At 44.1% G+C, this 60,948-nt stretch overlaps 1 protein-coding gene across 1 annotated transcript; it reads left to right on the top strand.

The window, feature by feature from the left end:
• The first annotated feature begins 2,361 nt into the window (after positions 1 to 2,361).
• On the top strand, positions 2,362 to 31,629 carry SH3BGR (SH3 domain binding glutamate rich protein). Its single transcript, XM_082334211.1, has 7 exons — positions 2,362 to 2,470; positions 8,381 to 8,566; positions 15,693 to 15,773; positions 22,985 to 23,098; positions 27,688 to 27,717; positions 29,742 to 29,849; positions 31,129 to 31,629. Exons 1-6 carry the CDS (start codon positions 2,426 to 2,428, stop codon positions 29,805 to 29,807), a joined length of 522 nt encoding a protein of 173 aa, XP_082190337.1. The 5' UTR covers positions 2,362 to 2,425; the 3' UTR covers positions 29,808 to 29,849; positions 31,129 to 31,629.
• The last annotated feature ends 29,319 nt before the right edge of the window (positions 31,630 to 60,948 follow it).

Genomic DNA, 60,948 nt, shown 5'->3' with positions numbered 1-60,948 from the left:
GCGCGTCGCCGTTGCCACGGGGACAGGCGGCGGCCGCGGGGCACCCTGGGAGCTGTAGTCGCAGCCGGCGCGGCTGCCTCTCCCGCCCGCGCCGCCCCCTCGCCCCCTTCCCTCGCCCCGCACCCTGCAGAGGCGTCTGCCTATATATTTCCACCTTTTATATTTCTGTACCCCACCGGGGTCTTCATGGGACTTTGACAACGTGGTGTGCAGGCAGCGGGTCCCTCTGCGCCATCAGCTATAGGCCGCGGAGCCTCAGGGTGCCCGTGGAGGCACCTCATCTCGTGTCATGGCGTCTGATGTCGAGTGGCGCGGTGTGCGCCCTGAGAGCGCACAGGCCAAACCCGACAAGCTCCAAACTCACGGTTCGGCTTTACCCAAAAGATTTTTATGCTGAAAAAGGGGAAAACTCCCATACGAATGAAAGCAGCTGGAGCAATATTGTTCTTCATGGTTGGACACAATGGGAATCGTGCCCTAAAGTCCTCACCTGCCAAGGCCTAGGTGGGCAGAGGCTTTGGGAAGCATCCTGTTTTTTCCCTGTGTAGTTCAGTGGGCATTTCAGGTGTAAAGCAGAACAGGAAAGAGCATTAATAGGCAATTTTGTCCCAGTCCTGACCGTAGATGTTTGATGGTGCAAATATTTACCGCTTTGAGTATTAATTATTAGTATCGCTATACTTGCAAGGTTTATCAGTACGCTTTGAAGCCAATGACCACTGCATCCTTTGTTTGTACTTCTTCAGAGGACTTGTAACCAAATAAATTAATTTGGAAATGGTATGTTCCAAATGGCCAGTCATTGCTGTTGAATTTACTAGGCTATATTACATACAAAATCTCCTGAGAAACAAGCATATGTAACAACTTCTGGCAATAATTTATGTTTTTGCACTAAGGTGGGTTTGGTTTTTTTTTGTTTTACAGAAAAATACTCTGAAAATACCCTATTCTAACAGGCTTTTCTTTTTGTTGGACCTCCTGTTGCCTCTCAAAAGAAGAAAGAAATGACAGATGGTGAGCCACAGTAAACAGTGCAAACTATCCATACTGTTATTTTTAGTTTTCAGTGAGGTTTTTCAGGATCCCTGTTCCATACATGGAATACTGCATTTCCAGCTTCACATAATGGCTTGCACAGACAAAAAACTTACTTTCAAGAGCATCTTTACTATTGTGCATTCAGTTGTACCTAATCAATCTTGGAAAGAAAGTATTATATTCCATTTTAAGTATTTTCAGGATTGGACACTGCTATATTCAATCTTAACATCTGAAATGTGTGTAAACACTTTCTAAAACCTAGGCCAGTTTCACCTCTGACATTGGGTTAGCTTTACTGAGCTCAGTGGTGTGTTACTCACAGCAGAAACAAACTTGGCCTTTAGAATTTCAAAGTAATCTGTTACCATTTAACATTCTTAAAATACCTCTCATGCTCAGAGACCTCCTTAAGCAAATAAGTGCAGGCAGCCACTGAATTGTTACCATCTCTGGGGTAGAAGGCGGCAACCAGATGGAAAAAGAGCATCCTGGATAACACAGTAGAATGGGATATTTTTTACCAAGTATTCTGAACCTCCTCTTACACCTTGTGCCCTGGCAATTTTCACTGGTGATGCAAAAAGAAGGAGAAAATACAAGAATAGGTTCTGGATACATAGAATCAGCCAAATCACCCTCCTCAGTATTAGGAAATGTACTGACACATATTTATTTCAGAGAAGTCCCTGAGCCCTGAAGTGTGGATGATGATCTGAATTCTTTAAAGCTGAGAGCGTTTGTAACCGACGCTTATTTGAATATGATCTCTGCTATAATTACTTCTGCATCTATGCTCCCCTTGCCCTCCCCTTCCTCCTTCCCCTTTTATAATGTAAAATTTGCAGCTACACTCCGAAACCTCCTTGTTGCGGTCAGGGAGAGGGCACAAGCTCTTTTATGCAGGAGGTAGCTGTGACAGCGCCCATGCAACATTAAACATTACCTGACAGCTTTGTGATCGCCCCCAGCACTAAGTTGCCTGCTCCCTGTCCCTTCTCCCTTCTCACTTGTCCCTTCCCCCTCTCCCAAATATTTCTCCAGCCCCGTCTCATTGGTGCACTACTCTCCTTTGCCTTTTTTGGACTGCCACCCTGTCAATCTAATGCAATAAGGCCAGGGGCAGGTGCAAACCCCTCGCTATGGCTCCTCTTACTAACCAATCCTCTACTGGCCCCTCGTCCCGAAATACCTAAGAGCCAATGGAGTGGGAAAACCCGGGACACCGGGGAGAGGCCAAAGCTGCTGGATTGCTGGGTGGGGGCATCCATTTAGGACCAGGGTTGTCCCAGGAGCTGCCGAAGAACGCTGGGATTCCTCTTGGGACTGTGGTGACTTGTGGACAGCAGGCGTGCTCTGCTGATTCATTTTCATCACTGTCAACATGGTGATCAAAGTCTTTGTAGCCACATCTTCGGGGTCTACAGCGGTAGGTGTCTCATTTAACATACTCCTCTTTCTGCTGGGATCAGGTTGGTAAATTAGCCTAGAAGTTCCAAGAACAACCTGAGTTTGCATGGAGAAAAAAACACTGGATTTCTTCTAGTTTGCATTGCGCACCTTATTCTTGAAAGCTACTCAAGATGTAGAAAATTCCTATTAATGCAGGCTTGCTTGCATGTGAGATTTTACTACAGGTATAAAATTTACATATAAATTATCTGTCATTTAATAGATTTACTTCTGTTTGAAAAAGTATATGCAATATAAATTCACTGAAGGAGGAAAAAGTGTATATTGTATTTGCAAAAAAGCTAAGGTAGATTGTTTGCAGTAGAAATTAATGTATTTGTTTTTAAAAGAGACTTTAGGACACTGCTCCTGCAAGAGGGGAACTCTGTCTAAGAAAGAGCCTGGAGCCAAAGCAAGCTGAATAAAGTTATGCAGAAAAAAATTCTTCCCCAGCCCCCTCCCTTTCCCTAGGGTTTTTTTTGTTTTGTTTTGGTTTGGGTTTTTTTTGTTGTTGTTGTTGTTGTTTTTGGGGGTTTTTTTGTTGTTTTTTTTCCCCTTGGGTTTTGTGGCTTTTTTTTTGGTGTGTGTGTCTCTTGAAATGCTATACTGATGATTTTTAGTATTGAGATCTACTGTGGTAGCTGTCAGCATAGTGGATCAGCTGAAGGGAAGGGCATGTGAATAGTAGAGAGGTTGGAAGTCTGTGGGAGGTGGGAACTGGGAAAGGACTGTTTCCTTTTATATCCAGTTCCCAGATGAGCTCAGATTGCAGTTTTCCTTTGGCAGTCACTCACTCCCAGTGACACGGCTAAACAAACTGGCTGGTGCTTTCACATAGCTGTAACTACATCTCTGCCTCTCTGACACCAGTGCCATGTCTTTAAGAAGGTTCCAGAGTTGAAAAGCTCCAAAAACCACGCCCTGTTCATGGGGCCATCACCTCTAGAAAATGAAGCGGGGGTCATTCACTAAAATTCAAATTGGAATATGGCTGAGGAAGTTTGCAGTTCTCTCATCAGCTTGTCTCGCCAGCCTATCGCTAAGCCTGACACTTTAAATTTACTATTGACATTGTAGCATTCCTTTTTTTATAAGAAACCTCAGATGCAATGGAAAAAAAGAAGAGGGGGTTGGAAACCGCAGGTTTGGTAATTTGTAATCAAGCGGTTACTGCTCAACTAACTTTATAAATTGGCACACGCTGTGCATTGGCAGTCTTTTCGCTCCTGTTTGGTGTCCTGTTTTGGTCTCCTCTCGTTGACCAAAGAAGAGTCATCCCTGCCTCCTTTGCTACTCATCCGTTTTCTGGGGAAAGTTCTGACCGTGACTGAAATCCCAGCACAGACATTCAGTATGTGTGTGTTGGGGCCATCATCGTCTTGTGTGCCTCAGGCACGAACTGTTGCCGCTCCAGCTATAGGATTGGGGCTGTAGCTCAGCGAGGCAGTTGTATGAGTGCTTTGATTGAACACTGACATTCAGAGATCACTTACACAATTAAAACTAAGCGTATCATGTATTTAGCACTAGCTGAACCAAGATCTTTCCTCTGCTATACACATTCCTCGTATCTCCTCCCAGCCAGCAGCTGTAACAAACACCTTTCCTCTTGGACTGCAGTGAAGGGATGTGTGCGCTACACTGTACACTGAGCAACATGCGAGCTTTATCCAGCCGTTTTGAGCTGTTAGGCATTGCTACTGTGGTTTATTACTGCTAAGAAAGGCAGCTAATGCCAGTGAACTGTAACAGGTTTTAAGGTTATTAATGCCAATTTCCACTGTATGTTAGCAGCCCACAAAAGCTGCTAGTGAGATCCCAGATGTATACTGGAAGGAAGGGTATGGCATCTTTACACGGCAACACGCCTCTGTATTTCCTCCTTTCTGGTGCGTTGGGTGTATGTGTAGCTGTAGCAATCTCAGAAGGCAGCATGTGTTCAGATTAGTGATACTTAAATCGCAATGCCAAGTAAATACAATGTTCAGCTGGAGTAGTTTTCCACATTTAGTGATTAAAATGGATGGAAGGTATCCTTTCAATGAACCTTTAATGAGTTTTGGTATATATAAAGTAAAAGTCACTCATGCAAGGAGCCAGCACAAATCCCAATATATCACTAAAATCCTATTAAAAATAAATTTTGTATCAGCCTTGTACAGCTTTTCCTGAGAAGAATGAATTTAATCCCTAAAGAGCTTAAATTGGAAGTCTAAATTGTCCTAGTAGCACTGGTGCTCTCTTCAATGTGGCTGATCTCCATCAAATGTGTGTTGTTCATTTTGAATTTCAAAATAAGATGGGCCCATCCTCCTCTGGTGTAAATCAGCAGAGGATCATGGGTAAAGAATGAAAAACGTTTCTATTCTATGTACTACACAGTCACACTACTAACTGCAACTGGTTATCATGTTAATAAATACTTTTTAAAAGTGAATGCAGTGAACCTAGTAACATTCTGGTGCTCTGAATCAGATGCTTGAATGATATAATTCACTGTGGCTCTAGAGCAAATCTGCAGTCTGTATTTTTCCCCTCAATGATTCAGAAATTTATTTTAAATAACTTCAGCTTTATTACCTTTCTGCTCCAAACTTAGCTGATATTGAACTATTCATTAAGGCAAGCGGAAGTGGAGACACTTATTTATAGCGCTAAAAAGTACTAAATGCTTGGCTTGAAGCAAGCAATAAAAAAATAAAATAATTTTATTACGAGCCACAGAGGTGTTTAGAAATGGGTAATACCCTGCAAGGTTCTAAGGTACCATGAATCAAGGGAGAAAGGGGGTTTGTGTCTTACACCAGGGAAGTCTTCCAAAGTCTTGCTTACTGCTGCTCATGGTTAGGGCACCTCTAAAATCCTTTTATTCCCGGTGGTTTTGGTGACATTTTATGAACTTGCCCACCTTTGAATATGTAGGTCTCAGAAAGACTGGGGAAAATGTAGACTATTTGAATTATGTCCTCTGAAGTACAGGGTAGGCGTTTGTCATCCATGACTCTGAATCTAGCCATATGTAGACCTCACCTCAAATTTCAAATCAATTTCAAGTCAAATCAGAGGTTAGAGTGTGATAAATAAGAATAATTATCAGAAATAGGTTGTCCATGTGGTGTTAGAACCAGAAGCTGCAGCAACTCTGCCTACCAACATTAATGCTCCTCTTGCTGTAAGTTGTTGACTAAGTACCGTTTGCTTCTGCCATAGGCAGCTGGTCAACATGAATGCTCTGGATTGTGAGGATATAGATGATAATATTTAATTATGCATCAGGTGAAACTAATATTATCTGTAGCTCTTACACTCTAGCTAGATAATATTTATTTAAAACAGTTTTTTCTTATTTTAAGGGACTAGCAGCTAGGGATGGCAGAACTTAAGCTTTGTTGAAAGGGAAAATGACATCAATGAAATAATATCCTGCTCACCACCACTTTCCAGGGAATCTATGCCCAAGTAATCTGAATTCTTCCCATGCCATCAGACACAAGTGAGGGCACAAACAAGCTCCTGCAATCTCATCCATTCTGGGAAAACCTTTGCATGCCCTCTGTGTTGTTATGTCCTGGAAGATTTCCCCCTCTGAGTGCTGTTTGCTGGAGAGATTCTTTTGGTTGCCCAGCTACCTAGTGCCAGCCACAGCAGAGTCTTGCTTTTTGGTTTCGTATTTAGCATGTATCCCAAGTCTTTTGCTCTGCCTAAACCCTAGTAATTGTAAGCCTCAAGACATAGTACATCTTCTGCACAGTTTATTGTTGTTATTGTAATGAGAAACATCTTGCCTTTTCCTTATGCAGGCATAATTGCATGTAACTTTTAAGAAAAAAATTTATTATTATAAATAATACTATTATTATAGATAATAATAATATTATTTATTATTATATATTTTTTTAATTTTCCTCAGCATTCATTTTTCACACAACCCTCTCCTAATTTTTGCTTTCAGTCCTGGTGCTGTCTGAGCCTCCTGTGTATTATGAACCTCAAGCTGAAGAAAAATTGTTTATCCAGGTTTAATTCTAAAAGTTATAACTACAGCCATAAGCAAGCGAGCACAGAATCTATAGCTCAGTTTCCATTATCTCCTCAGAGGCACTATCTGTCTGGGGCACTAGCTATTCCAGGAGCCATATCTGCTTCAGTGCCTGTGTCCAAAGAGACAAGCTGACGCTGAAATTGCAGCTGACAGCACTTGAGTATGCTGGCTTTCAGAGAATGTGGTGAAACTCTTAGTACTGGCTCACGCAGATTTTATTAACCATTTACACAAACATTATCCTGCCGCTTCCTCCAATGAAGTGTCCCTCAAGCAATCCTTTCTGTTGCCTAAATGTGTTCTGCAAGAAATTGTGCAGCTAAATAGCCATTAAGAAAGTGACCTCTGTTTAAAAAGTGAAAATAAGAATATAAATAAGCAAATAGAGATCTGTCAACTGCATGGCTTTTGAACACTTTGGATTAGTGGTTCCATTCAAAGCGATGTACTTTTTTTAGCTCACCATAAACCTCTGTTGTTGTCATAAAAAGGTACAGAATTTTGTTTGTTATTTTTTATAAGCAAGCATAGCTGTATAGATAGACACTTCCTTATTTAAATAAGAAAAATAAATTTTATCCTTAATCATGAAAATTCATTCTTCCAATATAATAGACTATCACTCTACTTCAGCTTTTCAGGTTTATTAGATTATAGAAATAAATACATAATCCATGAATTATTTCTCGTCTCATTGTTTGTCTCAGGCTGATTTACACTAGTTTGGTGTCACTTTAAATTCAGTTGTTCAGATGTCTGACTTGTGGAAGACATGGTTCAAATCATATGATGGCTCGTATGTAAAAATTACCTTGATACATCATTTTAGCTACTGTCTACATAGGACGGTAACTTGCTGCATGGAGTAGCATAACTGGGAGGAGAAGAGAGTCACATCTGGAACGTGACTGTGCTAGATAGTAACTTAGTTGTCTGTGACCGAAGAGCAGTGTGAGGGAATTTGTACGGATCGGTCCAAAGAGTGCTTGCTTCAAATGCTGCAGTACTTGTAGGACTAAAGTTTGGCCTCACAGTTCTTCTTAGAAAAGTTAGAGATCTACAAAATGGGGAAGTTCTTTAAATTTTGCTTAGGAGTAGCATTTCTTCAGTAGAGAAGTATAGCCAGTATTACTTCTGCAAAGCAAAGGTGGAAGTTATAAGCTTGATGCCTGCATCCTAGGTGTACACAGTACTAGCATCAAAGGGAATAAGGGCCGTGACTGAATTTTAGCTGGCACAGAAGCGGTGTTTAGCATGCTTTATTTGTATGTAATATGTTCTTCTTGGTCCAACTGGAACATCATTCTGTAATGTGTGAAATATTCAAACACAGGAGTTAAGCTGTACTGGATCTTCATCAAACTTTCATTCATATTTAATTATGCCTAGCATTAAAGAACAGGGACAGAAACATGTGGCTCATGGAAAGCTAAATGTCATATGTAATGAGTAGGAAAAAGGAGACTGTTACATGCTGGGGAGAATATGTACATTCTCAGACCTGTGCTGACTTTAGGCAGGATTAGCTTAGGTATCTGTACACCACACTCACAGATCTGGGAACAGAGTAGGAGGCTTCCTGCTGAGCCTCGTTTCTTCGATGGAGGTATCACTGCTTCCAGGGAGGAAAGGAAGAAGCTGGGGGGGATGTGTGGGGGAAAATACTGGCAGTAGTCTGGGTGCTGAGAAGCAGTATTGAATCTCAGCTTCAAAAAGTTTGGGGGCTACTGGAGTAGTGGATCCAACTTGACGTACTTGCATTAGTCCTGCTTGTAATAGCAATTGCTTTTAGAAAAGAATTTTCATTTTAAAGAAGGAATTTTGTTTTTCCTCTTTTCTAACCAGATCAAAAAGAAACAGCAAGAAGTAGTGGGCTTTTTAGAGGCCAACAAAATTGACTTTCAGCAAATGGACATAGCAGGTGATGAAGACAACAGGAAGTGGATGAGAGAGAATGTCCCAGGTGAAAAAAAGCCTCAAAATGGAATTCCCCTCCCTCCACAGATCTTCAATGAGGAGCAGTATTGTGGGGTAAGAAGCTGTTTGGAAATTTAAATACCTTCAGAGAGCCTTCTTTCACAGAAAGTGACTCTTTTCCATTAGTAGGAAGTGTCCTCAAACAAACTCCTTAAAACAATTTGAGATTCACTTTGGAAGAACAATTCTTAGAAAGCATTTTTTATGCACAGAAAGGCAATGAAACAAAAGATTATTCCTTTTTAGGAGAAAAATACACACAGAGGGAAAACTGACTAGAGAAACTCTGCTTAACAGGCTGTATGGATTATCCCCTGCAGACCCAGAGCCTATGCAGGACCCAGAGTGCACTGCAAGGCGTGGATTTTGCTGCCTGTGAGGAGCTCCGTGTTTTCCTCTCACATTTTCCTACCTCCTGCTGTGTAGCTCACTCACATGTTGTCCTGCTGTTGGCTCTCTGCCTGCACTCTCACTTCAGCTCCTGAAGACCAAAGGCAGTACTGTCTAGGTGATACTATGGCTTCTTCACACAATATCTCAGGATAATCAAATGTAGACTATGAAGACAGTTCAGCTGCACTTGGAGTAATAAATGCTCAGTTATGTGGTTTGACAATACCGAGCTACTCAAGACTAGCGGGTTCATAGCAAGGCTGATCTGCTATCTCTAGCTGTATTGCACTTTGCATCTTGAACTTTCAGTTAATATTGCATGAGTGTTGATATTTTGTTTGTTTGACACAAACTCATCTGGGCTGCTAGGAAGTCAAGTAGATGTCGGAGGCACCAGGGGCTGTGAACAGGAATCTTTCTTTTCCATTATATTATAAAAATAAATGGGATTATAGTTGACTGGAATAGTTCTAATACATAGTTTGAATTATTGAAATTATATTGCTTATTCAATAAACATCCAGGTCTTCATAACAGAAATCGTAGTGCTCATCAGATGCTTTTATATTTTCATGTATGCTTGTAACAGGTTATTTCTCTTGAGAGAGTTTGTTCAAATCAGTGACAGATAATACTGTACCAACATGAATATTAGGATCGCGAATCAAAAGAGATATCTGAGACTGTTTTTCTCATAGTGTGGATGGAAATACGTAGTCTGGAAAGTACTCTGATATGATCACTGAAATGAACTTGCAAAGTACTCTGAAACGCAGATCACATAGAATCATAGATAGAATAGTTTGGGTTGGAAGGGACCTTTAAAGGTCATCTAGTCCAACCCCCCTGCAATGAGCAGGGACGTCAACTAGATCAGGTTGCTCAGAGTCCCGTCCAACCCGACCTTGAATGTTTCCAGGGATGGGGCATCTACCACATCTCTGGGCAACCTCTTCCAGTGTTTCACCACCCTCATCGTGAAAAATTTTTTCCTTGTGTTCAGTCTAAATCTACCCTCCTTTAGTTTAAAGTCATTACCCCTTGTCCTGTCGCAGCAGGCCTTGCTAAAAAGACTATCCCCATCTTTCTTGTAGGCCCCCCTTAAGCATTGAAAGGCTGAAACAAGGTCTCCCTGCAGCCTTCTCTTCTCCAGGCTAAACAACCCCAGCTCTTTCAGCCTTTCCTCATAGGAGAGGTGTTCCAGCCTTCTGATCATTTTTGTGGCCCTCCGCTGGACCCGCTCCAACAGGTCCATGTCCTTCCTGTGCTGAGGGCTCCAGAACTGGACACAGCGCTGCAGGTGGGGTCTCACCAGAGCAGAGCAGAGGGGCAGAATCACCTCCCTCAACCTGCTGGCCACCCTTCTTTTGATGCAGCCCAGGATACGGTTGGCCTTCTGGGCTGCAAGTGCACATTGTTGGCTTCTGTCCAGCTAGCGAGCCCAGTTTTAAGTTACTCCACAAATCCAGTGTGAACTACTGCAAAGGCTGTTTTCAGAGAGAAGGGATTTACATGCCACTAAGTCTTCAGAATTAACTTCAGTGCTCTCAGAGCAAAAGTTGCTAGGATGAGTAACGGAGTGCAAATTTTTCCTCATTTTCTCATATAGGAATCTTAAAAGAGAACGTGGTAGGTTAGAGTTCATGTGCATTTCAACATCCAGTCTGCACCAATAAAAAGTATAATTTGATATATCTTACTCTGGATTTTGTGGCAGCCAATGTTGCAATAAATATTGCTGATATTCCCTGGAGAAGTTATATAATGAATTAAAGAGTAATTGCCTTACAAAGTATTGCAGCTGGTCAGCCTTGCCAGTAAATGATAGGTACACAGTTTTTACTCCATGTCTGAAGCTATTTCAGGAAGCCAAATAATCTACCTCTTGAAATAAATTTAAGCTAAGAAAGAGTTCTTTGCAAAGACACCTCCATGTGGAAAGGGGTCTAGAAAGCAGTTGCAGCTACTGATTTAAAAACTAAATTTAATTTACAATTAGTCTAAAAGTCTCCAGAATTCTAATGTACCCGGCTCTCAAAGCTCATAGCTAATGATCCCAGTGGGTGCATAACAAAGATTAATTTATAGCATCATTATTTCCAAATAAATAAGGTAAGGAGATCCCTATCACTGCATGAACCTTACCCTTCTCCTCAGGTGAAGGTGCCTTAAGGGAGCTGCTCAGTGAGAGTGAAGTGTGATTATGTGGGCTGGTTGAGAACATGGCTAGGGGCTGGCAGACTCGTGCAAAATTCCTCCAAGTGACATGATGTCTTCTGCAACATGTCTATAATATAAAGCTGGGGATTTGCATTCTACTTTCTTGCATAACCTGTGCAGTCCAACAGAACCATCGTTCTGAAATCCAGAACTGTTTTACGCTGTTTAAGGTTTATATAATATATCTTAACTCTTCCCCTGTGTTCCACTTTGTCCTCAACCACTTTATTAAAAATAGGGCTGAGAATTGCAGAAGTCAATTGTCTGAGTCATGGACTCCAGTCCAATATCCTGAATTCATGGAAGTCCCTTTAAAATATGCTGCTCTTGTTAGTAGAGTCTTCAAAGGCCTCAGTCTTGTGACAGCTAGAAACCTTCTAATTTGTAGCTGGGTATATGCAGCCAGTTTATACCCATTTCCCGGTGTACAAAAATCACCTTTAGCTTAAACAGCTCTAGTCCAATGTATTTGTAAATGGGAATCACATCCTCTTTTAATCTTCATTTTGCTATGTTAAACAAGTCAAGCTCTTTACACCTCTTTTTTTTGTAAGACATTTTCTCTTTCTCCTTCCTACTGATTTCTTTGTTTCCTCATTCCCAGGTAGTCCTTTGTTTTTAGGTCAAACTTGCTACATTTCATTTCTGCTCATTCTCCTTTCTGAGATCACTCTTTTCCCTCACTTCCCTTCCTATTGATTGTCCTGCATGTTTCGTTCCCATTCACACATATGCATGTGTATACACATTAGCAGCATGCTGACCTGGGAGCACTGGCCTTGGGGAGATGAAAATTCAAGATAAAAGATTTCCTTCCTCACCCTGAGAAAGAGGGATTTGGAGAGAAACATGACAACCTTCAAATATTTTAAGGGCTGCAGCAAAGAGGAATTCACTGTTGGTCTGAATTCAGTATTGACCCTGCTTTGAGCAGGAGGTTGGACTAGATGGTCTCCTGAGGTCTCTTCCCACCTGAATTATCCTGTGGTTCTAGGATTTTGTAAAATGTGTCCTGCTCCACACCCACTGGAGGTGGACAAGATGTAATGAGCAAAAAATGCAGCAAAGGAAGTTTAAGTCAGACATCAGAAAAAAATATGTAGTGTTCAGGGGATTGTCTCATTATCTTATTAAAGGTCATTAGCAATGGATTGGAGAAGCACCTATCAGGAATAGTGTAGTGGTTCCTGCCTTGGAGAAATGGTCCTTTGAGATCTTCTCCAATCCTCTTGTCTGCAGTTCAGTGACATTTTGAGGGTGGGGGTAAGGAAAGAGGGGATACTGGGGAGGGGTGAGGAGGGTTCCTTTTCATGCTGGAATAGACTGACATAATGAGCAAGTAAATGCAGTCCTGTTGCTAATCTGCTTTTCTGCTGATCCATAAAAGTCTCTGCATCTTCCGGCTGATGCTGACGAACTGCTTCACTTCCTAACTTGTACTGTAAAATGGAGGTTTCTTACAGATGCATTTATGAAAATATACCAATTGTGAGTAGCTTTTCCGCGAGGTCAGAGAAGCTTAGGGCTGTCTTATAAATAGCTTGAATCTTATTTTTCTTTCAGATCTTTGGTATTGCCGCTTGAAGAAACAGATTAGAAATGGATTCATTTTGTATGCCTGACTATAGCACCAATTTCAAGTATCCATTCTAATCCATCAGCGTTGGCAATTATGTTCTTATCTGATCTTTTTCTTAAGCTGCTTTTTTGCTCATGTCTAGACAGACGTCTGCATCTGTGTCACTTTCTAAATATATTGAGCACTCTTGCTCTGGTCTTTGCTTTTGCTTAACAAAAAACCCTAGAAAACTAGGAAAGAAATGGAATGTAAACTTCTGGTTTTCTCAGTAAGCTGAAATCCATGCTTTTCTCTGTAAACTGAAATCCATAGAATAAAATACCCATGTATGTATTTTTTTTAAAAGAATCTCTGAATTATTGGGTAAGACTTTTATTTGATGCTTCATATAACTGCTGGAGTCAAATACACGGAAATCATAGGGACCTCTGGAGGTCTGTAGTCCAGCCTGCTGCTCAAAGCAGGGACAGCTTTAAAGTTAGCTTTATGTTGCTTGGGGCTTTGGCCATCTGAGTTTCAAAAGTCTCCAAGGATGGCTTTTCCATGCCCTCTCTGCGCACTCTGACCTGGTGCCATACCACTCATGTGGGGAAGAACTTTCTGCTGATGTCCAACTGGAGTTTGCTGTTTTGCTGTCTGGCATTTCCACAGTGGACGTACAAAGGATGATAGCATAGCGTGTATATGTGTATATGCACTCACATCATAAAGAAAAACTCATGGAGTATTTTTTTTTTTAAATACGTTTCACTGTATTTGTCAAAGACTTATTCCAAAGACAAATGACAACACTACCCTCTGCCTAGACCATTTATGTCTTCTCATACAGATATAATATTACTGCTTACCTGAAATAAATTGTTACTGCTCATTTTTCTGCCTGCCTGCCTTGGGAACAGTTATCTTTGGTCATTCAGTGAATGGAGATGTGAACAAGTCACCATTAGGAAAGTAAAAGAGTTCAAATATACAATACAAAAACTATTCCATGATCACTGTAGTCATGCTTTTACCCCATGCTAAATACCTAATAGCTTACCCCTCAGTGTAAGCAAGGTAAGTCACCTTCCATTTACTGTGAGGTATCACATTTACTGTGGGATGTCATTGTACACTACCAGTTGCCAAGGAGTACCTGATATGATAGAAGGTTGTATCCTCTTCTGATAAGGAGTTTATCTGGTCATTCACACGTCTTGCTTGTGCCCTCAGGTCTGGTTCTACAAGGCTATGTGTCTTGGGAGATTTTTAGTACACTTGCCATCTGCTGCTTTTCCTCTGGGGAGGAGCTAACGACACATATAAAATATCAAGTCCACTTCATGGCCCTTCCTTGTTATAGTCTTCCCTTTGTTTCCCAGCTATTGACATCTTGTGCCATAGTTTGCTTAGGCTGTTTTGTGAGTATGTGGTATGCAGGAGGACACAAGCTTCCCGTGTTTGTATGGCCTGTCAAAGGCCCATGTCAAATTCCAGCCCTTTGAATTGCAGAAAATCCTTGTGTTCTTGTTTGCTGTATTGCTCCTAAGTTTATGGGTTAGACTTCAGACACTGGCTTTCTTAAATACTTAGGGCAGACCTGGTTTAGATAAGAAGGAGAACCCCACAGCAACGTGAAAACAGCAAAGAGAAGGTTTGAGAAATGGGTGGCCTGGAGCAGCAGCAGGTATTCTGCCTGGTCAGGGCAAAATGTGCTCTGGAGCTTCTCCCAGCCCGGACCGTTCCCACTGCCTTTAGCTAGGTCTGTGTGAAAGCCAATCTGGCCCTTAGATAAATCAGTGAAACAGGCTGTCATTTATCCTGTCTGTTAAGCTATGTTACCTCTTTCAAACTGGACTGAAATGTCATTGATTCCAGTCTTGCTGATGTTAAGGTGGCTTCTAAACCATCTACTCCAGCCTTTCCCTAGGATTACCCTTGGCCAATAATTTATTCTCTGGAAATACTAAAACAGCCCAATAAAACAACTCAGGTCCTAACCCAGCTTTACAAAAAAGTCTCAAGGATGAGTCAGCACCTTATTATTTACAGGCTTCTATTTGTGAAGTTATTTGGCATGAGAGGGAGGATGATAACGTGGTCAAGGCAGTAGTCTGGGACTCAGCAGACATGCGTTCAGTCTCCTGTCCTACACAGAGCTGCTGTGTGATTGTGGGCCAGTCACTTATGAACAGAGTTTCTGCTGAGATCTTAAATACATGTTGATTTTTACCTGTGTAATATGTGTCATGAACTTCCCAGTAACAACCTAGTGATAGCAAAGCTTCCTTAACTGATAGGAAAGTTGTACAGGTGAATACAGTAAAGACCGTGCAAGTTCTAGATGGTAGAATAGGAGCCATCCCTCACGTCTTTTCGGTTATATTAGCACTGAAGAGAAAACGGGCATTTAACATATTGGTTTATGACTGCAGTTCACATGTGGACAAGACATTTTGGCTGGTACATATATGTCAGAGGGAACAACACAGTCCTTTGCTAAGTTTGTCTGAAAAGTAACTGCATTTTCTAACCAGACTGCCTTTCTTTAAAATAAACAGTTTCCTCATTATCATTTCACTTGTGCTGTTACATTGACTGTTGCATTTTATTTGCCATAAAGCTGTCCAGGATTTTGAGGGCCTATTTTGTGTTCTTACTCACAGCAAGTTTTATTTTAACGTTTGAATGGGAATAGCTTTGCTTTGGTGTGTACAGCTGAGGCACATTAAAATGAGATGTTTAATTTTATCCGATTCTGACATAGATGTGATATAATTAAAGTGTAAGTCTCTGGAGAGATTTGCCCATTTGTTCATTTTGCCAGCCAGTGTGAAACTGTCTTTATCTGAGTTTTCTTCCTCGGTCTTAGGCAATGCAGGCGCTTGTACAAATGCATAGTCATTCTCATCAGTGTAAGAAAGATTTGCCTGGACTAGTCTCTTCCTCCTATGCTTTTTGTTTGATTTTTGTTACCAATTCACTGTTATTTGTTTGTTCCTTTTTTAGGATTTTGAATCCTTTTTCTCTGCTAAAGAAGAAAATATTATTTATTCATTCCTGGGTCTTGCTCCTCCTCCAGGCACAAAGGTATGCACTGCTGTCCTTCTATGGGGGCCATTTATTTGATTTTAATAAAAGATGGAGATAGGCAATGACTCAGCATGTCAAATAAGGGGCAGTGACAAGCATTACATTAGATGCTGGTGCAGCAAAGTGTTCTTAAGGGAAAAAAAAATGGCTGGTTCAGTAAATACTAGAAAATACTTCTCTCTTCCTGTCTTTCACTGCAGGCTTGTTACCATGCCTCCAGCTAATGATTTTTGTTGTTGTTGTTAACACAAAGCAGTATTTTATCATGTTCAGCTTTTAAATGATGCAGAATTTCCTAATGCTATTTATAGGTTGTGTTAATTACAAGAAACTTTCACTTCCCCCTGCCTGCATCAAACCTTGAGCAAACAGGGTTTGTCCTGGCCACCAGCAGAGGGACTGGGATGCGGACCCCCTCCATCCTCTGCGTGTACATGCAGACTGGCACTATGGGGTTTGCTCCCTCTGCCTTGAGGAGATGAAGTCTCACCCAGGACGTCACAAAGTCCCTTTGGCAAGTCTACCAGTTGTTCTCCATCCACTGTATTTTGACAATGATATTCTAATATATTTCTGGCAAAAGAAAAAGATGTTTCTTTGTTTTTTGTTTTTTTTTTTCCTTTTTTCTTTTTCTTCTTTCTACAGAAAGCATTGTGTTTTATCTTTAAGAGTCTTCTTCTAATTAGAAGTTTTATAACTGAGAGCATTATAGCTCTCTTATCCTGAGATCATGTTAGGTGATAAGCAGGTGTTGCCATCTTTAACATGGGTGATTCAACAAAAGAAATGAATCAAGAGAGCGATGACCCAGAGTGATAGCAGAGAACTCTGCTGCGTTGTGGTGACCTGGCTGAGGAATTGCCCTGGAGCATGAGATCTGCCTTCTGGTCCAACTCTGCTGCCAACTGTGTAGCAACTTTGAGTGAAACACTGTTGTAAATGGCTCTGTTTTTCCACTTCTGTAAAAGCAGAGAGAAAAAGGAGGCTTTGCTAAGTGCTTTGAGAGCTACAGATGAAGAGATACCCAGGGGAGGGCCACAGTTGCTATAAATGTCTTTGACACTGAGTCCCTGTGTGATAAGGAGCAAGTGATTTAAACTTTCTGCTTTAGCTGTACCACCTCCCACCAAGGGAAATAGAAATTACTTGCCTACCTCACAAGGGTCTTGTGAGAATTCATTTAATTAACATCCCCAAACCCATGAAAGGCTTAAAGGACTGCAGGCATCACATATTATAATAATTATAAAAGATACATGGAAAATCAATGAGATAAAGAAAATTGCATTTTTCCATCTTCCCACTTCATATATTATCTGCTCCTTCACGCAAGGTTCTGTATAGATAGCGTGTCTATGAGGCAAAGTAGCAATTTTTGTAGAATTCATTCATTCCCAGCTGTCAGCAGAGGCTGTTACAGTTTCTACTTCGTGACAACTTTGTAAATGTTGAAAATAATATGTTTGGTACATTCTGCTGGGCAGATGAGTGTTAGTGCTATTGGTAGCAAGCAAGTATGATTTATGCTGATTAACTGCTGCATTAGTGGTGGTGGTGATTGTTTCAGCCCAGCAAGTGGAAATAAGTGAGTGTTATAAAAATCCATGTAAAAAGTGGATATTTACATAATAATTGTGTGTAGTTTACATCACCTCCCTTTTAAAATCCGTTCCTGAATTTGAGAGAGACATATACAAGTGTTTTAGCATTTATTGCAGAGGTGTTTCTCAGCATCTTCACTGCGTGACAGTCTGGCTGTGCTTTGTCATACAAATAACCTTGCTGCACTGCTTCTGCTTTCCTTTCATTAGGCTGTCAATTCAACCTTAGCATGAAGTACAGTGGATGGCTCGTGACATCGATTTCCAGCAGCATGAATCTGGAATAATGAGTCAGGTGTGGAAGAGATGGGGATGATGACACATATGACAGGGTTTCCTACTAATATCTTCTTAAAGAATTGTACTTTTTTTCCAGAATATGGTGATAATTTGTAAAAGAAGCAAACTATAAAGCATGGAAACACCACAAAACAGTCACTAAGCATTTGCTTTCTAGGGATTTTTACCTCACTGAGACATTACAAAGATTAATATGAAGCTGATACATACTCTTGCCTCAGAAGATTCTCTTTCCTCTTCCATCCATCTTTTGTGGCATATTGCACCAGCAGTAGAGAATCTCTTTAATGACCATGATGCTGTTTCACAGTGCAGTCCACGAGGATCCTGACCCAGGACTGTTTCGAGCCTATTTTCTAGAGCAAGCAGAGGAACTTTTTGCTACTCCCTCAACAAATGACAACTTCCCAACAAAATACTTGTAGTTAAATTCATTGCCACATCAGCCGGCTGACTGTAAAATACATTTCAGTTCTGCAGATTTTCATTTTTGTAGCCCTGACTTCTCTCTGGGTTAGGTGGCTACAACTCGTCAGCAGGCCTACTTGTCTAGTGTTTACATTGAGCTATTACTGCTAGGTATTGGAGCTCTGATGATGCCAGAGCCTAATGTACAAGCTGATCTACAATTGCAGGGTGAGTCTGATATGTCTAGGACACATCAGATAAGTTGTCACCAAGGTGCAGATTGACTCTAAGACACATGTAAAGAAGCTCTGAATACACACAGATATAAAGGAGATCTGCAGCACACATGCAAAGTAGTCTTTTCACACTTACTTATTTAAGTATCCTCTTAGAAAAAAGCTGTAATTGTTTCAGTAGGAAATAGCAACTCAACATCAAAGTTAACCAGGCTGGCTGGAAAACTGGCTGGGGGGCAGCTCCCTAAGTAGGTGCCTATCCTTCCCTGCAGCCAGCCGTGTTCAGACCTCTGCTAAGGGCTCTGGCCAGGTACTACTGTACAAATGGCCAGTTGCTGTGTCCATCACCGTGTTCCCGGATCCAATACAATCAAGTATTTAGATGCCTGGATGGCATATGGAAAGTTCTGCAGATCTCGGTGGAAAGGTCAAAGCTCTAAATGCTAACTATTTGCTTAGGTCACTGTGGGAGTCAGGCAAAGATCTTCACACTTTTTTTTCATATCTAACAAGTACATTTTTGTCCTTAAAGGGTGCTATGTGGCCATAAAACTCAGTGACATTACAGGAAATCAATACATATTTTTGGTACTTCAGAAAGGGTCAATTAGCTCACATCATCTTCTCTCTCTCTTGTTGCCTCCCCATCGCACTGGTTATCATGTTTTCTAAAGCATCATTTAACAGGGATGAGTAGCACAGTTTTATGTGCCTCAGAGAAGAAGCAGGCATAGTGTTTGTGTTAATAAATTCTTTAGTCTAGTAATATGAAATACCTTCTCACTTGAAGGAATATCTGGTCTAGAATACTTCTAATCTCTAAACACATTTCATGGCAGGCTGGGGTTTAGAGGACAGCTGTGCTTTGTGCCTGACCCAAAGATCTCTCAAGTTAGTGATAGAATGATCCCATTTAATCTTGGATTAGTGGCATGAACAGTGATGTGCCAATAGTAGACGTGTACATTTGAGCTATAATCAATGTAGTTGGCATGTCTAGGGTCAGGAGTGTCAGTCTCAGCTGCCCCCAAAGTTGGGTACGTTTCTTTTTAAAGCTCCTATCACTTTTATGTTTAGTCTGAAACTGTTCTCAATATTCTTGAAAATGCTCTGAAATATTGGTAATGTGTGAACAGCCCATTAAAAGCTCCACCTGCACCACTTGTTTTCTAAAATGGCACAGGTGAATTGTTTTGTCAATGAGATGCCTATTACTTAAACACAGATGACAAACAGTATGCTGTATTACTACACCTTCTGAGTATCTTAGCAAGATTTGAATGCAGGTAATTAATTGCTTTTTATTTTCAGGGACAGTCAGTTTTTTGAGAACTTTATTAACTGTCAGGGAATACTGCTTCCATTTCCCAGAAGTCCAGAGAGTCAGTAGCTTGTAGCAAGATCATTTAGGTTTGCAATTGCTCTGTGGACTCTGTAAAGCTGATGTACTTGAGCTGAGGGTCTGTTTTCAAATCTTGTATGTACTTCAGTCCTTAATCTTAGTATTCTTGGTCTTAATATCCATAATCTTGATATCCCAACATCCAGAGATACTTGAGCTTTAGTCTTTTAGTTGAAGAAGACTTCTACTAAGACCACTTTGAATTACAAATTTACAGTATATGCATTTTATTTAAAGAGAACATGACCTGTCAGCCAATCTTTATAAATGGTACTTCCTTTGAAATTAGTTAAAAATTAAATTTCATGTTTCTATGGGGAGCTAGTATAACGACGATATTCCAAACATCACAGTTCTCCATTAAATTAACAAGGACTCTGTATGTATTTGTGCATGTGTGCGTGCGCGTGTGTTCTGGCTGATAAGACACTGCTTCTCGAGTTCAGTTCTTTCAGCTACAACTTTTTTTTGCCTTATGCTCTGAGTAAGTATGTGATTCATCTGAGATATTTTACACAATAGGTTCGTTTTAATTAGAATGCCATCTTCAGTCTTTATGTATTTTATGTATCTGCCAAAAAAATATTGAGTACATCATAGATTTTAAAATGAAATGTTAATATACATGCTGAAAATAAATATCTAACCAATTTAGTTTTCATTAACACTATCATTGTCATTTTAGGAACTGCTACAAAGAAAGTATCTGTAAGGAAGTTATCATTTGCTTAAGAAAACAATGTATTAACACAATGTTGCACAAGAGAATTTCAATATATGTCTGTGTTACTACACATTTTAATCTTCAAATGTTTTGTTAGCTTGTGGGGAAAAGTAAAAGATAAATTAAGCCAAACAAATCACGTAGATCTGTTTTTAAAAACACTGCCACCAGCACCAGAGTGCAGTGAGCCCACAGTTTTAGGTGTACTTGAAATGAGACAATATTGCCAGAAAAAGAAGTAGCGTTTTCTCTTTCCTCCTTCCTCTGGCTCCTTCTGCTTACTCCCAGCTGCTCATTCCTCTCCCCAAGCATCCCCCACGTGCTGGCAAAAACATTCATGCAGCTGTGTAACAAAGTCCGCAAATTTTGTGAGATGATTGATAGAAATGTTTTTCTTTTTAAAGCTTTAATCTTGATCAGCCTCCTGCTCCAGTTCACCGCACAGCCCTGGAAAGGCTCTTGCTGCCAGGAGGGCAGGGGCAGGGCAGTGCTGGGAAGGAATGCAGGGAGGGTGATGCTTGCTGCTTATACGTTTTTTGCTGTTGTTGTTTTTCTCTGCAGAGGAAGGGGAACTCACGAGCCTATATGTGCCTACTCTCTTTTCATTACAAGCTCCTAACATATAGAACATATTTTCCGTGATTCAGAAGGAAATTGCCAAAAGGGCACCAAATCTTACAGTGAAGTTTCAAGAAAAAGATAAAACTGCAGAAGTATTTTGTCCATCTTCACTCTGTCATGAAATCTGCTTCCAAACATTCCTGAACTCCTTTCTGTCATTTTTGTCCCCATCCAGCAGAGCATCTCAGCAGGAGAGCACGTCTTACGTTGCACACCACATCATGGGACAAAGATTCCTAAGTCAGCACTCACCCAAGTCTGCTCTGGGGCTAAAAGCCAGATAGCTATGCTAGTGTCACACTTCTGCAGGCTAAGTATGCTGGCTGAAGAAATCATATATGATGAGGATACTGGAGGAGGACTTGTGAAGCTTAAAGGACAAGGGATCATGACTGGGGGCTTTTGTTTAACTGTAGAGACAAATGAAATTATGGAAAAGCAGAAAAAGCCAGACCGACCAGGTGGATGAGTTGTAAGGGCTTGGTCACAGGGATGAGAAAGGAGCTTGTTTTCTAATCAGGGATGTGTTGCTCTGCCCAAAGTGTGTGAGACTTAGGATGACACAGGACAGGACCTCCCCAGAGCCCAATTCTCTGTTGCTGGAGGTAACCACACCAGATAACACCTCTCAGAAGTGGTCAAATTCCCTTTTAATGAATTAGGTCCTTTGCGTCTGCTTCTCTACTAGAAAGATCTTCCGAAATTTCACACTGCTGATGATTAGAATTTTTATTTACAGCCGGTTTGTACTAATTTTGCATCTACCTCGGTGCTCTTCCTGATCCTACCCCTCCCTGATGTTTACTCTGATCTATTTTTAGAGAGTCATCATATCCGCTCACAACATTACATTCAATAGATTAAAGTAATGAAGCTTTTTGTCACCCTTTCATAAGACAGGCTCTCCACTCCCTCAAATATTCCTGTAGCCCCCCTCTGCACCTATTCCAGTCTGAATTTCTCTTTCTTGAGCCTGAGTGACTGGAACAGTACAGAGCGATCCAGAGGAGCTTTCGCCTTGGCCTTATACAATGACATTAATATTTGCTTTCAGCTCTGCCAGCTGTACCTCACCTCATATATCTGAGGATCACATTTATTACCTCTTTCACTGTCACATCACATTTGTGGCTCAGTTATTCTGTGATTATTTAAATACATCCATCTTTTTCTTCTTTGATGATCATCAACTAACAAGATCCCAAAGTGCAGTAGAAACATCTGTTTCTAATCTCTGTCCCAGAACTACCTGTCCCAAATAATGTGGCTTTGCACTTCATGCTATTGCATTTCATCCTATTTCTGTTGTTCCACTTGAGGCCATACAGGTCTCCTTTTATCTGACACAGTGTGTGATCCAGTGTGACCTTTCACAGCTACCTAGCTGAAAGTACAACAGGACTTAAAATAAAGAGCCTTCTATGGCGCTGGAATAAATTTGATAGACTGGTGTGTGAATTGAGGAACAGTTTCCTGATGATTTTAAACAAGAAAGTTAAGAGACTATATATGAAATCCTTTATTACTTCTGGTTTTCTGTAGCTTCTTGACAAGTTTAATTGGAATGCATGCTGGTGAAAAAGGCTTTTTTTTCCTGAAGCTAGAATGTGCCACCAGGGTGAGCATCAGTTTCTATTAAACTTTCCACAGAAAAGTTAGAGAAACTACTATGCTCTGAAGAGGAAGAAGTGCTGGAATTCATGTTTTCCCTACACAAACCCCATGCCTTTACCAACAGATCAACATGCCAACAAGTGTTCCTTTCACAGGAAAATATCCAAAAGGGTATATTTTCATTTGACTCCTGAAGCAAAATTAGAAAAACACCTCCCAAAACTGTAAAGTCAAGAGTTCTATAGAAGTGAATTGTTGGTTATGTGCCCTGAGGCTAGCAATGACTTCTCCTTTGCTGCCAGGAGACTGAAAAGTCTGATGCCACGGAAGAAACTGAGGCACACACAGAAGACAAGGCAGATGAAGGGGCTCATGAAGAGGCTCAGTCTGATCAGTCACCATCAGAAGATCAACAGGTAATTTTTCCTTTTTCTCTTTGTGATATGAGGGTTTTACCTGTGCTAAGCGCATGAAACATAAACCCACGGGCCCTCCTGGTGTGCCTCAGGGTGGGAAGACTGATTGCAGAGTGGTCCTGCTTGTCTTTTGGATGCATTTTCTTTGGCATCATGGTGATATGAAACCTAGATAAAACTCCAGGGAACTTTGCTCTGAATCTTGAACAACAGCAGTTGTCTTTATTTAACAGTTTCCTTTTGCCACTTGTTACCATAAGCTTTTTTTTTTTTTAATGTTCATTTGGAACCAGTCTCTAGTTATGGAGAATAATTTAGGACTAGACATCCGAGCCCTGTCTGTATGGAAAAATTTGCTGCTATCAATGGCCAGCATCTGCAGTGCTCGTAAATCTAGTTGTTAATGTTTGTTGTCATGTACCAGCATTGACTGCTGTTGCAGAAAGCCAGATCTCACAGGGTCTTCTCCAGGCCATGCAGAAACCCCTGGGCAATGCAGAAATGGAGACTGTTGTTATCCTTTCTGCCTGCATCGTGGTTTGACATTACAGTCACATGGGCAGATCTCAAACTGCAGTGCTAAACATTCTTGGAAGAAGCCATCTGAGTTCCTTCAGTTCCGTAGTATAATATCCTGCAGTTAGCTAACTTCAGTAAAGTGGTTGGAAGGTAGATGGATCCTGTGAAAAGGGACCATTCTGTTGTGTGCTGGTGTCTTCCTCAGTGGGGTGTTTATGTTACTGGCCAGGTTCTAGACCCAGTAGAGACTAAGCAGAAATGGATCCTGTGTCTGGAGATAGGGATCCAGCTGCTTTATTTCTCCTGCTACTCTGACGGTTTGGCATTTAAGGATGGGTTTATGTTGATGTTGCAGTGTCAGGTGCCTCTCTTCCCAAAGAGGTAGGTCTACTGGTGGATCAAGCACTTACGCTTGTCAGGTTTTTTTGTGGTTTAGAGATCAGATGGCCCCGTGGAATATCTGTCACAAATGCATCGTCTCTTTTACTAAAGACCAAAACAAACGTTTTGTTTTTTTTTCCATCTAGCCGCAATGTTTTTCCCAAGGAAACACCTCTCCCTAAGCCTTTCCCCATTACCCTTTTTAACAATGACCAAACCAGTCATTGTTAGGCTGGAAAAGCATGCTTTTAGACAGCCTCATGCAAGTCTCACACACTGGGAAGTCCCATTTAACATTGCAAAATGGCGATGATGAGAGACAGTCCTCAGTGGGAACTGAAATTTCTCCTTAAATTATATCCAGGCACTTCTCATGTCTCTATGAATTTCAGCCTGCACGTGAGTGCCATCAACTACCTTTTTCCTCAGCTCTTAAGAGAAGCCCAGCGTAAAACTGCAGTGCATCCCCTGGCTGGATTAGGTTACTTGTCATTCTGTCTGGCAGTCTACTCTAATGTTTTTCAAATGACAACAGAATGCTGGAACATGTCTGCAAATGTGTCAAGCAGCTGTGTATGAGAGGTTTTGTAATGACATAATGCAATACCACTCCTATACAACAAGCACCTTGCTCCATTTCTCACAGAATGGATTGGATCTGTAAGTGGAAAATATGTTCTCCTTTAGTTTTACAGGGAGGGGATGGGCAGAGGAGAGAGCACCAGGCAAGATAGTGTGTACGAAGAGATCTTTCTGTGGTTATGAGGGCATAAAGTATGGTTAGTCTTACAAATCCCCCTATTTCACCTGTACAGTATTGGCAGTGTCGAAATGTTCTTACATGGTCTTACATAAGGAGGAGCAAAAGTCTTCATTAAATCGTCCAACTCTGATACCCACCTTCACCATGCCAGGTGTATATTAGCTCCTAGGGGAAGAAAAAAAGCACTGTTTCTGTTCCTGTCTCACTCATTTTTAAAGAGGGTACTCACCACTGCAGGCAGCAAGGTACCAGTGGCTCCTGCCAGGGAGACACGAAAATCATTTTTCACCCTGTTCCACCGCCTACTTCCCATGTCACCTGGGACAAATCACTTCAGTGACGTGGCATCTGTCCATCTTGCCACAGTTCATCCCGATTATCACTTCTGTTGGGATGGCATGAATCATTCTGTAGAAATTCTGGTATTCACATTCACTACAGACAGCACACAGAGGATGAGTTTAGATGAGAAGAATAACTTTGAGGCAGCTACAGTGAGATGAATTCCACCTTTTGTCTCTGTATCTCATTTTACCCTTATAAAAGAAAGCTAGAATAACATTTCCTTACCTGCCCACGGTTTTATGAAGTTAAATACATTTAAAGACTGTCAGATTGCTGTTGGAGTATCTACAATGGATGTTAGGTCCTAAAGGATATATGTAGTATCAACACAGTAATTTCAGTGTTTCCCTCTCTTCCTCTCATTCTGCAGCCCAGCACATCTTGTTTGACTGCTTGACCACACTGAATAGATGTTTTATGTGTGCTCTCCCCACCCATGTCTTGTTTTCTTCTAGCTTATTAAGAGCTGGTCTCTGTATACTGAGTTCTGAAAGTGTGATCTTTTTATCAGCGGCCCACTGTGTTTTGCAGCCAAACAGTTGCATCTTTTGAATAGTAGTCAGGTCCCTGTTGGAGTGGCAACGTACTCTTTTGACAAACCCTCAAATCAAAATGCCATAATTAAAACATCACAGTTTTATGTCCTGCTTCTGAATTAATATACCAGTGGGAATCTAGTATTGGCATTTTGGCCTTATTTAACACTCAGTTTCAAACTGGCTTAAAAATGACTCTCTGATGCGGGGTGTAACCCAGCTGGCTTTTCTCCAGTGACTTTGCAGGAGAAATGCCAGTGCTATAGAAAAATTCTGGAAAAGTCTTGGCGAGATAAAGATACCGCAGTCTTTGCCAATGAGCACAAGACAGATAACAAAATAAACCGACTGTCTCAATTGTGAAGCTGCATGGAGGGTCCCAGATTTCAGAAGGCTCCTCTAATGCCTCAGTAGCAGGAATGGCAGCCAAAGGTCAATGTGGGTACGTGTGGAAGCTGCAGCCCTCCCCTGCTGCTTCTGCTGCCCTTGCTGGGAGATGCAGGAGTCCAGAAGCTCCAGCTTTTTGTCTCAGGCTGGTATGACCCTGAGGAAGCCAGTGAGAGACCCCAACCCTCTGAAAAACGAATCTCTTAATTTAGCAGCTGCCTCCAGAAAGTGTCAGGGATAAGTGCACAGTGCGACAGGTTGTTCTTCACACACCTCACATCAGACTGCCTAGGCTTCAGCAGCTCCAGCCCCTCCTTCGTACAAGCACCCAGGAAAGCCCGGAGCAGATGTCGAAACAGAAAGTCCCTTACACAGATCCAGTAGTAAATAACAGGAACAGCTTTCAGCCTGGGTTGCCAAGGGACAGCTGCACTAGGGTTTATTTAGATTATGACTTTTTTTTTCACCTTAAACCTGTTGCATACTTTCCTTCCCTAATCACTTCATCAAGCTTATCCTTGACTTCTTCCTAATCTTTTTTTCATTCCTAATCCCCATCCTCTGATGGAGAAAGTTGAGGAACCATTTTGTTTGGATATAGTGTCCCTTTTGCTTGCTTTGTCTGTCCCTTTGTTTTTGAGTTTTTTGAGGAAAAGACTGTGACCTCCTATGCACGTGGCACAGCAAGGGCTCTGCTGGTCACTAGATGTGACGGTAATAATTTTCCTTTATTTTTACTATCTGACTTTAACTTTAGATTTTAGCTTGGGGGTTAGAATATTTTTTAAGTGGTGTCCCAGTTATATCAGTTTGCAGTACAGATAAGGCTCACTTCAGGGCAGAATTATTTTAGAAGCATGTTCAAAAATCATATTGTAATGCAAGTCTGCATCCTGTCTCAGCAGTTCCCCAGGCCATATATAAACCCTGGCACTGCAGCTCACTCCCTTATCTCAATTCATTCTATGCAAACTCGTATCAACCGGTCATGCCTTCTGCATGGTGCTATTCTATTTGCCCTTTCTCTTTGGGATTTTGTGTGAGATTAGCTCTTCTCTTCGATAACCAGCTTGGTATCTAACATTAAATTCTATTCACTGTACATTTATATTTTTTTCTCTTTTTTATCTCTTCTCTTCATCACTTTTGCTCAATCCACAGTCTAAACCCAGCTTGTATTATTTCTTATTCCCCAGTACTGTTGAGCCAAGGCATCTGTTCCAGCCTACAACAGTTAACAGAATTGCAAGCCAGATTCTGAGTGATGATATATAACATAGATAAGGCTCTGTATAATTCTGATTTAACTTTCATTTTGCAGACAAGCCAATTACAAAAAAACCTCAAACCCCACCTGAAAAATCAAACAAAACCCCAGCTCTAATGCTTTGCTTGTCAATGAAGCAGATTTGATTGGAAGTAACTGAGAAAAAGGAAGCTGTATTTAATGATTTTATAGCCCTTTTTCAAAGGAAAAGCTTAGCTTAAATGTGCTTTGTAAATTAATCTAGAGGACATTATCTCAAAATAAATCTACTGAATTCCACATAATTTTCCTAAATTCAGTGTTTAATTTCTGCTGTGTTTTGCCTGTATGACCTCTGATATTCTTTCTTTAATCTATCTTTTAAACATTTTCTTTTGTATCTCTTATGTAGGAAAGCAAGGAAGAACATGCAGCAACAGGGGTATAGTATATTTGGACATTTTGCTTTTATCTTTTGTTTGTGTGCATTTAATTCCTTTTCAGTCTCATTGCTTCACTCAAGAGAGAGTAAATTCTCATTCATGAAACTAAATATACTAGTATTATATTCTGCTAGGGAAAATTATTGGTCACATCATAGTCTTATTGTTTGGGAACAAAGACAGGCCTTTAATCATTAAAAACTGTAAATGGAAGAGAAATTGTCTTTCACAGATTCTTTAATAAAATTTGCCAAGGACTCCCAAGACAGCTATATCTTTGACAATCGCTAACTAACACCATGCTGATTACATCTTCAGTGTTATGAGTGTGAAAGAGTCATTCTGACAATTTAGGCAGTTCTGCCTGTTAAGGAAATATTTTCCTTGCCAGAATTTGTGAGACCCAGGTGCAAATCCTTATACACTTTTCTGCTTTGCCCAGCATTGCAAGTTTATGCCTTGAATGTTTCCTCAGTGTTCCCAGTAAAACTAATGATTACTTTAGGCTATTTTCCACTACAAACCTGCAACTATAAGAGGACACATTTACATCTTCCCACTTCCAAACTGCAATACATGTATATATACATGTGTATACATACACATGCCTGCTGTCAGTCATGCATTGTGGACCTGGCAGCTGAAACAGAGCTCCTGGGCCTATGGGCAAAGCGTGGGAGCTCCTGGTGACATTGGCGAGGGCTGTTAAGGCTGATTAGTGCACCCCAGCACCACTAACTAATGCTTCAATGAAGAAAAATACCCATTTTTTCTGTAAAAGGTAATTGACTTGAATTTTGAACTGAAGTTGTTAATATCTGAAAGATGTTGCTTGTCTGTGAGCTTGCCTGGCCCTGTTTCAAGCAGTTCTAATGAAAGGCACCTTTCCTGGGGGAAGATGCTGAAAGAGGCAATATTCCTTTGGCACGAGAACTTCTAATCCAGCTGACCTGTGTAGACATTCGCGTTACGTTTCTGGTTTTGCAGGGTTGATCCCTTAGTGCAGTGGTTTTCCTTGAAAAACAATGATTCAAATCAGGAATCTGATTACAACAGGTCCATTCCCAAGCACGTGTTTAAGCAAGTTTTTACTTCAGTGACTCAGGTGTGACTCTCTTACAGACAGTTTGTGCCTGAGAGGGAAACCTAAGGTCTGTGCTGCTCATATACTACCTGCAGTCCTGACTGAAAACTAATTATGTATTCTTTGATTGGTTGATTACACCAGGAAGAAATTCCCATAATTTTTGTAGTCTAGGTAGTATATGAAGGTATGACACTTTGAGATAAAGCTTGTTTATACATGCAGATGGAGTGCCTTGGATCAAGAGTTTGCTGGAAGAGAAGGAGCAGAGAAGCCTACAATGCCATTTTCAGTTGTTTTTTCCAGAGCAGGACTACACTTTGAAGCTTTATTTACTAGCTCTTAAAAGACAATAAACACAGATTGTTGTCTGTGTTACGTAAATGCTACCTTTCAGGTAACTGTCCATTTGGTTGACTGAAGGAAAGGGCTATTGCCTTTAAATTGCACCATTTCTCCTCTATAAAAGAAAGAAATAAGAACTTTTGAAACAGAAACAGGGCTGTATTATCTGACTTTGCATGATTTTTAGATTAGTCAGGAGTCTAGTTCCTGTGCCATGAATCTTGACTTGTTTACTGCTCCAAGAAAGCATATAATTAAAAATACTAAACTTCTTGTCATATTTACCTATATTTCATATTCCCATTTTGATCTCGAATATCTGTGTACAGCTTAACCATGTACTGTGTTCTAACCTGTCTAAGAAGAGGGTTCTTGTATTCCAGCATTTGCCTATTAACTCCACAAAGCTAGAGCCCTGGCATGTTAAGATTAAAAACTCTATACATCATTACTCCTCTGTTCTATTTTTAAAGCTCTAATAATATTGCATTTACTAGAAACATAACAGTTGCAAAACCAGAGTTCTGCATTTCAAGACTGTTTATTTTTCCTTCATTTCCTACATAATAACTACAACTACTTTCTATAAAAAAGGAAGAAGAAGAAAAGCAGGACGAGGGAGAAGAAAAGGAAGAGGTAGAGGAGCAAGAAGAGTCTTAGTACAGTTCCCTATGACACATTCTTTCTTGAACAGGTTTTCAGGTAACTATTAAGATATCCAGCACAGTTTCTAAATGTTCTTAAAGCAACATAAACTTGAAAATTTTGTACATATTGTTGTTATATGCAATGACAAGAATGGAAAGAACGTACCAAAACCAAAAAAAGGTATTATATATTTGACACATAACGGTTAGTCAGAACTATTGCCCTTCATGACTCAGTTAGGTTTCCCTATTTCTGTGGCACCAATGAAGCTGACTTTCCTACACAGCTGTCTCTGTGATCCCTAATATCCACCAAATACTGCAGGCCCTTCGATCCTTTCCCCGTTGCTCCTATGACCTTCACCTCCCTGCCAGGCTTCTGACATCTACTTTGGGCTTATTCCTTAGCATCTTCCTACGGTATCCCCTAGCTCTCTGCTGTGACCCTGAAGCACGAGCAATGCACATTGCAGCACGCTAGGTGTGTACTGCGCGAGTGGTCAGTATATATCCACAAAGTGCCCAACCGGTGGGCCAAACGTACACTTAACCATTAGATTGATTGCAGCTTCTCTTTCATCTGGGATAAGAATTTGTCTCTCTCCTCTCTTACTCAGCTACTTATTTCACCAAAACTTTTGAAAGCTTCATGTCTCAAATGAAGCCCTCTCTCAAACTCAGTTGAAATGTAAAAAAAAAAAAAAAAAAAAAAAAAAATTACTGGGGAAGGGAAAGGAGCCTGACCAGAAATATGACACGCTATAAAATTACTCTGATTGCCTTAGCAACTAGGCCAAATGTGACTCTAAAACCTCAAAACAGGAAGCATCTGGGAGGCAGAATTTGTGCCTGTATAGATGTATGAGCATCTCACATTGCTTCAGTTTTGTCAGCACGTGGTTTCAAATTTAATGTTGTTTGGGTTTTCTTCTTCCTCCTCCTACTGTCTCTTCTCCTCTGCACAGAAATAAAGATCAAACAACCACTTACTAGGGAAAAACTGTTAACCTGCAAGAAAGTTGGAATTTCCAGCAGATTTTTCCTTGGGTGGTAGGACTGCCTCCTGATTGCAGACACAGAGTGTGATATGCTCTTTCTAGAACTAGTGGGATTCCCAGCTAACTCTGCCTCTGAGGTCGTTGCCATACGTTTCACGAACCGTACGCAGATGTGGAGACAGGACAGAAAATCTGTTGCTTCTTGCACGCTACATCTCCCAAATCTGGGTTGCTCTGTTGCATGGGAATAAATTCATCTCAATGTTGTCCAGTGTTCAGACATGTAAAATCTCAGGAGTGCTAAGTTCTAATCTAATTTTCCTTATTTTTGTTCAGGAAGCACAAGCTGGAGCAGCCCCACCAAAGAAAATAAAATCACTCTCAAGCAAAGCATCACTACCTTTCATGCCTGTAGACATATGAACATATAAATACATAACAGAACAAAGACACCACTCTGTCCTACCTGTGGCCTTTATATATATATTTGGTATTCCAATTGCTTGTTAAAATGGGTCTTCTTATATCTGACTGATAATATTTCAGTTGATTGTTATATGTTGGAATAGTATTGTCCATGTCGCATTTTAGATTGTAAGCTCCTCAGGGCAGGAACCATGTCTTTCTCCATGTTTATCTACTGCCAAACACATTGCTGCCGCTCCGCAGATAACTGCACTCACACAAGTGATGTATTCAGAGAAAAATTCAGCACTGAAAACTGCAAAGAGGCTTCCTGTATACAAACTATGTGAGTCACTTCTCCCTCAGCTGGCTTTTGAAAATGATTGAGATTTCCATTGTACAGCAGTTTAAATAAATGCGTTTTCTGTCATATCTGTTCTTTGTCTGCAAAAGCATTAATTTAACCCTAGCAAGCTGCGCTAAGATCTGTAAAGTTAAGTTTTCTCCATCATTATGTTTGTAGGCTACACAAAGTCCTTCACCTTGCCTAACGTTCCTGCGGATGTTTCTGTTGTGTATAAGAGCCCAACCACGAGGATACACAGTCTGCGTTGCAGGAAAGAGATGTCCCAGTCCCTTCTACTGCAGCCTTGTCAGTCTTCATGGATACATCCGTATTCACTGGGCCAGGGAGGCAGAGGAAATTAATCTATGTTCACGCTGTAACTGTTGGTTAGAAATTCACTGAGGAAGACGGAGCTTGGATTTCCGTCCCTTGTCCAATTAGCTTTTATGAGATTCATAAAAACTGCTTATCGAGGAAGGGAGGGGATGAGAAATGCTTATTGCCAAAGTAGCCCATAGCTTCATGGACAAAACAACCTCCAAAGGAACCACAAGTTTATGCCTAAGTGATCAAGAAAAGGCTGGCTTTACAAGCTGAGATCTCCTATACTGTGAGTGCTTGAACAGTAACTCAACAAATAAAGAGGAAGAAAAATTTGTGGAGGTTTCCTGAATCTCCTGAGTGGGTACATTTTTTTGTTCAGAATACATCTAAGGTTGCAATTGCTGGGAGGGGATGGATGGGAAAGGAGTGCGCTCTGTCTGTGCTGTTCTCACGCTTGTAGGTGATGCTGAGCTCAGAGCTGGCAGGTCCAGCTGAGGGCAGGACCTTGGAGTCCTCACTTGCAGCTCACCAAAATCGTCAGCTCAACATGCAGCAGCAGCCAAGACCCAGGAAAATGCCGGGCACCGTCAGGAGGACGGCATGACTTCGCTGCCGTATAAAGCCTTGCGGAGTCGACATCTTGAGCACTTTGTGCAGTCAGGTCTCTGCATCTCAGGGAAGACGTAGTGGCGTAAGAGGAGGTACAGAGAAAACAACAATTAGAGAGGATGAAACAGCTGCTCCATGAGGAGACTGAAAAGACTCTTCAATTTGGAGAGGAAGCCAAGGCATTTACAAAAATCATAAAGGCCGTGAATAAGATGAATACAGAACTGTTAGGCAAAAAATCCTGCAATGCTATAATGAAAATTAGTATACACAGTTAGAATACACAATGAAATTAGTAGATCAGCTTAAAAGAGATAAAAGAGACCACTTTTTATACGCTGGGTTGGGAACTTCTGGAATTTGTTGTCACAGGATGTTACGGAGACTGACAATGTCAACAGGCCCAAGAAAGTATTGGGCAATGTCAGGAACGGGAGGCTCGTAAGTGGATACCGCAGCCTGAGATGTGTCCGCCAATATCCCTCATCCAATGAATCGTGGGTGCTGGGGACTGAGGGCAGAAGAAATTGAATACAGCGGACTTGGTCTCCCTAAATAGCATGGCCCATTTCCACTTTCAAAGACTCAGCACTGGATTAGGTGAGCCACTGATCTGACCATTTCTTATATTCCTGCAGGTGATTAGTCTTCCTGGGGAAAATGCTCCCCATCTCGCCGGCAGCCGAATTGGGGTGCCAGTCATCGCTGCAGTAGTTCTGAGCAAAAGGCTGGTCTTTTGGGAGTATGGTAGACAAAATGAAAAAAGAACTGTTAATCGCTTTGGAAATGCAGTAGATCCAACACAGTAAGCATGTGTTGTGTAACAGCTGGCGTGTTCGTGGTAGCTTTGATGTATCCCCGGGCTCTCTGAGCTCTGTATGGCTGGTGAACCACGGGCACCACTTTTCCCCCCGCCGATGTACAGCACAAAGAGCCTGAGCATACTCGATACATCAAGCAGGCCCAAAGGCTTTGGGCTTGAAACAAAAACACCACACCTTGCATATTCAGGTATTAGTTGTTAAGGCAGAAATGTGGTAACCATCTTCTTGAGAGGGTATAATCTGGAAAGCCTGTCAGGGAATGTGAGGAATGCTAAGCCTCCCGTACAGGAGTGACTCACTCCCCTGGTCTTCAGCGAGTGACTGAGGTTATGCTCAGTGTGTGGTGAAAAAGCAAAGGGGGTAGCGGGTGGTCGTACTCACCACACAGCTCTTCGGTGCCTTCCTTGGGATGATGCTCCTTAGCACGTGCTGATCATCTTTTCTGCCAGACGAAAAGGAGGTTGTGAGTATGCAAAGGATAAACTGAAAGCTGGCTGCTGCTTGGTGATTGTAGCCATAACGCTAATTCTGCTTACACAAGCCTAATACTTTCTGCAGTAATTTAGTGCAACTAGGAAAAGAATTAAGTCTTTTCTAACTACAGCACAGTAGCACAAATATATGAACTATTGACTGAAATGCATTTGAAAACATACTGTCTGCATTTTCATATCATTGATATTTTACTGGGAGAAAGCAGCTGCCGTCGGTTAGCAGGGTGCGCCCGGTACGCGGCGTTCCACATGCTCCGGGAGACTGTGGATGCAAAATCATCGCGGTGCACCGCAGTTAAACGCAAAACAGCACGCTGCTTTTTGTGACACTTTGGTATGCAAAGTATTTTCCTTGGACGATTGATGCTAGAAACTTCTAGTATACTGAAACAAGCTAAAATTAGAAAGGCATCAAGCTGTGCTTCTACAGATCCGTATATGTCATAGGATGGTGGCTGGTTGCACTTTAAAACGATTGATTGTCAAGTTTAACAGGCTGCTGAAGTGTAAAAGAAGTGACTACAAGTATCATCACAAAGCAACTAAGTAGATAGGGCTAGTCAATGGCTTGCTAGGAAACTAAATAGGAGCTTTATTCTGTTCCTAGTAATAAAGGGTTTTGAATAACAGGTCCAGAATGCAACCTGGGCCATGTTGTCTCTTGCATGAGAGCAATTCTGAGCCAACAAATTATGTAAGAGGTTTTCTCCTAAGAAAACTCTGAGGGAAATTCATTGGAGAGAAATTAAACTGTTCGGTAATTTTGCCAATACAGCACTAGCCCCCAGTCAGTGTTTCTGGTCACGTTTCCAGCCTCCTCATCTGTTCACCTGCCTTCCAAGTGATAATACTTGCTAATAGTCTTCTGCTTACTGCAAGAATATCAGTGTTAAAGCAGATAAGACTATTTATCTGCATCCTTTGGCAAATTCAGAAGGCTGGAAATGCGCTTGACAAACAACCTGGGAAGCTGAAAATTCAAGATAGTAATTTCCTCAGAAGGCAGATTGGAATTTTGTGGTTTGATGATAAATATCTTGAAGAACGCTTGCTGTTCCTCCAGTTGCAAAGCCATTGCTGTGCATACAGCAAACGGAGGAGGCGGTGATTCTCAGCTGAGACTCTCATTCTTACTGAGTTAACTGTCTCCATTTTCCTCAGGGGGAAGTAAGGTGCAGAGGTAGGATGACATGCTTAATACCACAGATCAAGGGCACTAGAGTCCAAACTAGATGCGGACTGCCTGCTGTGCATTCCCCTGCTTCAGAACATACCAACCATGGCTTTGCATGTGGTAATGACTTTCTGTCACTAAATATTTTGAGTCATTTAGGTTGGAAAAGACCTTTAAGATTATCAAGTCCAAGCGTAAACCTAACACTGCCAACTCCACCACTAAACCATGTCCCTGAGAGCCACATGTACACGTTTTTTAAATACTTCCAGGGATAAAAGTCAGAGGGAAACGTGGGGTCCTTATCTCAGAGGGATGAAGGATGAATCTCTGAGAACACCTGGAACTGCTTTACAGTGACCACAGCTTCTTTGAGGAATGGTACCTTTCTCTTTAAGGATGTTTGATTTGTGAGGAATGAAGTTGTCACCAAGTTTAAGAGAAGTTGAGTTTTGATACCAGCCCATCCAAACCCATTTTTGACCACAGACTATTCAGTTAACTTCCTTGCGCTTTACTTGCTCTATGAAAGTGAGAAAATACTTGCAGAAAATTTACGGGAATAAAATCAAAGTATCCACGCACTGATTGAAAGATGGACATATAGCTGCATCTTCTTTCTTTGATAAGCTTTTGCTTCTGAGTTGTCCATTGCACATTAAAAATGTTAATGTCTACGTTTTTTTCCACCATACTGATATCTGAGAGCTACCAAAACCACCTTCTCCTTTACACTATATCTTCACTGCTTTCTTACCTAACTCTGCTATTAAGCAGCCTACGGAAGAAATGGCTGGAAAAATGGTCACCTTTCCCTCTTTGTTGCTCACTGGCATAGATCAGGATTGCACTTGCAAAACACCTCTTTGGGAATTCCTCTTAAAAAATACCAACTATATCAGCATCTCCATTCTCTGAGTTTCATAAGCATGTATCAACACATACCTATGTCACGCTGTCCTGCAAAATATATATATGTTTATAGTAATTTGATTGAAGTCAGATTCATATGGCTTACACATTTACTAAGCAATAGATTTTGAAGCTGAACAGAACTCATCCGGGTTTCCTACTTCATTGAAAAAGTTTAGAACATATTTTTGAAATTACAGAAGCTACTTCTTTATATAAGTAGAAAAGGATGTCACACAGAGTGCCTTCCTGTTAGCTAGCTGTGATTTTGCTGATAGGTGTGGAAAAAAGGCGTTAGCATCTCTATTTTTTCAGCAGTGTAATCCTTCAGAAAAATGTAACCCCAGAAAAGGAAGCCTGGAGGCAGAAAACAATGCAAGAACCTAGAAGAACTTCTATTTTTTTTTTTTTTCTTAACTGCTTAGCACCCAAGTGGGGCTCGGCAGATCAAAGATCGAAGAGAAAACTTGCCTGGGAGGGTGGGTGCGTCGGCGACCCACCTCACACCGGCATACACCCCCTGCAGAAGCCCCGTAGCTGCGTGCTGCCGTGGGTGCTTCCCCTCTCCCGAGTCACTAGCTCCGCTCCTGGCGGCCGAGGTGGAGCAAGTCCCCACCTTGGGGCAGCAGAACGGGACCCCTGGGGAGGGTCAACCTCCTCAGTCCCTTCAGATGGCCGGGAGGTAACCACGGCTGGAGGGGAGCCCCAGGAAGCCTTCCTCCCATCACAAACACTATGCACGGGCAGCTGGTGAATCATGCTGCTTTCAGCGTTAGAATAAAAACTATCCTGTCGCTCCTGCAAACAGCTCTGGACAGCAACACTCGGTAGTTTAAGCTGACTTGGTGGTGGCCCAAGCTGGGCACTTGAGACCTGTTCTCCTCTTTGGGCTGGGAGGAATTCATCCCTCCCGCTGCAATCACCTGCCGCCTGTCCTGCAAAAGCAGCCTTGGAGGGGTTGTTGCGACAGGCGAGTCCCGGTGAGCACAGGCGGTGACTTCAGAGACAGATACTGGGATACAGCGGAGCTGGGAGTGCACAAAGGTGAGGGCAGCTGTCGAAGCCGGAGCACCCGACCCCCAGCTGACTGCCCACGCGGAGCGATGGCTGTGGAGCTAGTAGCAAAGCACAGCAATTTCTGCTCTGCTGACTTTAAGGAGGGGATGCTGGACAGATGCCATTTTTCTGTCAGTTCCAATTTCCAGCTTTCTGGGGAAATTTTTCATTTCTTTTTGACCTTGAAGCTTTGCAATGTTTGAGCAGTAAGGCTAGAAGAGAGTTTATATAGTTTTTCTTAATAGTGGCTTACCGTGCCGGAGGAGCGTTTGTGTGTGAGTGTGTGACAAAATTCGCCCCCCAGCACCCACCAGCTCCTGGTGGGGCAGAGCAGAGGCTGCAGGTGAGCACAGAGCCAGAGCAGCATGCTGAGCAATGGTGAAGCCTGCTATTGCTGCCCATAGTCTTCAAAATCACATTACCCTGATAAAATTAGCAGTCCCAGGGCTTGCCAGGCAGCACAAAGCACACAAGCTACCTTCTTTCTTGCTCCCCAGCCTGTATTTCCCCTCCCCATGGGGATTTTTTTTCTTTTTTTTTTTATTTTCAATTTTAACAAAAGTGAATCGCCTCCATAATAAGCTCCAAAGAAACAAATAAAGCAGATGCATCCTCTTCCAGCATCCCTCTGGGCAGGGACATGATAATCCCTGCAGCGGCAGCCCCGGCTGATGTGCTGGGCACAGCAAGTAGCAGGCAGCAGGGCTGTGCGTGGGGCTGTGCGGTGGCAGCTGGAAAGGGCCGGGCTGCTGGTGGTGCTTCTCCCGGGCTCCCAGAAAAGGGGTGCTCTTCCAGCCCTTACAGCTAACTTAGCAGCAGCATCTCAGGTGTGAAAGCTTGGCACTAACTCAGTGATGTTTCTTACCTGGTCTGGGTTGGAGGGAAGGAAAAGCAAGAAAAATGAGAAAGAAAATGAGGGCAAAAATCCCCTTTGGGCTAAGGAGCATCTTCTGGTTGTTGCATATGAGCGATTCCCAGCAGTCAACGATGGAGCATGGTGTGTTGGAGGAGTTTTGGCTTTCTATGTGCTCTGGTACTTTTCCATAAGGGTTATAGCATTGCTGGATTTTAATGATGTGGCGTGCTGCATTAATATTGGCTACATCCAACTTAAATGGGTCTGGGACTGGCGTCCATGTGCTCCTAATCAGATTTTGATGAAAGCTAGAGGCAGTAAAAGAAAATGATATTCAGCTTCTGGCCAGCCTCGGGCTGCTTTCAGGGCAGCTGCCAGTGCGGTCCATCGCAGACAAATGCAGGAGCTGGAGGAAGCGGCTCTAGCAGGACCACGGGGGCCTGGGTGGCCAAAATCTGGACAGGGAGTCACCCAGCCGTGCCGATGGTGGCGGGGTGGGTGATGTAGCACCCGGCTGTTGCTGGAGATGGCGAGGACGCCTCCGCCTAACGCCCAGCACTAGGAGAGGAGAAGGCAGTGGGGAAGGAGGGGCAGGGCAGCTGCCCACGGAGCTGGCAGGGACGTGCCTAGGGTAGCGAAAGCCTCCAAGGATGAGTCCTGGGGACTGTTTAACCAGTGGCCCCAGCATAGGATGCGTGTGCTGATGAAGTTTGGCACTGGCAAGGAGTTGGGGAGTGTTGCCGGTGTGGAGGAGAACAGGACAGTGGCCCAGAAAGAAGCAAAAGACCCTGAAGGACAGAAGTGAGACAAAAGCTGGTGATATGGAGTACCAGCATCATGAGCTTTGTGGGCAAACAAGAATTTCTGCTTGTTGTGGTTTAACCCGGCAGGCAGCTAAACACACACAGCTGTTTGCTCACCTCCCCGCCTCAGTGGGATGGAGGAATTTGGGGAAAAAAAAAAAAAAAAGTAGAATTTGTGGGCTGAGATAAAGACCGTTTAATAGGACAGAAAAGGAAGGGAAATAATGATAATAATAATGATAATGATAAAAGAATATACAAAATAAGTGATGCACAATGCAATTGCTCACCACCCACCAGCCGATGCCCAGCCAGTTCCCTGCCCCCTGGCCAGCTCCCCCAGTTTATATACTGAGCATGACGCCGTACGGTATGGAACAGCCCCTGGGCCAGTCTGGGTCAGCTGTCCCGGCTGTGCCCCCTCCCAGCTTCTTGTGCACCAGGCAGAGCATGGGAAGCTGAAAAGTCCTTGACTGGCATAAGCACTACTTAGCAACAACTACATCAGTGTGTTATCAACATTATTCTCATACTAAATCCAAAACACAGCACTATACCAGCTACTAGGAAGAAAATTACTCTATCCATCCCAGCTGAAACCAGGACACTGCTACAAGCTGGGAGCCCATCCTCCTGGGACTGGCACAGGAGGAGAAAGGCTTGTGTGCATGGGTTCATCTCCAAGCCACGGGGAGCTGTAATGTGATGCAGCGGTGGCAAAGGGAAATGTGATGAGTAGAAGTGCTAAGGAGCTATTTTCAGAAGTGAAGGGAATACCGAGTAACATTGCAAAGCACTGCAGTGGCACCTCCTTTGGGGCAGGTACTGTGTCGTGTTTGAACCCCTGGTCAAAAAGGACGAATTCACACCAAGAGATCAAGGAAAAGCTATTCCAGGTATCAGGGGCTTGCACAGTCTAATTTACAAGAGGAGATGACAGGACCTTGGTTGGTGTAGTCCAGCAAAATTTCCAAATTTCCAAATTTGGAATTCACAAAAATGGTGGATATTAATAGTTGTCTTGTGCTTGGGAATAGAGAAAACATAAAGCTGGAGAAGGAACTTACTCCAGAGGAAGGGGAAATAATGTCTCTTCAGCAGATGCACACTGCACATTGTACATTACATGTCATGAGCAACTGCATGAAAAATAAAGCAAGGAGAGAGTATGGCTGATCATACGACAATGTATACTGAACATACAAGACAGGCCACCTGGTATGCTGAGAAACAGGATTGCAGCAGGAATATTTCCAGGATCTGGAAACGTCTGTGAGAGGAAGCAGCTGGTGAGGCGGGGAATGACAGGTGCCCTTCACGTTGCTGCGTGGCTTTTCCCTGTGGTGACACCACCGAGACTTTGCAGGGCTTTGCAAGGAAGCTGGGAACTTCCCTTGAGAAGCTGCCTGCTGTTAGCAACCAGGCTTTCACTGGTGGAAATCTGCTACCTAGGGATGTCTGTAGTGTATTAGAGGTAGCTGGAGAGAGTGATTTCAACCAATGCTGTATAACCTTAGCAAAGTGCTCTGCACTCCTGCTCTTAGCAATACATTTTTAACCTGTAGTGATCTTTGCCTGTTACTATTCCTAATGTCCAGCATCAACATCTTCTCTCAAGTGACTTATGCTAAAAACACAGGTATTTTGGTGCGTGGTGTCTTAAGGGTGCATGTTGAAGTCTTGTCCGCTACTATTCAAACATCACGAGGGCCTGGCAGACACTTGATCCCCGTTGGCGTCAGCAGGCGGGACTCAGAAATGTGTGCTGGGATAATCCCCCGGGAGGTGGCGAAGCCTCTTTGGGTTACAGACAGGCCCACCCGATAGTCACCCGTGGGGTGTGTCCGAGTCCCAAAAGCTGGCAGCAGGCCTTATTGACATGCCGTAGATGAAGGTCACAGACTTCTAAAGGATGGCCTGTCAGGCTGTATTTTTCGTTTCCAAATTAGATGTGAAGCTGACAGCAGAAACTCAGCAAGTGCTTCTTCCCCGCTTGGTGCCACCACCCTGGGTGGCACCGGGGCAGCAGGTCCTGCCCCAGAATGGGGGAAGCAGCTCCAGGGGTGATAGCTGCTGAGTCCCTTTCTCAGCCTCCTGCGTCGAAACAGCGAGTGCCTCTGCGAATGTAAAGCTGTCTTCTGCTCGCTTGCAAGAAGTCAACCGTACCTCCTATAAACCAAGGTTTTATGCTTATTTTTGTATATTTTACCCACTGAGGGGTCATGGGGTGTAATGGGAAGGAAGCTGTCTTGTTTGCCACCTGTTGAAATTAGGCGCTGTTGCAAATGTGCGCATGGAAGGAAGTGGCCTTGGAAATACTGGTGCAACGTGGCATTAAGAGATGACTTATCAGAGAAATGGCTTCGCTCTTGAACAGTGACTTGTCCCTTATGTTTGATTCAGCTTTTGCCAAGCAAATAGCTTTTGCAGGATGGGGCTGGGGGCTTGCGGCCTCTTGCTTTCACATGGTGCCATCTGACCTCGAAGGCTGCAGGGGAGAGTTATGCTCACCAAGTGCTCATCAGACACCACAATTGAGGGTGGTTCATTGCTAATGCCTCAAATTGGGATAATGGAAAGTCACTGGTGACCTGTGTCTCACCTGGCAAACTCTCCCTAACTTCAGTGAGACTAGTAAAGATAAAAGTTCAATAAGATGCTGTACTTGTTGACATATTTAAACACCCCACCCCACTGGTGTGCCAGTTAGGTTGTGATCAAAGGTGGCAGGGCACTGGAGGGCAAGAGCCCGGCAGAAGAAATTGTCTGCAAATGGTATACCCAAGGGAGCAGGGGGAGGCTTTGTCTCTCGGTGACGGCTCACTCGCAGAAAAAAACCCAGCTGCCTTTTGGGCAAAAATAATGACTCCAGCAATTCTTTTCCATGAGTCAGATGAATTTTTTTTTGTACGAGTCATTTCCTCTAAAGAAGTTTGATTAAAAAAAAAAAATGTTTCACAAAAGCAAAGCTTGATGACCTCCTCAAATTTTGCCTTAAATTTTGTTAAAAGGAACTGTTTCATCTCTTTCCTTTGTATGCAGGGGCCTGGAGACACCCTCTGCAGCAGGACGCTGCCAAAAAGGGAACTTCCAACCCCAAAAGAGGTGTGGAGCGGGTTTTGCCTTTTGAGGTATTTCAGGCCCTCTGCGCAGCCGGGACAGGGCAGGGAGCAGAGCTGGGGCATGAGAGCTGCCAAACACCCCATGATGCTTCTGCAGCTCAGCACTGGAAGAGGACTGTCCAACAGGGAATTTGGGATTCCCTGAGGCTGTCGGCTGCTCCCAGCTACCCTATCGGAGGAGCTGCCCTGCCCTGCCCTGCTGCCTGCCCGCTGCCTGCTGGCCACCCCCAGGTAGGTCTTTGCGCACCCAGATGCAAAGTTTAGCCCAGCATTGGTGAATTACTGGATTTGCTGTTGTTTCAGCCCAGGTGATAGCGCTACTGATCTGTATTTGTCACGGTATCATCATTTAGAGATAAATTATCTCTGAAGCCGTTGGTCCAGTGCCTGTTGCTGTATCGTGAACCCATAACTTGCTGGGGCTGCCCTGAGTCCTTGTTCTGTCTGTCTTGATTTTGTGGCTGACTGTAGCTGTAAGCTGTGAAAGCTTGCTGCCTAATGTGTGAAATTTTGAGAGGGGCCAAGGGAAATAAGAAAGTAGACGGGTAGTTGTTGTTTTGTATAGGTTAGGCAGGGATGGTGGAAAAGCTGACTTGCAGAGTGGGGTAGAAAGTGATAGATGGTCCTAAAAAGTCACTTCATATTAATGTGCTGTGTACTAAGTACATTGCAGAGGGCATGGGTTAACGTTCAAAATATCGCAGAAAAGTGCAGTATGTACCTATTTAAAGCTGCTGAGCTATCTAGTTTTGAAATGTTTGGTCATTAAAAATCTTCTTAGACATCTAAGAAAGTGCATCAGCTGCTTTTTTTTTTACCCCAGGTGTCTTTCTCTATAGTAACGAGTAGCAAGGCTTCATGATTACCTCCAGGAGCACAAGAAGCACAGCACTATGTACTTAGAAATTTAGGGGAGGATGAAAATGCAGGCATCCCAGTTTGATGCTTTAAGGGGAAACCTTACTCCAACTGAGCTAGAGATACTGCAGTCTCCAATTGCTTAGAAATTTGTTTGTTTAATATTTGAAGCCCAATACTGACGATTTGGATGTACACATTTCTCTCAGGCATTCATCACGCACTGCTATACTGCTGTATGTTTTTGTTGCTTTTTTTTTTTTTTTTTTTTAATTTCCCTGTGATGATTGTGCAGACCCCAGGGCATGGAGGCAGCGAGGCTGCAGTGGGTACCCCATGGCAGAAGTGTGGGTTCATCTGCCTGACCACAGCTTTTCTGTGCTCAAGTGGGGGCTGGAAAGGAGGCTGATGGTAATACTAGTGTTGCCACATTTTTAAGCCTGGGGACAACAGTGGGAAAACATGAATCTGACATACTTAATTATGCTGAGACTTTTAAATGATACAGGCAGAAGGGGTCTGTGTCCTTAGCGGCTGTGCGCAGGTGAATGCCCTCGATGGGCAGAGCTGCGCTTTGTGGAGCTGCAGGCTGAACCAAATGGACAACATTCATTTGCTCAGTAAAATGCTATGGGATATGTTTTGCAGTGGTTAGTGCAAGGACTGCTTCCAGATAGAAAGGTTTTTTCCTTTATTAGTTACAATTCCATTTCACGAATCCCAAAAAGCAGGGTGTTGATTTAATGGGCAAGAGGAAACAAGGACAGGTACATTTATTGCTCATCTATGTTTTGCTGTGCTGCATTAAACATTAACAAGCTTTGAACTTGTGGGCAGCCAGGTTTCCTGGCCTGACCTGTGCAAAAGAGGAGCTTGTGGGGGTGCTGACACCCCCATGTCTGGGTGTGCACAACATGTCCTGATCTGGGGCAGATCACAGGCTCATTCTCTTGGAAAAAGGAGAGGTGAGAGGGGGAATATAAATTAGAGATAAGATAAAATGCTTATAAGCAGAGCAAGTTGAAAATGTCTGCTTTTTTTTTGTTTTAAATATCCTTTTCGTGATTAAAAAATGCCATTCATAAAAAGTCACCTGGCAAGTGAGCAATGAGAAATAAATATATAAATACTCAGCTGTACACTGTGTACACTCCCACGATGTCCATGTCTTCAAGCTCGCCTTTCACGGGGCAGAGTGGCAGAGGGCTAAAGGTAAAGACACAAGTCGTGGCAATCCTGGCTGCAGAGAGACCCGGGCTCTGTGGCTGCCATCAGGCAGAGCCAAGCCGCGGCCAAGGGGGCAGAGGATGAGGATGAGGAGCGGGGCTTTTTGGCTTGGCGTTTGAGTGGGGTTTGCTCCCACTGGCTACTTATTTTATTTAGTGACTCATAAATACATTCGGGTTGCCCCTTATCAAAGGCGCGTGCTGCGAGAACAAAAATAAGGGAGATGCCCACTCCAACCAGGCATGCCTTCAGAGAAAGGAGCGCTTTAACAGCGGGTGAAGGAGAGCTCCACAGGCTGTGTTCTCATCCATGAATTCCCCTCCTCACGGGCCGGACAAGCCCTCAAGCAACAAAGAAGAAAAACTGGAAGCTGTCCATGTAGGAGACACAAAGTGTGAATTATTTAATTCGCCTAGGAGATCATGGGGAAGATGGACATCTGGCTACCAATATTCACTGTCATTCACTTGAAAAAACCCCACCCAAAAACCCAACATGGAAAAAAACCTGTACGTTTTCTAAAGTATAAATATTTAAAAGGCATTGATAAATATTTGTGGAGCCAGTGGTTTTGCTCAATTTACTACATTACTGCTAATAATACTCTTAGGTAACAGAAAATAATGTAGTAGAGCAGGGTTGCAGGCAGGTGGAGGGAGGACTGTGCTGCTAAACAAGGTTTCCTTGAAAAAAAAGAAAGGTAAAATGGTTATAATTTTATTTCAGATGCTGACATGGCAATGCATTATAGATCAGTTCCAGGTTTTTAAAGAAATAAATGTTCACTGAATGGCCTTTTTTTCTTTTGTGGAAAACATGTTTCATTTCTTGGAATTCATCTTGAAACCAAGAGGAAACATTTCAAAGAGGAATGGTGTAAAAAATTATTTCATGTCTGTTGAGCTTTTTTGAATTTTCAATCTCTTTGAAGGTAATATTGCATCAGCTTTCCCTTGCGTCCCATTTTATACCAACGCCATGCCTGACAGCAGATTAGCTTGTTGTGTTCAGCTGGATTCGGAGCCTTCTGCTCCGGGAAAAAATGGTGTAGGAACCATTCCTGCTGGTGTTGTAGTGCCCCAAATGCTTCTTTAAAAATCATGGCTATGGGCTAGCGCCACAGCCTATATCAACCATGACACACTTGTAATGATTCAGCTCTGTTGCCTTCAACGCCAGCTGAAAAACAGGTGAAAAGTCTGAAGACTTAAGCTGGGCTTGGTTTTCATTTCTGTCACTTTTGTGCAATTCTGCTGGCAGGTGCAGACTCATGTGGGCTGGTGAAATCAGGCTGTCCATCGTAATGACAATTACAACCCCGGCTTGAGGCAAACCTGTGCACTAAGGAGCACTGTACCCATCAGGATGGGTGCTTAACAGTGCACCTGATGTATCAGTGAACTTTAAACTTGTCTAACAACATTATATGCCTTTGCTGGCTCTATACAGCACTCAGCAGGACACATGCAGGGCAGAGTCAGCAATTGCCCGCGAGATAGGCTCGTCTCGGCTCCCAGGCTGTCGCCAAGGGCGGCGTTTGCAAGCTGGACCTCCCGTTGCTCCCAATGCCGCATCTGCCAGCCTGGGTCCCACCGAGGTGGGGTGCAGCCTTGCTGCAGGCACCCGCTGCCACACAGGGCGGTGCGGCACCAACCCTTGCCCTGGTCCTCATGGGCCATGCAGAGGTGGCACCTGGGCTGAGCACTCACCGGTAAATTTGGGTTGGTGGTTCTGAATCTCTCCTTTGCTGATGCTTTGGGGAAAAGCATCCTGCAAGCTTTCTAGATATGTGCTGGAAGTGTTTCGGGAACTGTTTTCCCTCTGAGAAATACTGGTGTTTCTTTAAAATGCAGACAAGAGACAAAAAGAGGAGAATACAGTAGTTTGGTTTTTTAAATTTGGAAGCTTTGGTGTACTTGGTTTTAACCCAAATGACCTGAAACTTTCTTGTTGACAGCCCTTGTTTTGAGCCAGGTCAAAAATATGCTATTTGGATACCTTCCCCTTGGCTTTTGCTCTCTCACCATCCCAGAACAGGAACCTGCTGATAATAAATAATAAAACTCATTAAACTCAGCAGCTCAGAGGGATCCGTTTGTCAGAGCCATAACTGAGTGAATGGTTTTATGGCACTGCAATCAAGCTCCATCAAAACCTTCATCTCAAGGTATGTACCAGGTAACATTGCTCAGATCAATTAGTGCTAAAAGAAAACATTTGCAGGCAGGTAAGGCTGGAGGGGAAGGAGAGGGAGTTATATTAAATCTGGTTTTCAATCACTCTTTCATGGGAATCGCATCCTTGTCTGAGTGGTGCCATTCCTTCAGGAGGGAAGGAGATGTGAGCTCTTCCCTGTCTTGCCTCGTAGCACATCCCCTCAGGGAGGCTGCCGATGGTCGCCATCCAGCGAGGGGTCGCAGGCACCGGCTGCCCCACACTAAGCCTACAACCAGCATCCCAATGTCCGGGCTCCATCCCCCTGACCTGCACAGCTCCATGGCGACTCCTGCCCGTCTCCTGGGCTTTTCATGACTGCCTCACTACTGACAGGTAGAAGATGACATGGTGCCATGCAGGGAGAAGTGCCTTTCTGTGAGGCTCTGCATTTTCCCGCAGAGTGGATGTGCCCTGCAAGCTGTCGTTCAGTTTTTCCCGCAGGGGGGAATAACGAGCTGCTCAGGATGGCACCACCGAGGACAGGGCCAGAAGGCAGGTGGTGGGCACGTAGAAGGTCAGGTGGCGGAGCCATAACCCCTGGTGCAGGATGAAGCAAACCCTTTGTGTCTGCCCCATCTGTTCCCTGCCCCCAGGTCAGGCCGGTGCGTTGGGGGGCAGAAACCCCTTCCTGAAGGGAAATCAGGGCATACGAGCAGGGCACATGCTTTATGGCTTTGCAGCCGTTGTGGCCCAGGGTCCTGCACCCAATTGCGAGTGGGTCCCTCATTTTTTCTTCAAAATGAGGGACAAGTCAAAGAGACACAAACAAATGAAAAGCCTCCACATACTTTCAGTTAATTGTGCAGTGGGCAGGAGCCAAAAAACCCACTTTCCTTATTCCTGCAGGCCAAAGCCCTGGAGCATGTGGTTTGATTATCATCATTGTCGTAAGGCAGTGCTCAGCGCCTGCTGAGAGAAAGGACGTTTCTGGGGGGCTCAGGGGGTCACTGGTTCCCGGGGCAGACGTGGTGACCCCCTGTTGTGTCCAGCCCCTGCCCCTCCAGACTCCTCCCCACGGAGATGGGCCGAAGGCTCCTTCCAGGAGAGATCCAAAATGCCACAGGCAGCGAGGGGGAGGCTGTGCTGTAGCTTTCTGATGGCTCTGGTGTTTCATAACCACTATTTATTTAAATAAACCACATGTCTTAGTTAAAACCTCAATGGCTCGAAGCCCAGACTCCAGATGATGTACCAGGAGGGATGTGGGAAGGTCTGGTGGCACTTGAGAGAACCAGTGGTACGCTTTTGTCCAGGGTACTCTGTTGGACGCTGGTCTCATGCTTGAGGAGGGACGTGGAAGTGATGGGAAGAGCTAATGGGACCCAGACCCTGGAAAACAGCCCAGCAAACGGGGGATGTAATCAATTCAGATCACTCAGCCTAGCAAGGGGGGTACTGAGGAGCGAGCTGGCTGCTCTATGTAGGTCACCTCTGTAGGTCAAATCTTTGAGCCCTGGCCAGCCGTGAGGCCAGTGGGGATGTGGATGACCGGTGGCTGAAACCTGCAGCGCCGTGGCCGGCAGCGCCGGGTCCATCCTTGGAGGCCAGGGAGGGCCGAGAGCCACGTGGAGCCAGGGTTCACCTCGCGCTTGCGGCGGTGAGACAGCTTCAGCGTCTTCAGGAAGAAGCCTGGGCGAGTTGGAAAGAACCCGGGAAAGAAATGCAGCACTGTGTTAATGGAGGTTATGGCTAACGAGTCCTTGTGGAAGCGTCAAGGAAACCTCCAGTGCCCGAAGCCCCCGCACTGTGGTCAGCATCAGGCAGCCTCGTGCGCTGCGCCAACACAGAAGACGTGAGGTCCTTGTCTTCACTTGCTCACAATTTAAGATGACTGCGGGGAAATTTTTGGGCAGCTTATTCAGAAGAAACTCAAAAGGCAGCTCGATGGCAGTCTCTATCTGCTGACAGAGGGACAAGGCAACTCCCCTGGGCAGGATGCAAACCCCAGCCAACAAGAGCATAGCAAGAAATAAGGCAAAACATCCCTACAGTTTGGATGGTTACCTATTTGGGCAGCTTATCAGTAGAAGCAAAAGATCTTTGTGTTGTTCACAGGCCCAAAGCCAAGCTGGGGTTCCTTTCTGGAAGACAGTCTGTCGTTCAGCCAAACCCCGCCAAGTGCAGGGGAGAGCTGCAGAGTGGTGCCCGCTGGCACGTGCCGGCCAGGAGATGGATGGCAGCCAGAGCTGGCAGCTTGTCGGCTCTGCCAGCTCTGGGTCTGTGCTTCCCCAACGAAGATGCACTGTGGAGGGGTGCCCCTAACCCAGGCACGGCTGCGTTGCTTCCCGCAGGTGCCAGCCACGACTGGGGCCGTGGGTTCATACCAGCTCTGCCCTCCACCGGGCACAGCCAGCATCCACCCAGCCCGCAGCGTCAACTGTCCGAGGAAGAAGGAAACCGGGAGCCTGTTGCTATGAGCAGGCTTCTGCTCCCTTCCTTAGGAGACCATGCCATAAGGTGCAGCGTCGGCTCTTCTCAGCAGATAGATTGCTCGAGGCTCCACTAGTAACTAGCACTGGAAATAATAAAGATCGGAGTGACAAAAGGCTGAGGATAGATTGTACTTTTTATACAGGATGAAATGAAAAGTTGCAGCCCATACGTCTCAGGTCTTGCACTGAGTTAGTGCTGCTGTAATTGGTTAAGGAAAAAATTCACAGCTTCAGCAGGAGGTGGAGACACTCCTGGACTCACTGAAGGTCTTATTTGCAGTTTGCAAGGCCTGTTCATAGTCCCATACAGAAATAATTAGACTGTAAGAGTTTGGCTTAGCTAGCAAAAAATCATTAGCAATGTACGTTAAAGAAAATCAGAACACTTTACTTTGTAGCTCTGAATAAAATTTTATTCACGTATTACTAGCATGCTTTCTTACAAATAAAGGGTAGAAGGTGGTATGAGGTACATATAAACAAAACTAATATTAAGAACACCATATTCTTTGTGAAGATCAATTAAAGAAGCTTTTAAAGACTGATCAGTGTATTTAAGCAGTTCCATTAACTGACTTTTTAATGTCCTTTTACTGATTAGCTTTATTCATGTATGCAATGTTGGGGTGTGAATGGCTATGGGCAGCTTAAGAATTTTCCCTCCACCTGAAATTCGTAGGGGAAACTCTTTGTCAAAGAGTTTTTTGCATGCCTGTTTCGTCTCCAGCATTTTCATAAGTGGCTTCTTGTTGGGATGTAGTAAGCTACAACTGAGGTTCACCAACCAGGTGCAATCTGCTGTGAAGAAGAATATGAAGCAACTGAATAACACTTAGTGTCATATTAACAGCGTGCATGCATTGTCTGAGTGACAACATTGCTTTCCGTAAACTTCCTTTCTCAGTGGTGTGCAGTAGACTGGTAGTGCCGTTGCTGCTGTAGCACCGAACCCAACCCTGCCAAGGGAGGAAACAGTCTCCTCCTTCCCTGACCCCATCCCTGTCCTTGTCCTTGTCCCTGTCCCAACCTTCTGCATGTGCCACCACACACAACGGCTGTACCCATCAGTGCGCTGCGGAAGTGATTGGACATGGGATATGAAGACAGCAAATTTGGCTTCCTTTGCTCTTTAGGCAGTGGTTAGACAAGCATACCTAGATTAAAAAAAGAATGTTAATAAGTTTACCTACACACAGCTTAAAACCCCACCTGCTGATTCATTTCAGTGCACCAGAGAAGTGGGTAGGGTAAGGTAGGGTAAGGAGGAAACACAGGACACACGGTGGGTGCACGTCAGCAGGAGAAACCCTTCTGTGCTCCAAGGGATTAAAGTAGGGTGAGACGCAGCCCCAGGAGCATTGACCGGTACAGGAGTCAGTTGTGGGGAATAGTACACAACACTGGCTACCCACTTGTTTTGTTAGCTGCTGATGTTGAGAGGTATTTAAGCCTTGTTTGCACAAGTTGTTGTAGAACTTTACATATTTTGATAGAATTAAGTGAGCACTATTCCCACCTTCCCCCTAGCAGGGGTGCTATTATATAGATAAAGCTTCATGCATAGTGAGATATCTGGTATGCCTAGTTTACCAACAGAGCTTGCACTGTCTGCCAAAGGTATGGTTTTGCATCAGTAGAATTATAATACTGTAAATCCTGGGGTAGAAACCATTTTGCTACTATACAGGTAGGTTTTATTGCTAACGATTTTCCTTATATTAGATTAATCTGCACTGGTATTAATGCCTTTATAGCATAAACTGTGCCCATTGAAGGGACGATGCTGTTATTTCAACAAAAGTCCGCCTCCTGACTGAAATAAATCTGCGCAGATTCACTGCAGAAAAATTGTGAAAACTTCTATATGAAAACTGGATATTATTTTGCGTTAGAGTGAATAGCCTTGAACCTTCCAATACAGTCAGGTAATAAAGCCATTAAAACATCCCATACGTACACCAAGCATACAGCCTGTAAATCACTTACGGTCTTCAGCTGCAACTGCTTCTCTGCCTTCCCCCACAGCTCAGGCATTCAGAAAAACCCAAGGACAGAGCTCCTATTCACATTTTTCATAGTGCTACAAAACAAAACGCAGCAAACCTAAACCCAAACCAAACAGTGAAGTCTTTTGATGAGTGTTTGCAGTCTGACCTTATCTCTGCCTGCCTTATGCTTGAACAAGCTCGTATGGGGAAATATTAACTGTCACTTAGCGAGGCCACATCCAACCAACGTTACTTGTCAGGCGAGATGACAATATAGAGCCACCAACGCAATCGATGTTTCAAGCTGCCAGTTTTCTGCTTGAAGGAGAAAGGAGCGACGTGGATGGGGGTGCTGGGGGAGCCGAGTATGGGGGTGACTCGGTTTGGAAGGCAGAAATACCCCTCGAATATCAAGCGGAATATCCTGCTCCCTGAGCCCCACCTCCTCCTCAGCCAGCTGAGCAGCATCCACGCTCTCTTTTTTTAATTTGATTTAGCCTCTTTTGATGACTAAGGGAACAGGAAGATTATAGTTTAAGTATATAATTTTCATTTGATGTGACAGGTTAAAGCTATGTGCATTTAGAGAGGCTTAGATTATTTTAGTTTAGTTACAACACTGATTTAGGCCCTGACTCACTCTTTGAGGCCTGACTTCATGTAGACATATGTTGGCTTAAACTTACCGCTAATGAAATATAGGCATATGTTTACGTTACTCTGCTTAAATGCTTTGCTGGTGTAGGGGTGGACTTACACAGCAAACGCAATCCTGAATCAGAGGTATAGGGAAGTAGATTTTGCTTGTTTTTTTTTTTTTTTTTCCAGCACAAAGGCTAGATATTTCAGAGTTTGATTTTCTTCCTCTTCTACCCCTCCCAGGCATTAGCCTGTGTAATCTCTGAGCGCAAGATGTGCTTTTCAGTGTGCAGTCCTGCCAGAGACCGAACGCCTTCAAGTCTCCCTGGCTTTAATGACAGCTGGGCAGGCTAAGAGCTGCAGAGAAAAGCTGCTAAAACTCACATAGCAAGCTGGGAGCAGTAACCTTTCACTGGCCCAGCTGAAGGAAGGGGAAACAGGTTTGATATGAAACGGGAACGCATTCCAATTTCAGTATGCTCCTTGCCTCGGAGTGCCCCGAGGGCAGCCGATGAGCGATGTGATGTGCAGGAGCTGTGCGGGTGGAGGCGAGAGCCCCAGTCCTCCGCTGGTTTCCCATTTTCCGTGGGAAGATGTGCCATGTCCAGGTGGAGGAAGGGAAATTTGCTTGCAGAAGCTTTTGTGTGTCTGGTAACTCTTGGACTTTGTAGGTCAGAGTGTGACAAAGAAAGCCTTAGCAGTTTCCCAAAACTAAAGGAAAGGATTTTTGAGGAACTCAGAGCACAAAAGAGATAGTCATGCGTGCAGAGGGAGGCACAGGCATTCTAGGTGCCTTGGCTAATGCTTCATCCTTAGAGGAAACTCAGGCTACCTGGGTTTGGCTTTATGCCTTAAAAAAAAAAAAAAAGGCAAACCCCCAAACCCCATGATTTTTGGAGCAGCCCTCTCTGCAGCAAATCTGGACGTGGATCTGGACCTCTCCTCTTACTTGTATTTCTCCCACAAAGTATAACAAGCAAACAGCATTTCATATGTTTCCTTCACTACATCTATCCTTCTCTAGCCTTGGAGCAGAGGGGGAGGAGAATGGGAGCTGCCAGCAGCCCATAGTGATTGATTTGTCTCTTGTTTTTTTATGCCGCTCTAGAACAACCTGTTTCAAAAACGACAATGACAAATCAAAATGAATGTTTCTTGCTAGAAATTCAAACTCCCCAAATTATTAATGGGTATGTTGCTATTAAATGGCCTGCTTTATCCATAACATTTATTTGGAAGTATTCTTTTCTGCTTGAGCTTGCAGCCCTTAGGAGACAAATATATTTCCCCGAAGCCATTTGCTTCAGTAAGTCTTGTCATGTGAAACTTTCTGTCATTGACTGCTATCACCGGGGCACAGTTTGCACATATACAAAGGTAAAAATGCTGCACTTCTCCATTTGCACCGAGAAGTATCCACAGCGGCCCTGGAAAGGGACGAGGCGTCTCGCCTGGACTTGCACCAGCCCTAAAGCACAGGCCTGACTACACCCAAGGCTGAGCACTATCCTGAACAGCAAAGTGTCGGGGGTCAAGCAAACATGGGGATCCGAGGAGAGGGGCGATGCAGTGACAGGGCAGAGAGCGGAGACCAAGGGTGGGGAGATGGGTGCTGCCACCCCTGGGACCCGGGATGGGGAGATGGGTGCTGCCACCCCCCGGGGCACGCGTAGGGCGCTGTTTTCTCCCCCTTGCCCTTTTTGCCAGGTTGTCTTTCCTCATCAGGGACAATCCCGTGGCTCCGAGGGTGCCTCAATGCTGCCTTTGCAGCAGAGGCAGATTTCTCTCCCACTGCGCAAACCAAGGCAGTACCGCTCGTAATTGGGAGCGCGGAGCCGAACTTTCCCAGGGCTGGGAAGGGCTGGCTCGGCTCTGACACGATTTCCAGCTCCGCAAGGCCATCGCCTCCCCCCCTCCCATCCAAAACATCCAAAATAAAAACATTTGCTGACATTTCCTAACTTTCCCTTCCCTGCAGACAGAGCCGCGGCGGCACAGTTGGTCTGTTACCTACGGGAGCGAGGGAGGGAGGCAGGGAGGGAGGCAGGGAGGAGGGAGAGGGAAGCGGCGGGCGGGGAGCTCAGGTTGCCGCTGCCGCATCGCTGCCTCCCCTCGCTTCTCCCTCCGGCGGCACGGACGATCGTGCGGCGCCTCGCCCGGGGTGCCCGGGCTGCGGGGCGGGGGGGTCGGGGGAGGCAGGGCCAAGTGCGGCCGGCGCCCCCCGGCAGCGGGGCAGCCCGCCCGGCGCGGCCGGGGGCTGCAGGGCCGGCGCCCGAGGTGAGGACCCGCCCGTCCCTCGCCGCCGCCGTCCGCGCCTCTCCGTCGCTCCAGCGGCAGGCGTGACCGCAGGCTGGGGGGATCCGTTCGCCCACGGAGGCGGCCTGGGACCCGCCTCACCCGCCAGTCGCCCGCCGGCGGGGCTGGGCCAGGAGAGCGAGGCGGGAGCGGGCGGCCGGTGTCACCCCGCTGCGAAGACCGGGATCGCGATCCAGCCCCCCCTCCCCAGCCGGGGAGCGGCGTGGGGTTCGGCTGGGGGCTCCGGGCTGGCACCCCCGTCCTCTGATAAAACTGAGGTGCGTCGCGCTCCTGGGCATCAGGGGTAGGCTGATTTGAGGGTAAGTAGTCAGTCATTTCATTTGCCAGAGGCTTTAGCGTGCGTTTTGACACGGGGAAACATTTTGGCAGCTTGTGAACCTGTCCCCAGATAAAGACCAGGGTCAGTTAGGACAAACACAGGGCAATGTTTTCCTCGCTGTCCTGCGTGTTTGCCGAGACCTTGGATAAAATGCTTAAAAAGAAGAAGATCCATGAGGTACAGGTAATTAATTAAAAAAGCAGCTGTTGGGGCCGATCCTGAAAACATTACTACGTATAATCAGCACTTTTAAAGCCAAGTAGTTATTTACAAAGGATTTGCCAGCATGAGGGCCCCGCAGTGGGATTTCTGGTCCTCTGCTTTCTGCCTTAACCCTGCTAATCAAAAGAGGAGCCGGTCGCCATCTCTCCCGGTTAGGCTTCGGCACAGGGCTGGTGCGGTGAGGGGAGCCTGAGTGGCTGTCCCTGGGCTGTCTCTGGCCTGGGCGGAAAGTAAAAGATGCCCAGGAACGTCGTCCTCCAAAAGTACCAGATTGCCTCTTTAATAGACATGTAAATGCAAAGACTTACTGCAACTGCTGTATTGATAGGGGAAGAGTAAAGCTCCAAACACTAAAACCCAACTGTGCCAAAAGGCAGCATTGAAACCAAAGGGTACGGAATGGCACGAGCACCGGGCTCACCTACGCAGTTCAAGTGCTGCCCCAGCTTAAAATAGGGAAAAAAACCCACCTGAAAGACAGCAGCCTGACAAGCCGTCATCCTACAGTGATATTGGCAGGGCTGAGCAGCACTGTGTTTATGAAAGACTTAAGAGTGACATTGGAATGTCTTTATTGGTAATTTTTCCTGTTTTGGACATTTTTTGTACAAACTCCTTAGCTATCTCTTCTCTGCAGTCCTTTTTTTCCTTCTTCCTTCACGTATCTTGAGATTCCTTCCAAGGGAGAGCAAGACCCTCATGCTGCCTGAAATACCATTTCCAGGTTTATTTTTCTTTTTAATTAAGATGAAAAATCCAATTTGTAGCACTACTTGTAAATGAGGGTACGGTACAAAATTTGTTTTGGGGGACACAAACACCATACATAAAACTTTTGAAGCACAACGCTGCTATAGCTCAGAGAACCAGGCTTTTGGAGTCATAGCATTGGCAGCAAGAGCTTAAAGAAGAATTTTTCTCATTGCTTTATTTGCTTATGAAAATAAGAGGGTGGCTGTGAGTTGGATTTTATTCCTATCCAGCACCATGAACTACACGGGTTTATACTGGTTAAGGCTGTTCTGATTCATCCCATTGTGGACAATCGCTTATCTTTGGTGAGATCTGGAGTACAGAATATAGCAAGTAAAATAGCAATTGCAGTGAAATTGCTGATTCATGAGGCAATTCTTAAAAAAGTTAAATATGCTCATTAGCTTTGGTGATAAAGGGATTTTGGGGGTATTGTAGGAATAGAGGGAGCATTAGAAGGAGTCTATTAGCATTGAAGAGAAACCCGGAAAAGGGTGTTTGGTACACAGGGGGTGGAGGGAAGACAGAGACAGAAAGAGAAGACTTTTAGGCTGAATGGAAAAAATAACTACCAAGACGAGAAAAGATCCTTCGGGGAGAACAAGGAGGGAGCACCCCCGAGGCACTGCTGTTTTCTCTGCCTGCGGGAGGGGATGCCTCCTTGCTGGTTGCCTGCCAGCTGTATTTGGATCACCTGTGGAAGTGGATTAAGTCAAAAATGTCCGAATATGCTCCTAAAAAGTACAAAAAGCACCTGCACGGGCGCCTGGACTGTAATGGCTGTCCCGTACAGTTTCTCTGCGTTGATAGTCTGAACTTTGCAACAGGGTGCCTAACAGCCCATATTGCAACCTCCACTGCAACATCTTTCTCCTTCCTGGAAGAGGGGTCTGGCCTTACTAAATATCCAAGCTGACATTTTGGTGGGCTTCTTAGGGCTAGGATTCATCCAGAGAATTTTGCAGGCAGCTTGGAAAACCAAAATAATACTTTAAAATAGAAGTAAGCTTTCTTGACTTGGCTAAAGTCCTTGGAAATACATTTCTTTTTGACTCTTCAGATGCAGGACTTCTTTCCTGTGACATTACAGGAGCAGCTCCACGTCCTGCCAAACTTTTTGCTGGTTTTGAAATGCAAAACTGCATTTTGGTCTGAGGATGCTGTTTAGCTTTTCCAAACGAATGTCATCAGCAAGTGCTCACGGTTGGGTGGATGAGATCAAGGTGCAACAAGAGCTAATGGCTCTTGATGATTTTTTTAATAAAGAGGAAGATGCAGCCTCTGATTTAGAAGATCCCTGTGCCAAAAATGCCTTCCCTTTGCCAGAATACTCTCGCCATGATCTTTATTCTCCTTTAGGCATTGGCTGCCTGGGTAGTCTCAGAGGCAGAACCCAGAGGCCACGTGGACCTCTGGTCTGGGCCATTGCAACCATTTTAGTAATGGAAATCTTCACACCTGAGGTGACACTTCTGTATCTGAACTGGAAAGCCTGTTTTTTTGAGTGGATGAGACCCGCGAATGTTTGTTCTTTCCCTTGTAATAATAAAGACGCATTGTTTTAATGGGTGAACTTTGCATGGAAAACTCCTCCTATGCCCATGTGTTACCTCTGAGAGAGCTTCCGTGTTAAGGTTATGTTTATACATATATGCTGCCACTGTAGTTAACCACTAGTACATTACCCTCTGTAGTACAGAAAACATGATTCGGAGGAGGAAATGGTGGAAATCTTTCTTTGAAAAGTTAATGAGTTACAGCGGGTCAGGTGGCTCTTCTGAAGCCATCTGTGTCATAGCACGATGGGAGGAGATCTGGGGCAAGGAGGTGAATCTTTCAGGAACTTTTACTCTGTTCCTGGATTTTAACTAATTTTGTATTTTAAAGTATCTTTTTTGTCATGTTTTTTCTTTGATTCCTGGGAAAAAAGGTTTCCTTGTTTATTATAACTATACCAGTGTTTAGGCTGTGCTGGTCATGCTGCTAAAAACAATACAGTTGTATGCATATATCTGTATACATCTGTATTATGTATATATGCATGGCATTTCATTGGGATTAATATTAATCTAGAATTTGACATATCACTCTAATATGGTTTTTTCCCCTAGAACTATTAAATTCAAAACTTGATTTGTTTCTACTCTTCATCTCTTTTTTTAATTTTTTTTTTCTTTTCTTATTAAAATCCAAAGTGGTAAATAAAACCAGCCCAACTTTCTACAAAGAAGATTCAATCTGTTGTTAAAGTTACAGGGTCAATCAGTTAAATGGGTATTAGTAACATAATGACAGAGCGTAAGCCAGGCAACATAGTAGGATTTGCAAATCAGTGACAGTAAAGCTCCTTTTCTATCTGTTGTCTAATTGATCGCTTGGGGTTTGGAGATGAGGACTCCTGATGTGGGCCTGTGACTGCGGGCAAGCGGCTCACCCACTCCTCAGAGTCAGCTCCCTGGCCGTAAAACATCATGGCCTTTCTGGAGAGCCAGAGCCTTATTTTAAGCATCAAAAGCACCCACCTCTCAGAGACCCTCTCCCCATGCACACCCCATCATGGCAAGCCGGGGGTAGCACAGAGGTGCCTGGGGAGGCGCTGGGAAAGCTAACCCCCTCAGCAGCATTGCAAAAAAAATGACCAAAAAAAAAAGGGGGAAAAAAAGAAAGAAAAAAAAAGGGAGAGGATTTGGCTGTAAATAAAGTGCCTAGCAACTCAGTACTTAAATAATAGAAACTGGCATGTATGAAGCAGAGGAACAATGTCTTGCTTTGACTCGCTGACGGGCTGACAAGGGGAGACAATCCCGATAGCAGAGGCTGCTGAGAGGTAGCAGAGGGAAAAAGGTTTTCAATAGTCTGACAGTAAGGGTGGCAGAAAGTTTTTCCCTTGTCCTGTACCCTTTTCAGGTTTCCCTCCTTCTTGCCTGCCAGTCTTGACATGTGGTTTGGGCGACGACATTGTTAATACATGTTGCTGTAAAAACTTCCCTCTGAAAAGTAGCATTTTAAAGTGCCAGGAAGGAGACATTTAGCCTCATCACCTCAGTGCCTGTTGGCGTGCGGTTCTTTTGGTTGGAAATGGCACCAGCGGCTCGGGAGGCTCCGCAGGACGATGCCACCGAGCGCACGGGGCGGGAGGAGCCAGCCCGTGCTCCCGGGGGTGAGGCAGGGTAGTCTGTCCCCATGCGACCATTTGTTTTGAGTAGAGGCTCACCACCACTGTTTTCGGTAGTCCTGCGTGGTACCTGAGCAGGTGCTGCTCTTCCTGACAAGGTCTGGTAGGTGCTGGGCAGCGTCTTGCTGCGGGAGTGGGGGGACAGCCGAGAGCTGCTGGGCCAGAGCCACCTGGTCACCTCTCCCGGACTTCTGAGCTTGGGCTAAGGGCGAAACCTACCCACGTGTCTCCGCATAAAAACGGTGGCCCAGCCACTGCTGAACCCACTGCCTCACCGGAGACATCATCTTTGGGAGTTCCAAGCTGGCCCTTGCTCTTCTGAAACGCTTGCATTTAGGAAAAACTAAATGTTTCCTGCTTTACTCGACATTTTCTTATTATCTATGCATGTTTAATCCCTCTTTGTGTCCTGCTGAGCTTCTGAGAAAGCAATTTAGAGGTTTTATTCCAAGGAAAATCAAAAGTTAGCAGGTTTTATTAATACTTATACCAGGGCATGTTACTTTTGATTATTAGGAAAGGAAAATGGGAATACGGGTGCTGACTTTAACTGTGCTGTTTGTGAGGTCGTAACTCCTGTTTGCGCACTTAAATCATGCCTCTGCTTTTGGGTCTGCCGTGCCGCAGCTGCTTGTGTCTCTGTTTAGAAAGCAGCGTCTCTTGCAGATGGTCAAAAGGACTTTGACTGTTTGCGCTTTGGGTCATTCCCTGGCTGGTCTGTGCGACCTCAATGCAAAGCCAATGCCAATCGTCCACTGAACTCAGTGGCATGACTGTAGCGTTGCCCCAGAAAAATTAAGAAAACTATTTCTTTAAATTGGTGTTTTGAAATGTTTCTCAGGGGGACTCCAGACCTACTTACCTCTCTCTGCCTCAGGCCAGATTGCTTTTCCTGATCTATACGGCATATAGTCTTGATCTCTTGGTGCTGTTTAGATAATTATACTCATTAACAGACCTAAAGGAGGTGTTGGATTAATTTTGATGGAATAACTAGGCTTCATCACAGGTGTTACCATGGCCCTGTCACTGTGTAACATGAAGGAGTTACACAAGGGTCAGTGGTGTGAACAGAGAAATCCTATAGCCAGTCTGCTTACCAGGGCAGAAGGCAGGAGGTAGTTCATGCCACTGGTGGAAACAGGTACTTGGAAAGTGGAGGGCTGCGGTATGGCTGATTTGGATCGCAGACCTTGACTACCTTCTTCTTTCTTTCATGTGTTTGTTGCAGGCATGTGTGAGGAGAGCACCAGGCTGCAGGCTCCTGTAGCCCATGCCGCTTGGGTCCCAGGCTCTAGTGCAAACCTCATTTGGATCTGCGCAGAGCCATAAAACACCGCACCAGTCAATTTAAACAAACCATTCTCTAGGACACGAAGCAGTCACAGTCATGTTGACCTGCTGAAACATAATAGAAGCCATGTTTTTCCATATGTTCTTCATATATAGCAGTTCTCCCAGGCAGCGGGGGAGACAGAGCATTTGCTTCACTCGGGAATCTAAACCTGCTGTGCGCAGGTGGGGTGAGGGATGGGACGGGGGCTCAGCATCCCAGGGGGATGGAGCCAGCTCTAGGGTGATTTAATTCCCTGATACACCAACTTAAGCAGTCCAAGGAACCGACCTGCCTGTGTTAATATAAAGTGTTTTTTAACTTTCAAAATTTTCTGTATTCACCTGAAAACAAGAAGGAAATAGATGGTTTTAAGAGAAAAATGGCCTCAGCGAGAGGAAGCTGGTCATTTCTCTGTCACCCTTTCCCTTGGTGTTCTTTCAGTAAGTGCCAACCTTGTAACGTGTTGCCAAGCTTGGGTGCTTAGGACACTGAGGCTGTACCTGTGCAAATGCAGCTTTTCCAACAGCCCCCCCATTGCACCACGGGATCCCACTGGCCTCGGGGGCATCTGGGGCAACTTTGCCCTTTGTGAGATCTGAAGGAGAAAAAATTAAAGACAGGGCCGACAGATGTTCACTCTGTTCACTCCCACGTGTTTGCTGAGTTTACCTGGAGAACTGGTGCTATACTGGGGAAAGAGTATTGTGAGAATGGAACAGGGAAGAAATGAGATTGCGACAGAAGATGGAGCAGAGTCCCGTACAGACAGGGAGGCTCTGACTCCTCCACTGCACCTGGTCCGGGGGCTTGCATGGCTCTGCAGGGCTGGGGGTTGCAGTGAGCAGCTGCAGCTGGGGTGAGTCCCCGGAGCGGGGTGCAGCATGTTATCCGGGTGGCTCCCTCCTACATGCGGCTGGGGAGGCAGAGAGAGCTGAGACACCAAACTGGGAATGCCCAAGGTGCTACTGGTGTGATCTGGATCTTTGCAAGCCCTCCCCCCTCTGTGGGTAATTGCGAATGTTTCGTTTGAGAAGAAAAGAAGACCATTCCTACCAGTTCCAGATAAGCCCGAATTTGCTTTTGGAGATTAAACTGATGACAAAAGCTAGTATTTTCCAGCTTTCACACAGTCAGAACCAAATGAGGCTTTGATCTGGGCAGTGTGCGTTTCTTATCAAGGCCACTGCCTACCCGTTGGCCGTAGGCAGGGACCTGCTGTGAAATGATACATGTACATATGTGTGATCTGCAAAATTTATAAAATATGTTTTACAATTTACATAAATTTACAAGTGTTTGCATTGCCCAGGCGTGTGTGTGTGTTTATATATCTTTATAATGTATGCTGCTTCATACGTGGACTGAAAAAGAAGGACAGTCTGGCCCTGGATAGGCAGCATGGTAAATACATGCCAGAACATACGTTGGGAGGCTGCTCTCCCAGCCATCCAGAACAGGGAACTTTTAAATTTTTTTTTAGATCTGTTACCAGTGCCCAAACGTGGAAACAAGTAAGAAGTAAATATGGTCAAGTCACATTAGCCTGATTCTACTGAAATCTGGTAAAATGAGTATGTTATGTTATGGTTTCTTGCTCTTGAGTATTTGTGAAAGGGTTTTAATGGGTTTTAATAGAAAACTGCTCGCAATTGCTTTCTTAGTTCAGTATTTGAAGGACTTTTGTTTGTACGTGTTCTGGAATTCCTGTGACAGAGGAATGTCAGACCCTCGAACAGTCTCGTGAGAGCT

The sequence above is a fragment of the Platalea leucorodia genome (assembly GCF_965183815.1).
Source record: "Platalea leucorodia genome assembly, chromosome: 2".
Lineage (NCBI taxonomy): Eukaryota > Metazoa > Chordata > Aves > Pelecaniformes > Threskiornithidae > Platalea > Platalea leucorodia.
The sequence above is the reverse complement of the archived record's forward strand: the minus strand, read 5'-3'. Positions and strand labels throughout refer to the sequence as shown.

Coding starts and splice junctions, on each gene's coding strand:
- SH3BGR (XM_082334211.1), top strand. CDS start 2,426: ATGGTGATCAAAGTCTTTGTAGCCACATCTTCGGGGTCTACAGCG. Junction 2,471..8,380: donor CATCTTCGGGGTCTACAGCG/GTAGGTGTCTCA, acceptor TTTTCTAACCAG/ATCAAAAAGAAACAGCAAGA. Junction 15,774..22,984: donor CTCCTCCTCCAGGCACAAAG/GTATGCACTGCT, acceptor CTTTGCTGCCAG/GAGACTGAAAAGTCTGATGC.